The following is a 72089-nucleotide window of genomic DNA, read 5'->3' as shown; positions in this document are numbered from 1 at the left end:
TTTTGATAAAAAAAAAAATTAACTTCAAATACCAGTACTGTTTTTTCCTATGTAAAAGAATATCATGTTCATTTTATACTGGGGAAGGGGAGACATCTGTATTATTATGCAGAGATTGAGGCCTAAAATTAATAATTTGGTAGAGGTGATAACATATAACATGTAACTTGAAGTGGGGAAAACAATGGTGAATTATTTAAATTTAAATATTTAAATTTAAATAGTATTTAAATTTAAATTAGTATTTAAATAGTATTTAAATTTTTGTGTATGTACATTGACTGGTTTTAACTAATTAAATGTAAAAAATAAAAAGAACAGAAAATAACATCTTTTAATTTATTATAATAAACTATATTCATTCTCCCAAAGAACTGAAAATTTTACTTTTAACTAGTTGTTTAATAGAGACATCAGAAAAAAATATAGATGATATTTTTCATCTCATAGTGACTTGATATCCAATAGTAGGTGAGTATGTTTATCTGGGATAAAAACAAACCAGTTGCTATGTAGCCTGTGCTACAGTACAGTTTGTCTACCCATAAAACTGACCCCACTTAAGTTCTCTGCTCAGAGTTTCCCTATAATTCTCAGTATCATTTATAACACAATTTAAAGCAACACATTTGAACTATCTATTCACCTATCTGCTTCATCTTCTTGATGGCACTCCACTAGGGGAGGAACAATATCTGCTTCATTCTTGAGTCATTCATTCATTCTTCCATTGGGATAGGAGCTAGGAATATGAAATATAAAGGGAATTCCCTGGTGGTCCAGAGGTTAGGACTACACACTTCCACTGCAGGGGACACGGGTTTGATCCCTGGTCAGGGAACTAAGATCCCGCATGCTGTGCCGTGCAGCCAGAAAAAGTAAGATGTGTCTCTGCTCTCAAGATGCTTAATGAAGAAGAGTGAGATACATAAGCAGATGCTTATACAGACATGTAGTGAGTACAGGTTAAAGGTTTAGAAGGAAATTACAGGTGCTTGGAGGAAGGTCACCTAACCAGGCTAAGGGATAGGTATGTCTGGATTTCAGCATAGGCTCCCTGTATGAGTGACTGATGCTTGATACCTAAAGGCTTAACAAGAATTAGCCTGATGTAGTTCCAGGAGTTGAAATGAACAAATAGAAGAGTTACGACATTTGGTACTGCTCATGGTCATGGTTGGTAGGGATAGGGAGGGATTTCTTTAAACAGTGTGTAGCAATTAGATCTCAAAGGGAGATAGTATTGAAAGAAAGTTCTGGAGAGATTACTAGATGCCAGATCCTGAGTGGTCTTATGTATCATGTTGTCTTGTAGATGATTGCTGTCCAATAGAAATAAAATGCAAACCATGGGTGGAATTTAAAACTTTCTAGTAACTGCATTAAAAAAAAAGAACCAGATAAAATTAATTTTAGCGATCTATTAGTCTATATATATATATAGAATTTTTTAAAAACATTGAGATATAATTGGCATATTAGTTTCAAGTGTACAACATAATGATTCAATATTTGTATATATTGCAGAGTGATCACCACAGTAGGTCAAGTTAACATCCCTTACCACAGAGTTACAATTTTTTTTCTTGCAATGAAAACTTTTAAGATCTGCTCTCTAAACAACTATCAAATATACAATAGAGTATCATTAATTACAGTCACAATGGTATATGCTACATTCCCATGACTTACTTATTTTATAACTGGAAGTTTGTACTTTTTGACCACGTTTACCCATTTTGTACCCCCCTCAACTCCCACCTCTGGCAACCGCCAATCTGTTCTCTGTATCTTTTTTTATTTTTTTTTGCGGTACGCGGTCCTCTTACTGTTGTGACCTCTCCCATTGCGGAGCACAGGCTCCGGACGCACAGGCTCAGCGGCCATGGTTCACGGGCCCAGCCACTCCACGGCATGTGGAACTTCCCAGTCCGGGGCATGAACCCGTGTCCCCTTCATCGGCAGGTGGACTCTCAACCACTGTGCCACCAGGGAAGTCCTGTTCTCTGTATCTTTGAGTTTGTTTTTTTTTTGTTGTTGTTGAGTGATATATGTTATTAATGCAATATATCAGAAATATTATCATTTCAACATGTATTCAATATAAAAATTATTACTGAGGTAATTTCCATTCTTTTTTGTACTAAGTCTTTGAAATACAGTTTGTTTTATTCTTAGAACTTGTATTAATCCAGACTAGCCACATTTCAAGTGCTTGATAGCCATCCGTGGCTCATGGCTACCACATTGGGGAATGCTCTAGACCAACCTTCCTAAGAACACCAGTCCTACAAACTTTTCAGTGAAAACACTTGGGAGATCTGCCTGATATAGATCCCTCCTAGAGAGTTAAACAAGGAATTAATATATTAAAGTCCTTGAGAAGTCTTCCAGAAGTAAAGTGGCTGTACTGCATACAGTTTCTCCAACTTGTGTAACCACAGAAACCTTCACCGGCTCCAGCGTCATCAACAACATGTAGGACTTGCCCTTGGGCAGCTGTGCTCCACGTGGTGGCAGGTTGCTTTCAGTGGATGGGGTCAGGTAGCCCACTCTAACAGCAGCACATAGGACAGAGTGGGGACAGAGGTCTGTGACGAGGCTATCTTTGGGAGTGACACAAGGCACTAGGACAAATGTCAAGGAGGACCTCAGAGGTTTTCATTGTTTCAGTCAGTAATTAACTCTACTTAGTAAAGAATGTGAATTTGCAGGGATTTCATTGGACCTCTTCCCAAGTTGTAAATTCTATTAGAATAATTTTCTTGTTCATTTTCATTGTTTTGATCAATAATTAAATCCTCATTAAACAAAAAATTTGTGATGTGTTATTCAAACTTTTTATGTGGGACACACTCAATAAAAACCTGCTCACTTTTATTGTGTCCAGTTTTTAAAAATTTAAGCAGATTGCCTTTTAGAAGATTTTCTATTTCTTGTTTCCTTTTTATATCTTATCTGCATTCCACTGTTGCATTTTCTATTTCTATCATAAATCACATTTTTTGCTTATTCTAAAAAAATAAAAAAGAAAATGTAATTATAATCAAAATGTATGAACTTTTTAGAAAATGTACAAAATTTTAATGTGTTGTCAAAAATTATAAATCATAATCATGTAAAAAAAGTTACCTATAGTTTAAAATGTATTTTTATTTTGAAATATTTAATATAATTAATTAAAATGTAAAACAAAATCCTAATGATAAAGCACAGTAAGAGTTAAAATAATTTAAACAAGACAATACTTTTGTTGAATTTTTAAAAAACAATGAAATCATATCAAATGTTTATAAGAACATGAGTATTTGCAATTTTAATTTTAATATCCACCTCATTGCTAATGTTAAATGTAATATCATGTATCACACATTCTCTGTCTAGACCAATGTGCCTATATACAAATCTAAGAGTAATATGAATTATTTAATATTGCAAATTTTTCCCCAGGCTCTATGTGCAACTGTGGCAGATATTGCTCTAATTTGTGCATCCCTCCAGAGCTGCCAAGCCTAATCCTAATATTCGTGGGGTCTGAAGCAAGATATGAAGACTCATGTGTCGTATGTCTACATATATAAAGGTTATAAATCGTATTAACAAATCATAAAATAAAATATGTGCTATTCCCCGATTTTTGATGAATATACCTTCTTAAGGACCTGAAAGTTCAGATTCAAATTAAGAGCTACTGAGCTTCTCAGAGAACCATGTCAGAAGGTCACAGCACAAGCAAAGCTGGCCTGAAGCTTCAGCTCCACACTTCATCCCCTTCTCCTGCCACCTTCCTGCTCCATCACATACTGCGTGGCTCTTGCATACTTACATGTGGATATTCCAGTCTACGTGTCCATACTCCCACTGTATCACCCATAAACAGCTGCTCTGGGTGTCTCTCAGGCTTAGGTATATACACAGCAGTGGTTCGTCCATCTTCCTGGGGAAGGATTTGAGAAAGGCTGGCACAGTCCCTGGTGATGGGTTCAAGGCTACTAAGACAGGGATTTCTGGAACGGGAGGAGATGAGGCTTCACAGGCACTTCTTGGCCTCTGTACTCCTAGGCCTGTGAGGAAAGGCATAGTCAAAGGAGTTCTTTAAGGTAGAGGCACAGGGCTAAACTCTGAAGGTGCTACTCAGAACCATAAATTGGAACACAAAGAGAAGCAAAAAAAATGGCATACCGGGAACAAATATTCAGTTATGCCATCTGAGAGGAAATACTTTGGCAAGTGTATTAGCTTGCTAGAGCTACCATAACAAAGTACCATTGACTGGGTGGCTTAAACAACAGAAATTTATTTCCTTAGTTCTGGGTCCTAGAAGTCCAAGATCAAAGGGTCGGCAGGGTTGGTTCCTTCTGAGGCCTCTCTCCTTGTCTTATAGTCTGTGTGTGTCTATGTCCATATTTCCTCTTCTTATAAGGACACCAGTTGTATTGGATTAGGGCCCACCCTAATGACCTCATTTTGACTTAATTACTTCTTTAAAGACTTTATCTTCAAATACAGTCATATTCTGAGGTAGTGGGGTTAGGACTTCAACATATGAATTTTGAGAGGACACAATTCATTTCACCACATCAAGTTTATTAATTTGTCTTTCTTTTCACCTAAGCATCTGCTTACTTAACTTCCTCAGCAACGTGAAGGGAGAAGCGTTTTTTCACTTATCTAGGTAATGACACAACTCTCACCTTTAATAGCATTCGCATGGTTGGTTGCATTTTGTTTCAGGAACTTAAGGGAAGAGATGTGGAGAAGAGATTGGAGAAGGGTTTCCTTGGGGCTTGAACAGTGTTAGTTTCAAAAGTGGATGCTTGGGGTTATGGGTTGACTATTTCAGTGCTGAGCACCACGTCCTAAGTGACAGTCACTGCATGTTCGTCAACAACTCTTTGTGTTTGTGATATGCTGCTCTCTCTATAGCACAGCATCTGGAGAAGGGCCCCTCTTGTCTATGTCTCCAAGAAGAATTGCAAGGAGTGTTGAGGGCTTCCATTATAGCTGTGCAATTGGAAATAGAGGAATAGAGAGCAGTGGACAATGTGATAAATATTTACACATGGCGAAATCTGTAGGCTTTATATTAGGGAGTGAGAAAGAGGAGGGTGTCAAGAATGATTCCCTGGGGTCTTTCTTGGGTGATGAGGTGACTAGTAATATTGCTAACTAAGGGACAAAATCTAGAGAATCTACTTTAAGGGAAACAAGGAGTTGCATTTGGGGTGTGCAAATTCCACAGGTAAGTTCTAGAGATCACAAGCCCTCAAGTTCATGTTCCTGTCATCCATACAACTTGGTTAATTATGCCAGTCGGCAGAACTTGATTTAAAGGCTATGGTGGTAGTTGGTATGCTAATTAATAATCAACATACCTCAACTGAAATGTGAATTACCCGAGTTTATTGACGATAATATAGTCGTGACGAATGGGAGAAAGAAAAGGGAATAAGGCAAGAGCATAACATTTAAAAGAGTTGTGCAAAAACCAAACCAAACATAAAAGAACAGACAAGAGAAGCAAGTTGTTCTGGAAGAATGTGACCTGTTCCCCTATAACTTTGGCCTGGGGCCTCTACAGCCACCTATGAAAATGCAAGTGACACAAAATACACTGATTCATTTCTAGCATATTTACTTCTTTGGCATCAAATGAAAGGCATTGATGGTAACTACAATTAAGCCAAGTTTTGCATTCCAGGAAGGTTCAACAAATTATTTTTTTTTAAAGACTTACACTTACAAAGCCTATTGTGTAGAATAGTCAAAAGATAACAATACTACTAATATCCATCAACAGATGAATGGATAAACAAAATGTGGTATGTACCTACTATGAATACTGTTCAGCCATAAAAAGGAATGAAGATCTGACACGTTACAATGTGGACAAACCTTGAAAACGTTGTGCGAAGTGAAATAAGCTAGATATAAATGGACAGATATTGTATGGTTTCACTTATACTAAGTGTCTTGGATAGGCAAATTTATAGAGGCAGAAAGTAGATTAGAGGTTACCAGGGCTAGCAGGAGGAGGAATAGAAAGTGATGGTTTAATGTGTACAGAGTTACTGTAGTGATGAAAAAATTTTGGAAATAGATAGTGGTGGTTGTTGTATAACATTGTGAATGTAATTAATGTCACTGAATTATGCACCTAAAAGCAGTTAAAATGGAAAATTTTATGTTATACATATTTTACCACAATAAAGGAAAAAAAAAACCTATGTAGGTTTTGAGCACATAATAGGGTTGAGTAACCCACAGTTTTCACTCTCAAAAAATAGTCTAAGTGTTTCAGAGTAATAATACCAAAGAAAAATAGACATGAACTTACACTCCAATTACCAATTACAGGACCTAGATTGTATTCCAGAATATAAAATTCTTCTGTTTAATATATGCTGATTAGCATTTGAAATAAGGTTTTTGGGTCATCAGTTCATTCTCAAGGTAAGAAATCCAATCTAAATGCATCTTCAGAGATGAGTTCCTTTGGGTCATTCTTACTGACTAGATTCATAGGCAGTGCCCTACTTTTATATGTTAAAAAAAAAAAAAAAACAAGTCAAACACCCTACAAGATTTCTTAGTAGGAAAAATATATTTTATAAGTTAAATGAAGCAACATTGCCCCAACAGTCTCTTTTTCTCAAATTTACAAGTCCTTGTTTTCTTAAGGCATCAGATCTAATTTTCTTCTGCCTTATTTTCTGTTTCTTAAAATAAACTTTTAATTTTTGAATATTTTTAGATTTGTAGAAAAGTTAAGAAGATTGGTTCCATGTACCTTTTACCCATTTCCCCCATTATTAACATTATTATGGTATATTTGTCACCATTAGTAGCCAATATTAATATATTATTATTAACTAAAGTCTATACTGTATTCAGATACCCATAGCTTTTACCTGATGTCCTATGTCTATTCCAGGATCCTACACAGGATACCATGTTACATTTAGGTATCTTGTCTCCTTAAGCTACTCAAGACTGGGACTGTTTCTCAGACTTTCCTTGTTCTTCATGACTTTGACAGTTTGAAGGACAATTTGGTCAGGTATTTTGTAGCCTGTCCCTCATTTGGGGTTCCTTGGATGTTTTTCTCAGGATTGGACTGAGGTTATGGGTTTTGGGGAGGAAGATCACAGAGCTAATTGCCATTCTCATCACATCATCATATTGAGGGTACTTGTTATCAATATGACTTAAGACTGGTGATGTTAACCTTAATCACTTGGCTGAGTTGGCATTTGTCAAGTTCTCCACTGTGGAGTTACTCTCCTCCCCACCCCTTCCATGCTGCACCCTTTAGAAGGAAGTCACTGTGTACAGCTCATACTTAATGAGGTGGGAGTTACGTCAGCTCCTTGAGTGGAGAGTAGAACTTACCAGCACAAAAGGTGATCCTTAATATGTGCAAAACCCTTTTGGAGGGTAAAAGGGCAGCTTTATTGAGAATACTTAGATCAACATCCATTTATGATAAAAACTCTCCAGAAAGTGGGCATAGAGGGAACCTATCTCAACATAATGAAGTCCATATGTGACAAACACACAGCTAACATCATACTCTATGGTAAAAATTTGAAAGCATTTCCTCTAAGATCAGGAACAAGACAAGGATGCTCATTCTCACCGCTTTTGTTCAACAGCTTTGGAAGTCTTACCCACAGCAATCAGAGAAGTAAAAGAAATGAAAGGAATACAAATTGGAAAGGAAGAAGTAAAGCTGTCACTGTTTGCAGACGACATGATACTATACATAGAGAATGCTAAAGGTGCCACCAGAAAACTATTAAAGCTCATCAATGAATTCAGTAAAGTTTCAGGATAAAAAATTAATATACCGAGAATACTTAGATCAAAGAGACAGCTTCCAAACATTTCTATGCTAGTAAATGGGTTTATTTCATTTAAGCCCTATATAGAGAAGGTCAGAATAATCACAATTTTTTCTTCACTTGGTAATCAGAAAGTAAGAGAACTTAGCATGTATTAGTAATTACTTGGTAAGTATTTAATATAAGCATTATTTTAAGGGAACAAATGAAGCTCACAGTTAGTCAACCTGGTGTTAAGTAGTTTTATTATGAGATAAAATAAAAGATGAGGAAAAGTAAACGTGGTGAAGGAAGGAATGGACTGGGGACCAGGAACAAAACCCAGGCAGGTATCTAAAGAAACCTAGAGAAGGGAAATCAATTCCAGACCCATGACAGGGATGTCAACTTTACCATCACATATTTTTTATAAAGTTTTGAAAGTCATTTCACTTCTTCCTTTGTGAGACTAAGCATCTTCTTAAGGAAAATACAGCAAAAATTTCCTGGTCCCAAGTCCAAGAAGCATCATTACAGTCCCTGCTGACTTTGGGAGAGATTACGAACAAGTATGTTGGTCTGCATTGGAGTCAAGCTGGGACACTAAAAGAGACAAAAACTGCTGACATTATTTTTTAAATGTATACAAATTAAAAAAAATCATTTAGGAGATTAAGGGATCCCAGGATGGAATGCACGCTATGAAAACATAATCTAACTGTATTACAAATGTGTGAAATAATCTTACTGTAGTGGTGGGGGGTTGTTAATTTCTAAGTAACTTTGGAAATGAATGGAGACTATAAGGCTAAAGACAAAAGGAATTGTTCATAAGCACTGTATTCTAGTTGGGAAAGTTGTGTTCCACAGAAGTATGGGTTAACTGAGAAACCACTGTACACATATACTGGAATTGAACAATAAGGTCATGGACAGTGGATGTCGGGAGCCAGGTTTCTCTCTTTTGGACTGAAAGGTTATAGACAAGCAAAGGGAGAAAGTCTAGAATGATCCATGTGGTACTGGATTAGAATAATCCATGTGATATTGGATTAAAATGATCCACATGGAACTGGATTAGAATGACCCATGTGGTACTCAGTGGATTGGACATGTGTTCATGTTCAGCTTAACATAGAGACAAGTGAATACATATAGAAATATTTATAGGTATATGTACATATAATAGTTAGTACACACACATATATGTCCTTGTTTTGTCAACTGAAAGGGCCTAAAAGCAACATCACCCCAGCAGCAAGGAGATATGAGTTTCTATTACCATTCTTCAATAAAAGGGACCAAGACACTTTGGAAAAAATAGCTGACTGGGGACTGGGGTGGGAAATACTATACAAGATGAACCTGCAGCATCTTTGAGCACCAGACAGTAAGGACGTGCTCAAAAACAATAATAACAACAAGAGCAAACAACAACAACAACAAAAGCACAGTGATGGGGGTCCATCAAAGGGACACAGGAGCAAACTGAAAAAACTCCCAAGGACCAAGCCTGGCACAATCAATCAATCAGTACTGGATTATAACCCCAAGTATAAATATCCACGTGCTCATACTAATCTAAATAAATGATTAACTAAATAAATAGGAAAGAATAGATGAATCTCCAGTGCAGAAATAGCCCATGTAATTTTTGTAGATCTAATTTTTATGTGTGTAACTCTCACTTCAACATCCTATAAAACTGTATGAGTTCTTAAAAACATTATATTTGAAGAGGCAAGACTAAGGGCTGATAAGGCCATGGGGCATCTTTTACTTGAAATGAGCAAACTAAAGGTGGTACAAAGCCACAAATAGACAGTTTTTTCATCTACTTCACACTTCCTTGGTAATGAACCTTATCTGACAATTACTACTTATTCCCACTTAGACCTTAAGAGGACACCCCTCTTGAATGCCTCCATATCTATTTGAATTACCAGGTGTATGTGTCCTTGTATAAGAGTACATTTACATCCACATATACACACAAGAAATGTAAAAATTTTGTTTTCATTTGTAGCTAAAACAAAATGTTAATGTTTACTAGCCTCTAAAAACCACAGCAACGATGGGATGTTGTCATCTTCCTGGTCATTCATTACCGAGAGCTCCCAGAGTGTAAGGACGGCAGTGACTCAGTAGCAAATATTGCAGCCTCACCCCTTGTCCTCCTGAAATACACATTCAAAAGAGGGGTGAGCTGAGTGACAAAGCCTGTGGCCATTTACTGTAAGTTATGTGGCGCTCAGAAATAAGCACCAACAATGGCTAGTGTCAAAAAGCAAAACAAGCACCAGCACAACTGCTGAAAAAATATGTTGATTCTTTATGAAAGTGTTGACTGGCAGAGATACTTGAAATGGTGGCAATGCATTGTTCAGCCTTAGTGATTCTTTCCTATGTGATCTTTGTCACAGTGTATGTGGCTTGCTCCAATGTGTCCAGGTAGCTGTGAATGACAGCCCTCCCCAGAGAACCTTTTGAAAATGGGAAGGTACCTCACACCACTCTCCTATCTTCAAAGAAATGGCAAGCCACAGGGAGTATTCATATATTCTCAAGTAACAATCTTGTCTTTAAAATCCTTGTTCCTTCTATTACAGCTGTAACAGCTGTTAGGGTAGATATGAGCCTGAAGGAAAGGCAATTCTTAAAGAGATACTCTTAAAAAACCCAAATTAGGCTTAAATTATAAATAAGAGATGTGCTTCTAGAAATAACTTATCCCATCCTATAAACCAGATAGAGCAGAAATCAGTTGTCACGTAAGAGCTACAAAATTTCGGTACCTATAAGCAGGTCACAGCTGGATTGAAAGGCCCCTTTTTCAGCAAGAGTCTTCTTTTTTTTTTGGCGGTACGTGGGCCTCTCACTGTTGTGGCCTCTCCCGTTGCGGAGCACAGGCTCCGGACGCGCAGGCTCAGCGGCCATGGCTCACGGGCCCAGCTACTCCGCGGCATGTGGGATCTTCCCGGACCGGGGCACGAACCCGTGTCCCTTGCATCGGCAGGCGGACTTCTAACCACTGCACCACCAGGGAAGCCCCCAAAAGGCCCCTTTTTCATATGTTAGCCTCTCTTGGAAGTCAACTCCAAACATACATGTAATGATGATATGCCTGAAAAAGCACTAACGACATGAAGATTTCCAATGGATTTAACTAAATGAAAGATCCAAAACGTTCACATTTAAGATTTGTTAATCCTTGTCCCTGGCCAACATTTTATGCTGACTTGAAATTGTTTAACTATTACAAAAATGATGCAATATTGTAATTACTCTATGGGGTTTGGGTACATTTTTTTTTTGTAATTTCCTTTATGTAATGGAATGATTTTCCTTTCCAGGAGGATATAAATACCCAAAGAAAGGACAAGGTCAGGTTGACAGATTGTGGGATTTAGATTGGTACCTAAGCTATTTAAGGTCGACACTCACTGTAATCTTGAATGTTGGTGTTACCGACCAGGGTTCTTGGACTCTTTAATCGATAGAAATTGATAAGAGGAGATATGAGGAATCCAGGCAAGGCTTTTCTGGGACTCATGCTACAGCAGAAGGGAGTGAAAACAAGTAACAGGTGTCCTTGCTTACTCTCCAAGGTGGAGGTGAGCCATTAAAGGGGTGAAGGTAGGGGCAGATCAATGGGCTGGGACGGAGGCGTGGCTTAGGTGCTCTGCCCACCCGCTTGGTGGTGCTGTGTGCAGGGATCCTGCACAGTATGCTGCTGCTTTTGTTCCCAGCACCTCAGAAATGGCAGTTGGGTTTTGGCCTTTTTGAATCTTCTTGTTCATAATTTGCCCCATCTGCACATGCATGCAGTTATATTTTTTTAACATTTTTATTGGAGTATAATTGCTTTACAATGGTGTGTTAGTTTCTGCTGTATAACAGAGTGACTCAGCTATACATATGCATATATCCCCATATCTCTTCCCTCTTGCATCTCCCTCCCTCCCATCCTCCCTATCCCACCCCTCTAGGTGGTCACAAAGCACCGAGTTGATCTCCCTGTGCTATGCGGCTCTTTCCCACCAGCTATCTATTTTACATTTGGTAGTGTATATGTGTCCATCTATATACTACCACTCTCTCACTTTGTCCCAGCTTATCCTTCCCCCTCCCCGTGCCCTCAAGTCCATTCTCTAGTAGGTCTGTGTCTTTATTCCCGTCTCATGCAGTTATTTTTAGTCCCTTATAGTTTCTTTGTATGCTGTTGCTGGTCCAGGTGCAAGCACTGCAATAAAAGGTCCCAGGTTCCAGGTCCCAGCCTGTCTCACTTGTAACTGCTGTGGAGTAAGTCGATGTCCTTGGGCACCTTACAAAACTCAGCTTGTGCACAAGTTGGGAAGAAGAAGGAGGCCGGGAGGATTATTCCCTTACCACCCCACTCAGTCCCTTCTCTATCTCCCCAAAGGTCCACCCATGCCATTCTATTTACATCAATAGCAAAGACACAAGAGTCATCTTCCACTCTTTCACTGCAAATGAAGAAGTGATCTCTGACACCCAGAAGTGTGAATGGCACTTAAATACTGATATATTATACAATATACCAGGCTCTCAAAGTCTAGTCCACGTTCCAAATTACTGTTGATGGTTTGAATTGGGGTGGGGGGTGTCCTTCCCTGCTGGACTTTCATAGATGCTGTTCTTTGGCTTGAGTGTTCCCCCTTTTGAAATACATGCAGTGGTTGTCACCTCTATTAAGATTCCTGCCATTGTTGCAAATTCCGGAAAGCGGCAAAGCATCAAAAATAAACCTTCATTAAAATTATTCCCTTCTTATATTAGATAGCTTATAATTAGACTAACCAGATTTCCAAAACAGGGATGGAGAGGAAGAGAGGGACAGAAGGAGGAGGGAGAGAGGGTGTTAGAAGGAAAGGATACGGGTAAAAAACAATACAAACAAGGACTACACTTCCCTCCCCCAAAGGAGCTTTCTTGTCATCTTGGAAAGATTATATAAAACCTGTAAGTTAAAATCAAAATAAATAAATAACTTAATTTAGCTAATAGGAACACGTGCACCCTTCATGTGATTACTGGGTGTGATCGCCAGTCACTGCGGTAGGAACTGGAGACACAGAGAGAGAGCTGATCTTTAGTTGTAGGCTCTCGGAGCAAAATGAAAGTACTCACTGTTCCTGCCCATGTTTGCACAAAGGGAACAAGTTATGGTCCCCAGAGAAACTGAAACAATATAGAATTCTTTTTTTTTTTAAATGAGAATGATATAACTAGCTGATCATCTTACTGGTTATTTCACTTAAACATATCTACCTCCTAAGGTTACAATTCTAAACTCAAAATCAGGAGACCTGCCTACTACTGCCAACTTTGCCATTGATCTTGTAAGATCTTGCCATTTCTGTCCTTCATATTTTTGCTTTCTTATCAGGCCAAAAGTCTGTATCTACTTTCTAATCTGTAATATAAAACTTAGAAATCTCTTTCAATCCTTCCGGAGGAAGTCTGTGCTGAATCATAAAATGCTCTTTTATTTTAGAATGGATTTTGTATGTGCCAATAGAGAATTAATAAAGGGTAGTGATTAATGCTCCCAAAATATTCAGGGAGTTGGTCTTGTCTAGTTATTTCCCCATGCCTGAGCAGAATCATGATTAAGAGCTGACCAAGAGAAGAAAAAATAGAGAAGGAGCCTGGGTAGATGGGATATAGAATCAAGTTAGCAGGGTCACAGGGGACACTGACACTTCAAAAGGCTGAAAGGCTCTGAAATTTCATGAAGTATTGTCTTAGGTTTGGCAGATACGGAATTGTTAAATACTATCAGAGGAAAATGTGGAAAGGTAGACTAAGGCCTATCCAAATTACTCTGGACTTAACATGGCTCAAGATGTTTTGAAAATCACATTAAATCTGTCAGTTTAAACCTATTTCATGTAATGCTTGATACTAAACTAAGTACATGAAATTATGGGCATTCAGAAGATTTTTAAAGAATTTACTGGTTTTATTCTGGGGCAGTAATGGTTCAGTGAGGCATTGTAGGACAAAGATTGGAAGAGGAAAGAAGCTAGAGAATATAGTCTGGTATCTGGGGGCCACTTTCCTCCTTGAAATGATTGCCAATTTCAATAACAGATAAGCCCTCATAGAGACTGAACCTCATCTTTGAATCATCCTAATCCATATTGGATTTATATTATTTTCAGTTAGCAAATACCTCAAGCCTAGCTACTTGCTAGATGCAAGAGTAAATGATCCTTAGAGAAAGATAATATCATTAAGAGCTTGAAATTACTTCTAAATTTCTTCATATATAATTAGTCCAGCACCCATTCAAAAATAACCGAGCCTAAAAGGAGACCATATGACCCAAAACCAAAATAAACAACAGTTCATAGAAATAGACCTAGATTGAGCTGGAGGATGAACCTATCAGACATTTATTTTTAAATGCTATACTTTATATGTTTAATGAACTAAAAGGCAGGACTAAAAATTTTGGCAAAGGACTGTAGAAGAGAACCAAAAGGAAATTTTAGAACTGCAAACCACAATATCTGAAATTAAAACCAATAGATACATACAAAAGATCTTTCCAGGTTTAACTGGGGAAAAACTTACAGACTGGTCCCAACATTTCAACATAATTATGGTTCCAATTGTGTTGAAAGCAATTCAGGAAAAATGTACATAATGATATATTTGGCTTTGGTTTTTCTATAGCTGAGTGAATAAATGATACACGCATTTAACTATATAATTCAACAAAAAAAAGTTAGGTATTTCAAGGTAGATACAGAAGTCACCTATTGTGACATGTATCTCTCACTAATGCATCATTCCAAGTCAATGAATAATTCACATTATTTTTATCCTACTTAACTCTGGTTTAATATAACTTTCCTTTCCCTGAGCCCAAAGCTTTGGAATCCTCACAACTTGGATTTATTTCTTTCCTATTGGGCCAAATGCACCAAAGAAAATACTTGATTAGGATTTAGAAACCTGGGCTTTATGCTTATTTTTGCCACTGTCTCTGACTGACATTCCCTTTTTTGGCTCTCATCTCTTCCTTTGTAACGTGAAAGATGGCACAATCTCTTTCAGCTATAAAAGTCAAGATGATGATGGTAATAATACTACTACTAAAGGAATGGGAGGTGTATGTTTTCAAAAAAAAAAAGAAAGAAAGAAAGGGAGAGGAAGAAGGAAAGAAAAGCAAAGGGATTTCAAGAATAAAGTGTAAAATATAACCTTACCATGGAAGGAAGTTACAGTTCACTCAGATTAACTGTGGGGAAAGAAAAACCCAGAAACTGACCAATTTTTAATGTTTTCTAGAAGGAGAGAATACCATATTTTCACACTATGAGCTTCTTAAAAGTTGACCCTGGAAATTTCTGTGTGTAAAGACCTATATATAGTAATAATTGTTTCACTTTACATCTCTGTGGTGCTTTGACCTCACACATTCTCAGTACATTTCATCTTTTTTGATCTTCAAACCAAACCTATTAAGTACAAATTGAACCCTACAAATGTATGAGGCTGACAAAAACCTTCTGCTCTTTTGTTCAGGACCTCAAGATTGTGTTTCACTTTGAGGATGGATGTCTGTTGAAGTTATACTCTCTCACTTATCTCTCTAGTGATCAAAATATTTAAGAATTTGTTTTGTCAGGAATGCATAATGGGGACAATATTTACCTTATTAGAGCCAACTGGATTACATTATAAACCAGCTGGATTATTCCATCTTGGATTAAATATTAGATCATAGCTCAAAATATTTCTTAGCATAGTGCTGATGTTCAAAAAAGTAGAAGGTTATTTTATATTGCCTATCTGCAGTGCCTTGCTCAGGACCTTGCATATAGTAGGTGCTCAATAAATATTTATTGAAATAGACTCTTTTTTTAAACTTTTATTTTTATTTATTTTTTGGCTGCGTGGCATTCGGGATCTTAGTTCCCTGACCAGGGATGGAACCTACAACCCCTGCAGTGGCAGCATGGAGTCTTAACCGCTGGGCAACCAGGGTAGTCCCAAAAGACCCTTGAATTAAACTGGCATGCTGTGGACATTAAAACAAACCTCTTACTAGGTAAGTTGAAGACAAACTTTCAAAGACTCTGTAACTTAACCTCTAGATATTCCTAAATAAAGAAATTTGGACTCATTCATATTAGGTTTCGCTTAAATGTTTTTGTATAGATAAGGCCACTTCATAATGGTCCTCTGTTTCTAAACCTATTCGCTTGGTTTTGCTAAATGTAGTTGAAGCAGAATTTCTCTGAATTTTCTTTGGCTTTTGGCTTTTTGCAGTGAACTACAGGGATTGATAACAGAAGAAAAGCAATCGAACTTACAGCAGGTTTTTCTGATTCTATGCAGCACTTATCAAATACATGTAATGGGAAAGAATTCCATTTCATTTTTTTTCCCCTGAGAATGATAGCATTTAGGAGGAAGATGGGGAGAATGTTTTGTTTTTTTTTTTTACAAATTTATTTATTTATTTATTTATGGCTGCGCTGGGTCTTCATTGCTGCACGCAGGCTTTCTCTAGTTGTGGCGAGCAGGGGCTACTCTTAATATGATAAATCTCTTTTAATAGAGAGCCTTCATTAAAAAAAAAAATAGCATAAATTACCTGGTGGCCAGGGGCCAATGAGGTGCAGTCACCCTTGCACTGGTCCAGGGAACTGTCTCGCCTCTAGTGAGACTCCTAGCAGAAGTGGTTTATATTAGGAAAAAGAAAAAAACATTACAATCAGGTCATATGAAAATAAAACCTATGCTGCAAGAACCTAGCTGAATGTCTTGAACACAGGAGGCACCCAGTCAATACTGAAGCCTTGGATTAAAAATTCAAGTTTTGGGCTTCCTTGGTGGCGCAGTGGTTGAGAGTCTGCCTGCCGATGAAAGGAACACGGGTTCGTGCCCCGGTCCTGGAAGATCCCACATGCCGCGGAGCAGCTGGGCCCGTGAGCCGTGGCCGCTGAGCCTGCATGTCTGGAGCCTGTGCTCCACAACGGGAGAGGCCACAACAGTGAGAGGCCTGCGTACCACAAAAAAAAAATAAAATAAAATTCAAGTTTTGCCATTTGCAGTAACATGGATGGACCTAGAGATTATCATACTAAGTGAAGTAAGTCAGAAAGAGAAAGATAAATACCATATGACATCACTTATATGTAGAATCTAAAATATGACACAAATCAACTTACCTACAAAACAGAAGCAGACATAGAGAACAGACTTGTAGCTGCCAAGGGGGAAGAGGGTGAAGGACAGATGGATTGGGACTTTGGGATTAGCTGATGCTAACTATTATATATAGAATTTCCTGGATAAACAACAAGGTCCTACTGTATAGCACAGGGAACTATATTCAATATCCTGTGATAAACCATAATGGAAAAGCATACAAAAAAGAAAGTATATGTATGTATAACTGAATCAATTTGCTGTACAGCAGAAATTAACATAATGTTGTAAATCAACTATACTTCAAAAAATAAGTTAAAAATATTAATCCAGTTTTTGGTTCTATTTTGACTAAATGAAAGCATCCATCTATATACCTGTCCACTTTTGGGTTAATCAGTTCATTTTTGTTTGCTTGTTTGTTTTCAGTCTCTAAATGTTTTAGCTCTTTTATAAGCTGATACTTTCCCCATGATCTTCTGCTTTTCTTGGAATTAGTTTTCCTAAGGCATTTTCATTGTTAACACATAATCAATACATTTTACCAGTTACATCGGAGGTTGACTTGCCTAAAAAACAATAGAGTTATTTTGGGAGTTCCCTGGTGGCCTAGTGGTTAGGATTCTGGGCTTTCACTGCCATGGCCCGGGTTCAATCCCTGAATCCCTGGGTGGGGAACTGAGATCCCACAAGCTGCGTGGCATGGCCGAAACAAAACAGAATAAAAAAAACAATAGTGTTATTTCTTCTCCTCCGCTTAGCCGGGTACCAGCTCCTGGCAGCCTGGCAGGAACCACAGCTGCTGTCCTGGCCTGTGGCCTCAGCTCCTCCGGGTCAGAGAAGAGCTGGAGGAGGGAAAGGGTGGAGCTGGCTCCCACTAGGCCATGAGAGCTGGTTGGGTGCATCTGTATCCAACTCCATGTTCAGTAACGTCAGGTGGGCATTGTCCGTGAAAATAATCAATAAATGATCAATAATAAGAATAGAAAAGAGTTTTATCTGAGCCAAACTGAGGACTAGCCCAGAAGCCAGATCACTCTGAGAAACTGCTCCAGAGAAACAGCGTTTTCAGCACAGTTTTATATCTTGTCAGAACAAAGAACATTAAACAAGTCAGGGACACATTTCTTCAAGGTAAAACACACACACACAGATCAGCTTGTACACAGCAAGTCAGCATGGCCTTGGCACCTGGGAAGGGAGTCTTATCATCAAAAAAAAAAAGATGATTTTGAAGATCAGCCAGTGATGGGATCCATTCGTCTTTATGGTCCCTTCCAGTTTTTATAGTCCGTGGAAAGTTGATGTTTTCAAGACAACGCTATCCTTTATCCCTGCCCGATCACTGCTGACAGTTACTAAAATTGGTGAAAAAGTAACTCTTGAAGGGTTTAGAGACTATGCATTCTTTTTTTTTTTTTTTTTTTTTTTTTTTTGCTGTACGCGGGCCTCTCACTGTTGTGGCCTCTCCTGTTGCGGAGCACAGGCTCCGGACGCGCCGGCTCAGCAGCCATGGCTCACGGGCCCAGCCGCTCCGCGGCATGTGGGATCTTCCCGGACCGGGGCACGAACCCGTGTCCCCTGAGTCAGCAGGCGGACTGTCAACCACTGCGCCACCAGGGAAGCCCGAGACTATGCATTCTTAAGCCTCTTTTATTTCATGAAATATGAGAAGGCCCTGTGAAAAGATTAGATTTTGGAGTGGATACAACAATCTTCTAAATATGAAAAAAAAAAATGCCAGCATACATATGACTTTGTGGACTTGGAAGAGAAACTAAAGGAAAATAAATGACACTTTAAAAGGATCTGTCCCTTGAAATCCCAGCTGACGTTAAATTCATGGCCACACAGAGGGGTTTAGATGTGCTCATCTGAGTTAGTGAGGCTTAATGGATTAAAAGTGGCTAAAAGCTCAGGAAATCTGCTTTTAGCTACAATTATGAAATTGTTATATATAGAGAGAATTATTTAAGTGTTATTCTTCAAGTGAATAAACTTGCAAGCTCTAAAACCATCACCTTCTCATGAAACAAACCTATGATCATATGCATTTTTATTTTAAAATTAGTTTTACCCAATACAACTAAAATCTGAGCAATGTCTTCCTGACCAAAAAACCACCTAAGAATATCTATTAGGAATATGCTAGGCTACAAATAATAGAAAATGTGACTTATATCCAAGAGGGGTTATTTTTTCCACGATATAGAGTAGCCAGCAGTGTGGAGTCCAGCCTCTCGTGATTCTCCGACCTTTCCTTCACGTTGGAGGAGAAGGACTGCGGCGTCACACGTCACACCTATTGTATCTTTCCAGGTAGGAACGAGAGGGGAGAAGGCTGGAGCTGTCTGTGTCTGCCTCTTTGCATTGGGATAAGCAAGTGCTTCTCACTCAGGTACCTAGCAGATTTCGGTTAACTTTCTGGCCAGAACTAGGTCACATGGCCACCTTTAACTAGAAGGGACTTGTGGAATAGATGAGGTTTAAATTTCAAGCTACATTGCTAGGACTTTTGGCTTTCTATTCTTTTACAATCACTCTTCCTCCACAGCTCAGAAGGCGTTCTCTCTCTACTTTGCCAAACTCAAAATCTTATCATTCCTACAATGGTCGGCTGAATAATTAACTCTGTAATGAAGTCTGCTCAGATTATTTCCACCGAATGAATTCCTTGTGTTCTAAGCATTTGTATACACATTTTATACCACCACAGCACATACTTGTGATTCTATTGTTCTATCACAGGCTTATTTTTTTCTTAGTTGCTTTCCTGTGCTTTTCGAGAGCAAGCGATTCTTGCAAGCCGCTCTGTGCGTAGGGCGGGGCTGTACCTAGTAATGTTTTCTAAGCTGAACCGAGGGAAATACAGGCTGTGCAACTATTTTTCTCCGCTACACAGGGTAACACGCACAGTGCTCTTCAGGCAGCAAAAATCCTCAATGTTTTTGGTGCTTTGTGTATGCAGTGAACTCTTTCTGACACTCTGGAAGCTTACTGTTAATACAAATCACAAGGACCACAAATACAAATCGTAATGGTAGACCTGTAAATTTCAGTTATCCCCAGTGAAAGATTAGATTTGAGTGGTTTGTACAGCATCCAGGAGATTTTCCCAAGGAACCTTATGATTAGAATGAGGCTACAACATTCCATCTCTTAGAAGAGTTGCCAGGAAAGGAACAGGCTGGATGCATGAATTACCACTGACAAGTATGAACCCGAGAGTCAGGGGCCTGGAACTTCACTGGTGGATGCTAAAAATGCAGGCACTAGACAAACCCACAGCAGGCAGTGACATGTGGGTTAGTTTATGAGGGAAAAAAATCAACAAACTACTTATTATGTACATTTCCTCTCCTTCCCGCTCCTCAGCCTTCTGCTTCAAGTTATTTTTGTACTCATCTCACACTTTCTGTATTTTTTCAGACGTGCATTAACAAATTAGAGAGACAATTTTTACTAGCACTTGCAATTTTCTCCTGATGGATATATCCCTGGAATGTATGAGTGAAACACATTAGTTTGAAAACAATTGCAAGTGGCAGAATGATGATTCAGGAATTATGGGGTCAGAAATGAAGAAAACAAGAAAGGAACAGGGAGAGAGCATTGAAAAACCTATAGGGAAAAAGCCATGATGACACACATGGAAAGTAAGAAATGCAAATTGTAACTGTCTACTTGAAAAGTCAAAAATACAGCCTGCCTCTTTTGTCATGGCATAATTCATCAGTGTAGCACATTTCTGAGCACACATTCTGTGCTTCAAATTGTGGCTATGTCTACAAACAAAATAAATTTGAGGGGGGAAAACTACCAAAAATAACACTGGGTTATCATTTTTAAATGACCTGATGTTAAATAGCCCACGTGACTAAATTTTTCATTTTCAACTAGTTGGGGTATAGTCAAGTCAGCTGTCTACAAGGATAAAAAAATATGATGCATATCTTATTAATCAATATTATGATTTGTATATTTCCCCATTCTTTTTTTTTTTTTTTTTTTAGCGGTACGTGGGTCTCTCACTGTTGCAGGCTCTCCCGTTGTGGAGCACAGGCTCCGGACGCACAGTCCCAGCGGCCATGGCTCACGGGCCTAGCCACTCCGCAGCATGTGGGATCTTCCCGGACCGGGTCACGAACCCGTGTCCCCTGCATCGGCAGGCGGACTCTCAACCACTGCGCCACCAGGGAAGCCCTATTTCCCCATTCTTGATCCTTATTCAGAAGGGGTGAAGGATCCTTTTGGGAAAAAAGCGTTCACCCACACTTGCTACCTTGCTATGCTCATCTTCCAAGATTGTGGTCTTCATGGCCCCATGGTTCCAAGAGGAGAGTCATAAAGAGCCAGAGCAGAGCACATCACCGTGTTTCTGCTTTGAAGCTTTTAGATGTTACTAGGTTTTGGTACATTTTAGAAGGAAGGATTCTTAAGTACACATTTTGTTTTAGAGAAGTCCTTCATAGTCCTTCAAGCTGGGAGAAGCACCACAGTTAATTTGATCTGCTGGTTATATGACTTTGTGCGTGTACTAAAAACTACTGAATTTTACACTTTAAAATGGTGAATGTTATGGCATGTGAATTATATCTCCATAAAAAATAATAAAAGATATACTTTTGGCATCAAATGTCTTTTAACCTGCAAGTCACATTACCGCATAGATGACTGCACAAGAAGAATAGGCCCACGCAGTTTCTAGAAGCAGGCTGGGACATTTAGAAAGAAAGTTTCGGGTTCAAGGTATCCAAAGCATGGACTAGAAAAAGTATATTGGCTCCAGGTGGGCATGTCCCCTTGGCTTCACGGCCTGCTTTCCTCTTAAACGAAAGCATGGGCCTTGTCTGCCTGGGTCTAAGGGTGGAAGTGCTTGGAGATCCCATCCCTCCCAATCTTCTGGACTTACCCAGCCACATAGATACATGCATCTTACCTCTGTTAGGAAGCTGAGCTTAGTCGTCAACCACTTCTTACCTACACCCTTTTCTCCATAACACAGGACACACAAACATGCAAATAAGTAAGAAGATCCTGGCTCATTCTTTTGTTAGAGTAAGCGAAGAAGTCCATGTGACTTGAAGTAAACTAGGCCAAGGTCTAGGTCTTAAAAAGACCTCCTTAAACAAGCACACTCCTTCTTCTGCATGTAATGACTAAGTTCTTGTTCTCTTTCATCGGGACACTCAACAGGACTTAGGAGTTTAATGGAGTTCTCTCACTTTATTGAGCAGCTAAAGTGGTTTTGAACTCTATGGGGTAACTTAGAAATTGTTGTGAAATGTAATTGATTTTTATAAACATGAACATATTTTGCACTAATAAGCATTTGCATTGCAATTTTTTTGTGCAGGTGTGACCTTAACTTTCCAGAATGCTAGCAAAAAAACTGATCGCATGCTTTCAAAAAAGCACAATTTTTACTTTTTAAAAATGAACTTCTGGAAAGGAGGACAATAGAAAGTGCTGGAAAGATCATTTCTAGGAAGAATGAACTCAATTCATTTTTATGATTGTGTTTTTCTCCTCCTGACCTTGTTTAGCAAAAGCCTAAGAACTTGTCTGTTAGACTCCCAATACTTTCTCTAATTAGTCCTGGATATATGTTTTTAGAGAGACAGAGAGAGGTTGAGAGAGAGAAAGAGTATTTAGAATGATTGTTTGTACGGCATGTAATTAAGCAAGGCTGATTCTAGCCTATAATCACTAGAGACTCCCTTCAGAGAAAATACTCTTCTTATTTAACCGTGATTTGCTCTACAGTGTGATGCTTACAAGGGAAACACCCTTCCTGGATAGATTAGCTTTCTCAGACAGGCGAGAAATACTCATCAAGGGAGGATCCTCTTCCAGTGAGTCCTCCCCTTTTATTTATTACTTTGTGTCCCTTGGTTCCTCCCACCCCTATAAGTTCTCATCAGGACAAACTCCCTAATTTCCAAGGTCCAGGACAAAAACCCCACAGGGTTTCTTGTTCAAAAAGCCTGAAAAAAAGCTTTCCTTCCTTTTCCTGTCTCTTTCTTGACGTGTCATAGTGTTTTCTCTTTGCTGTGTAACATTGTGCCCCCTGGAGCATGGGGATACTTACAAGGTGAGTGCAGACCCTCCCAGGTGTCCTGAGCCCTGCCCTGTAGCATGGGGCATGGGGCATGCACAGCCGACTTCGGACCTCCCTGCACCTTCATCCAGGCACCTGTCTGCCTCATTGGCTGTGGTCCCTGAATGGGGTTGGAGGAGGAGGAGGCCGATAACCTGTGAGGGTGAGCAGGCAATAGGGGGAGATGAACAAGTTCGTCCCCACCCCCTATGCTCCATTGTCCCTCTGGACTTCACTTTGGAAAACATTAATTCAAAGATCAAATTTTTAAGAATTTCAAGAGGTGGTTTTCCCTGTTGGCACAGTGGTTGGGGGTCCGCCTGCCAATGCAGGGGACGTGAGTTCGAGCCCTGGTTGGGGAAGATCCCACATGCCACGGAGCAACTAAGCCCGTGCGCCACAACTACTGAGTCTGTGCTCTAGGGCCCGCGAGCCACAACTCCTGAGACCACGTGCCACAACTACTGAAGCCCACGTGCCTAGAGCCTGTGCTTTGCAACAAGAGAAGCCACCCAATGAGAAGCCTGCGCACCGCAACAGAGAGTAGCCCCCGCTTGCCGCAACTAGAGAAAAGCCCGTGCGTAGCAACAAAGACCCAAGGCAGCCAATACAATAAATTAATTAATTTATTAAAAGAAAAAAAAGACTTTCAAGAGGTGACCACAGAGCATTCAGTTCCAAGCGTGTGGCCCCTTCTGAGCCTGGGGCTGCACTGGTAGTCCTCACTCTTTACCTCCTTGATATTTTCTCTGGTGCCCAGCTTGGTGGTGGGCCTGGGATAGACAGTTAATACACACTTGCTGAAAGCAGTTCTTTAACTGTCAGTGGCTCTGATCAGTTGTGGGTAGAGCAGCATTTTCCATGAGACTGTCTTCTGCAGGCACTCCTATCACTTATCTGCCAGTGCCCACCATAGGGGACATCAGGGGTCTGGCAAAGACATTCAGCTGTAATTTACGCCATTGCTCTGACTTCAGAAAGTATATCACCTACATCACCCCTGAAAGATGGGCTACCCTCCTATTATAAAAAAAATTCCATGAAGGCTCTGCAACTTCTGTGCCAGGTTAGCATCCTTTGGGTTCCTTTCTTTCTGTCCTTAGTCATCATCAAGGCCACACAGAGTCAGCAGTATTCCCAGCCACCTGCATTGCCTAGTGGATGGCAGACTGCAGCTTACCCGCTGGGCACAGCCGGGGGACGGGAGAAGGGCAGAGGATGGTTTCCAACCTAATTTTGAATTTATCTTTGCTCGCACTCCTCAATCAGACTTAAATGCCTTCCCTTTTGAGACACAAGTGTATTCGCTTTGTTCCTCCGTGTCTTGATTTTATTACTTTTTTCTCTATTTCTTGTTCATGTGTATCTACATCAGAGTTTTCAATCCTCAGGTATAAATATGAAGTCCTCACTACATAGATCAATCACGCACACTAATATGTGTTTTTTGAAATAACATCCTTTTTCTCATTGAAATTACACACATTACCGAAAATGTAGAAAATTTAAAACAAGAAGAAAATAACCAGCACCAGAATTGCCATCTTACCATCCCGAGATAATTACTTAGCATTTTAGCACTTGTATTTTTGGTCATCTTTATACATACATGGTGCCTATGTTATTGAGTTACTGTAAATATTTGCTTCGTGATATGTTTTTATCCACATAATAATATACCACGAATACTTGCCATGTTATTAATTATTAATCTGAAACAAGATGTTCAAATTTCTGTGTGCACGTGGAAAGGAAAGATTATAAGGTCCCTCGCTCACAGATTCTAACTCATAAATCTGAGATAAAGACTAGAGATCTGCATTTTGAAAAGCCTCCCAGGTGATTCTGGTGTAGATGATTCTCAACGCTTGCTCTGACAAATACAACATATGACACGATTTTTAATTGCTACACTGTGTTCCATCACACAGACGTGCCATAATTTATTAAACCCATATCATATTGTTTACTTAAGTCTAGTTTCCAAATTTTTACTTACATGATCAGTTCCTCGGTGAATAACCTACTACATAAAATCTTTTTGAACATCTCAGATTATTTCCTGAGGAAATTCTGCAAAGTGGAATTATGGGATCAAAAGAAATGCAAACCTGAGCAAAGTAGATGGTATTTCGGGCAGAAAAGCAACTCTGTAAGCTGTAAAGTACTTGACTAATATGAAGTATATAACAGTTGCCATTTTTGGAGAGACTTTCATATGCCAGGATAATGGTTCTCAAAATTTATTGTGCTAATCAGGACTACCTGGAGGGCTTGTTAAAAACTTGTTGCTGCTCTCTCCTTTCTGTTTCTTTCTGATTCATTAGGTCTAGGGTGGGGCTTGGAATCTGCATTTCTAACAAGTTCCCAGGTGATACTGATGTTGGTCTGGGGACCACACTTTGAGAATCACTGCACCAAACACAATCCTGGGTGTTTTACATAAGTCATATAAATTTCACAGCATTTCTTTACAGTTGAAGACTGAGACTCAGAGAGAATCTGAGGTCATGAGGCTAATGATGGCAGAACTGCAGTTTGATTTCAAGTTTGATTATTCAAGGGCTGATGCTTTTCCCACAGGCAGCCTGTTTTTTGTTTTGTTTTGTTTTGTTTTTGCGGTACGCGGGCCTCTCAGTGTCGTGGCCTCTCCCGTTGCGGAGCACAGGCTCCGGACACGCAGGCTCAGCAGCCATGGCTCACGGGCCCAGTCGCTCCGCGGCATGTGGGATCTTCCCGGACCGGGACACGAAGCCGTGTCCCCTGCATCGGCAGGCGGACTCTCAACCACTGCGCCACCAGGGAAGCCCAGGGCAGCCTGTTTTCTCACTTCATTTAATTGCCCACAAATAAAATATTTAGAATGTCTACATAACAAGCCCCAAATTCTCCATGTAAACTACTCTGCTTCCAGTCTGTTAGGGGTACCCTAAGGAAGAGAGAGGTTAGGAAGTGTTTGGCTGAGAATTTTTTCAGGGGAAACTAGTTCAATGAGTTATGTTCCACCATTCACGTTAATGTGCAGGGTTGCTTCCCCACCCTCCAGTGGCTTCACTGACATGTGGACATCAAGAGAATCGTTTCTCATCAGTTACTGTAACTGTGGAATAGTCCTTCCTTGGAAGAGAGCTCTATCCTCTCTAAAACCCACTTTCAGGCTTCTCCATTACAATAGCCTAAATTACAACCCATTTGTTCAGGAAACTCGGTAAATAAATCGTGTCAGTGCAAAAAACAAAGAACTCTTGTCAAACTGGTTGGCTAATGATACCCAGTAGAGCAAACACCCAGTAGATTGGCAAAACATGAAGTCAGGTTGGCTTCTAGCAGATAGTTTAAGAGAGGTGAACATTTCCTAACCCACACCCAGAATCACAAGGTGAATCATCCACATTTCACAACTAAAGACATTCTTAAGACCTAATTATGCAATTTTTTACCTGTTTGTTATCTTGGGCTCTTGTTACCCTGCTGCCTTGTAGTGTGTTAATGACTGTGTGTGTAGCTCATTGCTATTATTTTTGCTTGTTGTTCCGTCATCATTTATTCATCCTGGGAGCTGAGGACTTTGCTAGACAGTCTGCAAGGAGGAATGGAATATTGGTTGTTTAAAACACACTTTGTGTGGCTTCTAGCATAGCTTCATTGAATGTCGGTACCTGAGAACAATTAGATATAAATACCTGTACTGTTCAAATACGTAATGCAAATGAATTACTTCCATCCATGTTAAAAATAAATTCAGTCCGGGATGCTTTATCATGAAAGACAAGTCAATACATTCCAAAAAACATTTTGTCCAGAGGTTAAAAGGAGCCTGTACAGACTCTGGCTTTATCATTTTCAATAAATCCCTAACTGGATAAGGAAAGGTCTCGGGCAAAGAACACTTGGGAAGTCTGTTTGTGGAAGAGTATGTTCATAATCTGAGTTTCTCTAGGTGTCAGAACTAGTATCGATAGTTGACTGTTTCGGTGGCAGCAGGATTATAGCAATTAGAATTGTCTGACAAAGGAAGGAATGTCCAATGATGCAGAGGCCTCAACAACTAAAAGAATTAACATTCACACTGGATTGTAGTCTGTCAGGAATGCTGCTGAAGGCATGTCTATGCTAGGTTAGAAATGTGATTAGCTGACTCTTGTGACGGGGCTTCCCTGGTGGCGCAGTGGTTGAGAGTCCACCTGCCGATGTAGGGGACACGGGTTCGTGCCCCGGTCCACAAATATCCCACATGCCGTGGAGCGGCTGGGCCCGTGAGCCATGGCCGGTGGGCCTGCGCGCCCGGAGCCTGTGCTCCGCAACGGGAGAGGCCACAACAGTGAGAGGCCCGCGTACCGCAAAAAAAAAAAAAAAAAAAAAAGATCTTGTGACACACACACACGCACACACACTCTAGAGAGTGTACTTAAAAAACGTAAGGGGCTGCATGAGGGGGAAGAGAGACCAGAATCACACCCACCTGTCTTTTCCAAAGGAGTATCGGGGTGAGAGATGAGAGAGGGGATTAGGGTGTGGCAGGAATGTGTATTTGGTAAAAGCACAGCGTCCTCTTTTTTTTTTTTAAACAAACAATACATTCAGTATTTGTCCTGCATTTAGTGTCTTTCGCTGTAGAGCATTCTCCAAATCCAGTAATTCAAGAATTATGTGTTTGTGGAACTATCTGAAACATTAGTGTGTAGCCAAACCTTATTAAATGAAATCCACTTAGCCAGAATCACTTTGAAAATTCTATTTTTAGAAAACATGAGGCAATGACCTAAAACAAACCCTTATTGATGATTCAGTATAAAAAAAGGATATTTTCAGGATGGAGCACAGTCTCAACATAAATTCAGCTGAACATATTTTTAGACAATGATCACTGATATGTGTAATAACTGCACAAGAAATTCTTCCATGAAATGAAGATTCCATTATGAGTCTACTAAGAAGAGAAAGTATACTAACATATTTCAGAAATATTTTCAGTAATAAAGATGAAAACAAAAGACATTTTCTGTTCCTCACTGCTGTAGCCAGAAAGTTTAACTAGCCAGTGTATTCCAGTTACTTATTGTATATGGAAAACATCACCTATAAATTAATAACTAGGCCATGAATACCAAGTACTGATGTCAAAATTCATTTTATATAAATCAGAAAATATAGCCCTAAAATTTCCAGATACTAGTGTTAAATAATTTTTTTCTTTATGTTTTTAAGCTTCACATTGCACTATATATGTACAAGAAGTGAGTCACATTTCTTTGGGAATGTCACAGTTATATTTCCAAGAGTCAAACTCATTTGAATTAGGGAGGCTGTGAAGAGTAATGTAACAACAGAGGGCTTCCTGTGTCTGGAATTAGAATTTCTGGGCTCCCTCTACAATCATCGCTTGCCAGCTGCAGGCCCTGGGGCAAATCATTTCGTTCAGTGTTCTCTGTAAAATGGGCCGGAAAAGCAGCAAGGTTGTAGAAGTCTGAAGATGCAGGGAGATAAACGTGCAGCGTGCTTTTCACAGAGCCTGGCACCGGGCAGGCACCAAAGAAATGTTAGCCAAGATGATTACATTTCCATTCAATACTCGATATTATGAAGTTCTGGGTCTTTTTTTTTAAATTGTGGTGAAATATATGTAACATAAAAGTTACCATTTTAACCATCTCTAGGTGTTCAATTCTGCGTTCTTTTTATTTAGAGGGAAACTATGATCATTTATAGCAAATGTCTGCATATTAACACTGTGCAATTTGCTTTAGCCATAAATATTGAAAAAGGAATCAAGACAAATAAAAGCATTTGGTATGAAGAGCAAAACAATACAAAGTTCTCTACAGCTTTATAATTTAAAAATGAAGTGTAGGAAGACATAAAATACCTTCTTCAAAAGGCTCAACAATATTTCAGATACAGAATTTATTGAAGACGCTCATTTTCAGTAACTGTAAAAGTAGAAAATTGAAACGATAAACATATAAAATGAATGGCAAAAGTCTCCCTCGCCCGTTACAGTTTCCCTTCCCCTCCTCCCAGGTTTGGACATCCTCCTAGAAGTGTTTTATGTATCTACAAGCATATAAATCTGTGTATATATTTTTTCAAATAGAATCATACTATAGCCACTATTTTCCATCTAGATATTTTAAACTTTAAAGTGTATCTTAAAGATCTTTTAAGTAATTTACTTACAAATTCTATTATGTAGATATGACGAAACTTACTGATAAGGTTTCTAACTGACAACATTAGATTTCTAGTTTTTTTCCCTCTTATGGAAAAAAAAACTGGAATAAGTGCCTTTGCACATAGATACATATTTTTGTAAACAAAGAAGGCTAAATTCCTAGCAATGAAGAACTAGCAGATCATTTTAAAGACACTTGAAAAACAAAGTTAAGATAAACATTTAATGAGATTATTTGGGGCAGATTGTTATACTGTGGATCTCCAGGGTCCTTACTTGACATCTTGTCTTCTTAGAGATTAAATGGCAGCATACAGTTCGATAGCAATGAGTTTAAGGCATTGGAATTCCATCACTTACCAGTTAGACAAGGTACTTAAGTTCTCTGCACCTAGTCTTGCCTAAATGGGGCTATCATGAAAGTCAAATGAGATGTTGTAAGTAAGCATTTTGCACAGTAGTATTTAGCATTAGTAACCTCTCAATAAATAAAATGAATAGTTAATAATTATCTGGTGATAATGACTACTCTTTTTTTTTTTTTTTTTCGGTACGCGGGCCTCTCACTGTTGTGGCCTCTCCCGTTGCGGAGCACAGGCTCCGGACGCGCAGGCTCAGCGGCCATGGCTCACGGGCCCAGCCGCTCCGCGGCATGTGGGACCTTCCCGGACCGGGGCATGAACCCGTGTCCCCTGCATCAGCAGGCGGACTCTCAACCACTGCGCCACCAGGGAAGCCCGATAATGACTACTCTTAAGGAGCGCCAGACCAGGGTCTCCCAAATTTCCAATTTTTAAACATTGATGTAAGCAATTTTAATTATCCATTTATCATTTACATGGTGTATATTCCCTCCTATGCCTGAAGACTATTATTAATTCTTCTCTGGAAATGTTTTATTCCCAAGTGTCAAACATCTTGTGTGTTTTTTTTTTTTTTTTTTCTCTCATGGAACTATTTCTCAAACAGTGATGTAGTTTTCACCACCCTGCTTCAGGCCTTTATCCGGTCTGGGACAAGGCTGGCCGCACATTCCACAAGAAACCTGGTCTGGAACTGGAAGTCGAGAAAAAAAAAAATCATGTCCCTTTTAAGAATATGTTCACGGAGCATTTAGTAATGAGCAAAGAAATGATGGCAAGAATATCTTGGGGTTTGCTGGTGGTCAAGCCCTGGTGACTCGCTTTTCAGGGGCGGGGGTAGAGCTGATGCCCGCAGATTCTCCAGCTAGAACCAGCGCCTGCAGCCAGGTTCCTCGGCGGTCTGGGACCCGGCTCTGCCCATCAGGTGGTCCTTATCTGCAGAGGGAAGTGAGAAGCAGAAGCGTATGGAATAGCGTATTTATTTATAGTTTTTTCTGGTGAGTGACAGCTGGGGCTTCTGGCTGCAGAGGCGGAGCTTCCGGTACCCCGTGTCAATGTGGACTTTGGTCTTCTGGGACACGGAACTTGTCTGGAGCAGCGTGTGGCACGGCCAGGCCTGGCACTCGGGCTCTGCTGCAGCCGCTCTGAATGCTGCTCAATCCCTTTGCTGCTTAAACAGGCCGCATGAGTTTTGTTATTTATAACTGGGTGCCTAAAATCCCCCTGTCCCCAAGCCCCACATCCCTCCCATTTCCTCACCTCACTGTGTGGCAACTCGGTCTTGCCAGTCACTCAGGCCCCAAATCTTGGCATCCACCTTGACTTCGCTCTTTCTCATCGTTTCTCTCAGCAGCCATATAATTGGTCTTTCTACATATGCTCTGTGCCCCTGTGGCTTACTAGTAACACAGCTACTAGAAAGATCTTTAAAAAAGTAAGTCAAATTATGCCACTCTCCTTAGAATCTTTTCACGGTCCTCACTTCACTGAGTAAAGTCAATTCTGTGGTGGCCTAGGAGGGATGGTCCAGCTCCCTTGGTATCCTTCCGACCTTATCAAGTAGACCTTCCATTCTTCACTCTTTGCTCTCCGCACACACTGACCCCAGGACTACACTGTCCCAAATGACCCAACGCCTGCTAAGCGGATGCCACCACACTGCCCCCTTGCTGGTCTCAGAACACACCTGCACAGGTCTAACTCAGGGCTTTCTCATTGGTTCTTCTTCAGCCTGGAGCCTCTCCTCCTGCCAAGATACAACCCTGAAACTACCCCCGCCCCCCACCATTTCCACATTGCATAACCTCTTATTTCTTCACATTCTCTTCCCTTCTTCCCTAATCTCCCTTGGCGTAACTGTCTCCTCCATCCCTTTTTACTCAGCTCCTGATCTCTCTTACTCTCTATTTTTTTCTACAGCATTTCTTACCCTCCCAAATATACTTGCTGATTTCTCTATCACCCATCTCTCTTCCCATTAGAAAATAAACTCCATGAAGGCAGGAACTTTGGCTCCTGCTATATCCTCAGGGATATTGCTCATAGTAAGTACTCCAAAAATATTTGTTGCATAATTGAATGAATGAATGAATCAATGAATGTGGATGTGCTTGGCATTCTCTACTCTGAGAGTTTATAAGAAGGTTATTACCAGCCACTTAAGGAACTATTGTAAGGGCAGCAACCTTAATGGGAATAAGTCAGAAGCCTTGAAAGAAATGACTGATTTTATCTACATTTTTCATTTTAATGAGAGTGAAAAGTGTCCTATAAGATGTACTAAGGTCTCTCTGAAGGCTTTTGTAAGCTTAGTCAGAGACACCTATGGCATGATTTAAGGGACATATCATGGGATCACCTGCCCAAATCAATTATTTTCTCTTCTCTACCAGAGTGCCTAAAATTCTCAATATTTCATTATTTTATTTATTCTGTAAATATGGCAGAAGTTAGGATATAGCAGCCCACAAGTCAAAGTCCCACACTTGTGGAGATCACAGTTTATTTGGGGACAGACTATAAAGACAGAAGTACAGACACGGCCAGTGTCAGGCGCTAATAAGTGCCAAGAGGAAAATTAGAACAGGTGAGGGAGAGCGAGTGGGGTGAAGGAGTGTATGGGGCTTTTTAGATAAGGTCGTTGGGGAAGTCAGTGTTGGGAGGGGACACTTAAGTAGAGGCCTGAATGAGGTATGGGAGGAAGCATGCAGTGTGCAGATCCCTCTTAGAGACATCTCAGTGAGAGGAGAGTGACAGTGACTCCTGGCTATCTGGGAGAGGTAGCCTAGGCATCTGCCGTAGTCTAGTGTTTTAGCCTAAATTCCATGCACAATGTTTTATTCTACAACACAATGTATGTACTTTATGTTTAAAAATAATTTGTGTAGCCTTGAATAAGTGGTGCTAGCCCGAAGTTCTTTCTACACATATCTCAACGTTGTGAGGATGCATTCTTTGGTGCTAGTCATTAGTCAACACGACAGTCGTCTATGGGAAGAAGCAGGAGCTTGTACCAGAGTCAATAATTAGAGGCTCCATATATTTAAAATTGTCACTGTTAGACAGAAAAAAATGAAATGTGGAAGTGAGGGAGTATGTAGCTAGAATTTTTTATTTCTGCTTGCCTCCCAATTTTTCAAGTACTAGAATTTTGGTTATAGCATTCTAGTTTGATGGAAAGAACCCTGGTTTTAGTTATGTTTCCTCAGAGTTACATTTGAGTCATTCTTCAGGATGTTTGCATTGTTCTCCTGCCAACATTTGGCTGAATTTTATACTTTCTCTCCAGCTGCTTTGTTCAAAAAATTGTGTAGAAGGTACAACTGTCAAATACCTTGTCAGGATTTTTTTTTATCCATTAACCATGTGACTTTTAACAAGCCCTGTAGTCGCTCTGTATTTCGCATATGCCACCTGGAAATAAGGATAATATCTGATGTGTATCTTCTCCTAGAAATAATCTGAAAGCATCGTTTATGCTCTCAGAGGGAAAATGACTCATTGCATCTAGAACCTTATTAATAAATCCTGTCATCTGAACATAATTTGTATGTCTCTATATGCTTTAGTGGATAACATAAGATTATGGGGAAATGGGGAATGTGTTCAACTTCTGGGAAAGGATTCTTGTGAGAAGAAGTGCACCCTTCATTTGGTCTTCTTCTTATCTGCTGAATGTAGTCAGTGTGGGTGGGGCCATATGGTACCATGGGGTGATGTACTAAAGAAGAGATCAGCATGACTGAAGGACCCTGGGTGCCAGACGTTGGGCATCTTGCCATGCCTTCCCTGGACCGCCTCCCTCAGGTCATCTTTCACATAAGAGAGAAATCGATTGTCTTCTCATGTAAGCCACAACTGGGACTTCCCTGTCGGTCCAGTAGTTAAGACCCCATGCTCCCAATGCAGGGGGCACGGGTTCGATCCCTGGTTGGGGAGCTAAGATCCCGCATGCCATACAGCTCAACCTAAAAAGCCACAATGACTTTTCTGCTGTATAGTCAGACCTAACCCTGAGTACTGCACATCTGTGATTTGAAAACTTTTTTAGTGCTTACCAAGATACTGTATATGTGTTATTTCATTTCACTTCAACAATCCTATGAAGTACAAGGAACAAAAATTGTCATTTCTGTTTTGTCAGAAACCTACCTTTTTGGAAGTTAAGTGACCTGCACAGAGTCATATGACTAGTAAACAGAGAATCTGGATAAAGGAAGTTCGATATCTCTGTACAACAAATCACATACGTGCAGATGTGCAGACAGAAATAGAGCACACAGTCTTGCAGGAAGACAGACCTGGCTTCAGATTTTCTATCTCTTATCACCTTAGGCAAAGTATCTACATTTTTCTGACCCTCTTTTCATTACCTGCAAGGTGTGCAAACAATACCTCCAGGGATTGAAAATTCCACATGCGATGAGGTTTGTGAAGCTCCTGGTCCAGGGTGTGATATACAGTAGATGCTTAGTAAATAGAGCTCTTATTATAGGCAGATGCTTATCAGCCTGAAGATATTCAGATATGGGAACAAAGGAATGGAATGGAGAGGCCAGAGAGTCTGCTTCATCTTGAAAGCCCAGGATTCTGTAAAGAATTTGAAATATTTTGATTTCTTTCTGGTTCAAAAGACCAGATTAGTTAGTGGCGCTGGGGATGATTACATTCTTGTGTTCTCTGAATATCTTAAAGATGTTTCCCCATCTCTCTATTTGGAAGGAAATGTCACAGGAAAAGTGTCTTTTGCTTTCAAGCTCCCTACAAGGCTCAAGAAGAGGAAAAGTACCTTCTCAGCGATTAAAAAATTTCCCTTAAAGAAGTAGGAGTGGGAATTCCTAGAGTAGCATGTTGAATTTCGTTTCTCAAATACTATTTGAATGCACCCTTTAAGTATTTGGTGTTGGGTGGGTGTTGTGTTGTGTAATGGGATTCAAAGGAGATTTATGAGCTCCTAGAGGGGACTAAGACTTACGAATTTCTTAAGTGAGCATTTTAGTCGGGATCGATGAAGCAGTGGCCGCTGATGCCCCAGTAAGTTAAGTGAGCATGCCAGGTATTATCTGATCCAGATTCTGGTTTAAGTTAGGTTCAATCCAGACTACAATCAGTGGTACGTCAGTGTAATGATGTGAACCGGAATTTGTTGTGAGATGCATGACATTTGTGAATCTGTCAGCTATGATAAGCTTTCTTTTGTTTTCTCTTTTTCAGATTCAACTAGATGAGAAAAACCTTTCAAGCCCCTCAGACCTTTATGCAAAGTTATTCTGATGTACACAGAGACAGGTACTTGTAGTACGTTGATGTTTACTCCATTCCTATTCTGAACAGTTGGCTCGGGTCATCACGCCAGTTATTTACGCCAGACTTAGGCAGTGTTTGTCTGACGGAAAGGATTCTGGTAATTCAACTTCACGTCTAAGCGCTCCCCGCACTATGACACAGCAAAAGAGCCCACAGCAGCAGCTGTTGGAACAACTGCTCTCTTTTCCTCCCAAGTCTGACATTTCCAAGGTAGGATTTGATTACAACTGCCAATACAGAATTATGGGCAAAGAAATGAGGTGCAGAGACCAGAAAATATTGAGAGTGAAAATAACAAGGCAGTGAGGCAGTCTGTGTTACATTCCCTTATCAGGCTGTGAGAACTAGGCAAAGCATCCTGCTGAGAAATGCCTCCTTGCTTCCAGGATAGAAAAGAGCCTCTCAGACCCGGTCCAGTCAGGATACCTCACAGCACAGGTGCCAACCTCTGTGGTTCCTCTGAAGCGGCCAACATCTCTGGCAGATTCGAATTCAACTACAAGAACTTTCCCGAGAAAATAAAGGAGAAATTCTAAGCTTATGTATACTTATTTATTTATGTACCATTTGGAGACGTTTTGGAGAGAAGTCATATACCTCCTCCCACAATTCAATTTCAGTTACATTTGAGCACTTCCTCAAAGTTCAGCATACTCTAATTTGTTTCTTACTGCAAAAAAGTATTATTTCTTTTTGCATGTATTCCTTCCTCCATTTTTTTCCTTTTATGATTTATCACCAAATTTGCTGTTGGTGGCTCTGTTTTCCTTAGATGCACTGAGTAAGCTTCACGAGTTTCCCTTTTGAAGGCTTAAAGCCTAGGAAAAGACAAGCAATAGTAGTAGTATTAATAATAATACTAGTAATACTAATACATGCATATATGCATATAGTCATATATGCATATAATAATATATGCATGGGTATGTATACTATTGCGTAACTTACAAAAAGCACTTTTCACACACGTTATCTCATTTAATCTTAAGTACAACAATAACATCCAACCCTCCTCTTCCTCCTGGAGGAAGGAACTAAGAACTCTCCATGCAACATCTCTAGAGAAAGAAGAGTCGGGGAAGAAAAGCAATGAGAAAGTATATTTTGATATATTTAAGGGACCATGAAGAGTAATTAAACAATAAACTAGGCACAAGCGGTCCCAAGAGGGATGACTTCTCTGTTGTTAATTCTACTTAGCATTGGGCAAGTGAGAACCTCCTTGGTCCTGGGTTTGCTCATATGCAAAATTAGATTAACACATACCTGCCCTGACTCCCTCACAGAGTTACTCTGAGAAGCAAATTAGGTAATATGGGAGAAAATATTTTGTGGTTTGCCAACTGAAGATGGAATATTTCTATTGATTTATTTTTTCCTGCACTTGACTTCTGCCAACATTTGTAGCATCAACCTAAACAAAAGCCTCAGTCTATTGAAGAATAGAGACGATAAGCATTTTTGAACTGGATAAGATGTTCTAATAGGATCTCAGCCATTTTACTTGTCTTATAATCAAAATTTATAGGTATTTGTCTGGCAGCCAAATGCCTAAATTACAATCTAATGAGAGTTGAGCTCAAAGGGAACCAAAATTTTGTAGAATCTTCTACCAATCAGGGCATTTTTTGTTTTTTATTTTTCTCAAAGTAATGTCTGCAGACAACTTTCATATAAATCACCTGTTGTGATTATAAACCTTTCTGATTTCTGCACCCTACTTTTACCTACTGAATCAGAAGTTTCAGGATGGGGCCTAGAAATCTGCCTTTATTAGAAAGCACACCAGTTGAGACAGGCCCATTGGTCCAAGAGCATATTGGCTAAAGTTTGCAAGTTGTAAGAGGACAATTGTTCCTCATTTCTTTCCAGAAGTAACAAGATTTCTCTCAACATTTTATTAAACACAGATACGTGTGCTTATGTGAAATAAAAGCAGCACTGCATCGGTGTGCAAACTTTGACATCACTTTCTTGAAAGCACTTTGAAGTAATGTTTTCTCAGCTTTCTTTAGTTGGATGGTACATTCATGAGAGAACTTTGGAAAGAGTTTTCTCTTCCAGTGTTATTTCTGGCCTCCACTCAAGAAATAAACAATTTCATAAGCGATTAAATTGATAACCAATCAGTAACTCTCCACGTGATGAGGAGGCCTCAACTCATTTGAAGCAAGAATATTAAAAGTCTCAAGATGTTAGCAGTTTGTACTGTATGTTGAAATAAGAAAGTGGGGTTTTGCCTTTGGTGTTCAGTGAGTATGAAATAATGTAATGTTATTTCAGAAGCTATAGGCATATCATCAGTCAGCTTCATGGAACATAAAGTTGATAGAGATTAATCAGTATTTGGTCCACATACATTTATTGAGCAAGAATTATGTGCCTGGCACTAGTTCAGATCTAAGGCTAGAGGAATAAAAAAAGTGATCAGGTTCCTTAGCATTTACCTTCTAGCAGGGGAGGCAGAAAAATAAAGAAAAAGCTAATATTTAACAGTTCTAACATCACAGGGCACATTCGAAGTTGATAAGAGCAGTGGAAAATGGTTTATTCTCAGTCTACTATGCTGAATTTTAAAATTCTGAAAACTAGAAAACTAGAAAATGATCCACTTCATCACACACACTGATGGTCCCTTTACAGTACAGTCGATACCTATAGTTCTGATTGATCTTTTTTTTCCCTGAGGCATAACCTGTCTGCTTGTCATTCCCGACCTTCTTGCACAACTGTGCCCTGTGTAAGGATGCTCAGAAAAGCAGCCAGTAAGGAGACTTGTTTTCTGTTCCCTTTTAGCACTTCCAACTCAGGCAACCAAACCAGTTTGAACCAGTTAGAGCATCAGAGCCATTCCCTGGACTCAACCCAGAGTCTATGGATATTCAGTTAGCTTCAAGACTGCAAACTAATACCCACATGTACCAGCCAAAACATCCTTTTTTTTCTCTTTGCTGTGTTATCCATACTTAACGTTGTAACATGACCACATTTGAAAACCTTCCTGCAGAAATTTCTTGGAAAAGAACATGCAGTTGATCTGTGTCTATGAAGTCTCTGTTATTTTAGGGGAGAAAACCGCACCAAACCAAAAAACCCACCAACGGCTCCTTTTCTTTTTTTTTTTTGTACAACCTGACATTTCAGACCAAAGTGGGGAGCCACGTCTTTCAGAGATACATGAGCACAGAGAGGATAATGCTATTCTGATCAGAAGAGTTTGATAGGTGTGTTTTGGTTTGCTTTAATTTTTCATTTTTGTCTTTCTGCTTATAGAAAAGTGTTCTCTGGGGAAAATACATATTAAGGTTAAATCTCACATGGATTAATTAATTACCTACAAATTACAGCCTTCAGCAATTTTTAATAAAAGAGCACCATCCGCCGCATGCTAAACTGTAAAAACGGATCCCATTTTCATAATCTTACTGTTATTCTACAGAACAGTGCTGTTAGAAGAAATCCCAGAAGCAAACACAGTACAAACCACAGAGCAGCTATGTAGAGGTGGCTTCTAATCATAATTGAACATAAACAAGCACAAATAAATCAAGGAAGAAACTCCTTCACTTCTGCTGACCTAGAGATGTCTTTTTTTTTTTTGCGGTACGCGGGCCTCTCACTGTTGTGGCCCCTCCCGCTGCGGAGCACAGGCTCCGGACGCGCAGGCTCAGCGGCCATGGCTCACGGGCCCAGCCGCTCCGCGGACCGGGGCACGAACCCGTGTCCCCTGCATCGGCAGGCGGACTCTCAACCACTGCGCCACCAGGGAAGCCCGAGAGGTCAATTTTAAAGCCAATAAACATCAAGCGACCTGCAAGAGAAGTTACACAGCAGCCAAGAGAGTGACAGTCAAGCCCGTCGTGGCTGGGGATACTCGGATGTAGCAGAAACACAGGAACTTGATTTTGAAATCAGGTTACATATTTGGAACTGCCGGTGTTCCCGACTTTTAAACTCCTTGGTGGAGATGCTAGCTAAGTGTGCCCATCACCTAGACTGACGGCGGCAAATAGCCTCTGTGCAAGCCACTCACCTCCCAGCTGCAGTCACAGAGCTGTGCTGAGGGCATTTCACAGGGCCGGGGCCAGGGCAGTCAGGCATGACTCTGGGAGAGAGTAAGCGCTGGAGTTTGGGAGGTTTGTCATCTCGTGTGTATTTTTAAATATAAAAGTGAATTTTGAAAAGCTGATGGGAGTTGGATTTTCAGCTGAGACCTTGTTATGAGGAAATGCCGCGCTGGCAATGTCATCTTTAGCTAGTGACCCTCAAAATGCCGAACTGGCGTCAAAATCATAATTTGGCAAAGGTCACCTGTGCTGCTCTTCTCTTGTGCCCATCCTTTGTCTGAGGCTGTGTTGCCAAACATTTCACCTTCCAGCACTTCTTTTAGGGAGAAAAGGGCCTTCACCTTGAAGAGGGAATAGCTAGCTGATGGAAAGGGCCAGCTCGGAAGGCAGCTGGGGTCCTTCAAGCTGCTTTGGAGCTGTGCCCAGGGCCTAAATGTGCCCCCCGGCATCATTTAGGTGTAGAGCAGAGGAGACAGCTTTAAACATAAACACTGTTTTCTTGTGGCAACATTACCTGAGTCCCCAAAAAGGTCACCGTTTTCATCAGCACTGAGTTCCAAGGAGTCACTTGAGTGATAAGACAGTGCCCCTGTGGCAATTTCAAGTATGTGATTTGGTTTAACTCACACGCAGAAGGCCCAAGAATTGCGGAATCAGAACAGTTGGCCTGTTTCTCCACAATATATCTTCTGGACGTGAGTATACCAGTCTTAAACAAGGAGTCTTACCCCGTGTGAAATGCTAAGCCTGTGTCACCCTGAAAGAAACCGTTTACAGTCATATTTTCCTGAGTCTAATTTCCAAGAAAATCTCTTCCATTGTCTTAAGAGAGAAACTAGGAAGTAGAAAATTATTTCTCACATGGCTTTTCTTTTTCTAATGTACCTTTGCATCTCAGTGTGGGGAGGGATGCAAGTGTCTTTGCTTCACTGCTCATCGCCCTGGGCTCGTGCCTTGGATGTTTTTATCCCATCATCCAGATAGTTCAAATCAGGAGTGAGGTGCATTCGAGCTGGGCTTCTACTCTGAAAAGAAGATAATCCCTTAATGACTGGTCAGCATTCTCATCCCAGCGAGTGTGGCCTTTTAGAAGCAGAGGTTGCTCTGAATTTGCACAAAATAACTTTGGGGACAAATAAAAGCCGAGTTCGGGGTGTCCTAATGGAACCCCCTCCTTGCCTGCTGTTCCTAGCTTTTGTTTCCTCATGTGGACATTGCAAAACAGTGACTCTTCAAAGAGGTATTTAGTTCCGAAAACACTTGGAGTTAGGGCAAAATTTGCATAATTCTATTAAAAGGCTTATATCTCAGCTTTGAAAATATTTGAGAAAATGTGATTTGGGGGAGAGAAAGTCTTATCTTTTGGCCCAGAAGGTGCTTTGTGGAACTAAGCTCGTTAATGTTAGGAGTGCATGTTAAGCTCCAAAAACTAAAAAATAGAGAGCCTGGAAGGGTTTCTTTGGTCCGTTCAAGTCCCCAGGGGTCTGAAGCTTAAGAGAGAGATGGATTTTCTGTTTCTTTCATAGAATTGCGAACTTAGAAGCCCGAGTCATAGTACAGTGATGGGGAACACAGGTGTGTTTCTATAGATTTTAAAGTAAAATTTATTGGCTCCTTTCAACTGAGGACAATTCATTTTGGTGTCATTACAGACTTGAGAAGATCTTCCATAGATCAAATATGCCATCATGCCTATTTTGATCATATGATGCTGCCCATCCTTCACAGGTTGACAGCCAGTTGGCAGACAGTTTTCATATTCAGCTTCTAAGAAAGGAACCAAACACTTTCAACAGTGTAAATATTACAACACCAATTGCAATTAGAACCCTTCCTAATGTAGCATAGGTCTCCATTAAACCCGTTGCTGCTCCAGGAGCTGTAGGCTGCATGTCCAGATGGTGGCATGCTCTCGGGAAAGGTGCCTGAAGACTAAACCAGAGAGTGCACACACCCTCAGAAGCCACCATTCTAGAACTTTCTAGAGCCTTACGCCTACCTTCCTCTGTCAGGACTCATGTCTCATGCAGAATATACTAAAGTCGGAGGACCTGCCCTGATATATGTCTTCATTTTTTTTCCATATTCACTTGAATTGTTGCCAGAACCAGAATAAGACTTTTAGACCTCCTAAGCTATTAAGCACATAAACAAAAATACAACTTTATTTTTTGAAATAACATAAAATGTATAATTCTAGCAGAACAACTTGTCTTTTCTAGGTGATTTCTTGATTATAAAATTCTGAGTGCATTCATTAAAGTGGAAAATTTCTGATGTTTGTTTACTTATGACTATAGGGTCATCCAGCAGTGACTGTTGGGATAGAATGTACTTGTTGGCCATGGTCCCCCATGATCTTTTCTGCCCATCAGCATAGCACAATGACTCATACTTGCTTTTCGGTATTGAAGATTTTGCTGGGTCCTAATTATATTTCATATCTAACATAAAGCCTTTTCTAGATGGTTTTGTGATTCTCCTTCTCTAACCGACCCTAGGTTTCACTCCCCTTTCCTGACAAATGACCTCCCTTACCATGTTTTCCACCAATCTTGCTATCTGACTCCAAATTACATTAGATCAATGTTTAATTTCTTGAGATAAAAAACATTTAGGAATGTTTTAAAATAATTTTTAAAAAGCAACTTATATGTAACTGGTAATGGCTCTGGGAAATTATACACATTTGGCTATCCATACATAAAGGCATGTGTAGTGCTTTGTTACATATGTAACAAAATTCACATGTTGAAGACTGTTTGGACAGAAGTGGAGCTCTGTTAACAAGAGTTGCGTTTTTAGGATTGAGGCCTGAGAATTGTGTTCTTATTATGTAATACACAGGAAAAGTTATGTTTCTGTACCTGACATGGGGCAAAAATTTGCAATGTTCAGCCAAAATTGCCACCTGGGGACACAGAGAACAAAGAAACAAAAAGTCCTAATCAGATTAGAGTTTAATGAACCAGTCTCAGGCTGGTTGTGAACTCACGATTGCCAAGCCATTCCAATGAATAAACAGTGGAACAAAACTTGGAGAACAAAAATTCTTCTCAATTATTTGCATTCTTTTGGTAGCTGTAATTATAATTACAGGCAATTTTTCATTGCCTGTTACAACTTGTGCCCATGATAGTATATTTTTAAGTTGTTGTTGCAAGATAGTTATGATAATCATTAAGATGGGCGTAATTTCTTTCTGAAATGTGTAAAGGATAATAGAGATGTATGTTTCAACTTAACTAGAATTTGTAAATGAATGGCAGTTCCAGGTTAGTTTTTATATAACTTAGTAAACTATTGCTAGACTTACAATACACCACACACACTATATTGTATTATCAAGTACATAGAATTAAAATACTAGAAATTCTCATAGCTAATATACATATATATTTACCCTTTATTACTAAATATCGATTTTTAAGATAACATTTTTTTCCTGATGATTAAAATGTTTATTTTAGAAGAGACGGAAAATACACACAAAAAAAAGGAAGTCAGTAAGAATTACCCATAATCCTACAACCCAGAGATATCCATTCTGTTGGGTTGGAGTGAATATTAACTCTGCTAACTAGGTACAGGTACCCTTTAGTCTTTTTTTCCTACACATTTTATTCCACAAAATTGGTATCATACTATAACTGTTTTGTAGTTTTATTTTTTTATTGAAGTATAGTTGATGTATAATATTATATAAGTTATGGGTGTACAATATAGTGATTCACAGTTTTTAAATGTTATGCTCCATTTATAGTTACTAGAAAATATTGGCTACATTCCCCCTTGTTGTACAATGTACCCTTGTAGCTTATTTTCTACCTAGATTTTGTACCTCTTAATCCCCTACCCCTATATTGCCCCTCTTCTCCTCCCTCTCCCCACTGGTAACCACTAGTTTGTTCTCTACATCTGTGAGTCTGCTTCTTCTTTGTTATATTCATTAGTTTGTTATATTTTTAAGATTCCACATACAAGTGATATCATACAGTATTTGTCTTTCTCTGTCTAACTTATTTCACTTAGCATAATGCCCTCCAGGTCCATCCATGTTGCTGCAAATGGCAAAATTTTATTCTTTTTAAATTTTAAATATATATATGTATATACATATATATTATTTTTTCTGCCAGCTACTGTTCTTTCACATCACATTTTTAATAGCTGCATAGTGTTTTTTCACGTGTATAGTAAAATTTCAAAAATGACTCTTAGACTTGACAAGAGTTACAAGGGGGAATGTAGAGCTTCAGACCATAGCTGCCATGGCAGGCTGATGATTGGGTTGCAGCTTCTTATTTAAGTTGGAGCTATTATTTTCTTCGATTTCCTTTGAATATCTTTATTATTTTTTAAAAATTTTTATTGGGATAAAATTGGTTTACAATGTTATGTTAGTTTCAGGTGTACAGCAAAAGTTATATGAATACATACATCCAGTCTTTTTTAGATTCTTTTCCCATATAGGCCATTACAGAGTACCTTTGAATACCTTGAGGTGGTCAAACCTTCTTCTGTTTGTTCTGTTCCAAGTGCAAGGCCCTACCATTGCTTATTATTTTATATCTGCCTACTGCATGCATTTTAGTTTCCCACCTGAGTTTGCCACCTTTGATATAGAATGTACAGAGTTAAGGGAAACATTAAAGGAATTAAAAGTGATTGAAAATGACTTTTCTGAAATGTCAATCCCAGTTTAAGTTGTAGTTTTATTTTTTTATTGAAGTATAGTTGATGTATAATATTATATAAGTTATAGGTGTACAATATAGTGATTCATTTTTTTCACTGTTAGGCACAGCTGTTTCATCCCATGTAACTAGCATGACTTGTCCTCTGTGGTTTCCAGTGGGTGCTTCCAATGAGCTATTAGGAAGGGAAAGAGGACAAGAAATTAAGAAGATGGGTTATGCCGGCTTGGGCTTAGTTCTTTTGGGAGCACCTTACCCAGAAGTCGTTGTTTCTCTTTAGTCCTGGACAGGGTCAACTATGCTGTGGTAACAAATTAACCCTGAAATCTCTGTGGCTCAGCAAAAAAAAAAGTTTATTTGCTGCTCCCATAGAGACTGATGGAGACTGGCAGGGAATCCCCCTCATCCATGACTGAGCCGTGCAGGAGGCCTCCATCCTGTGAGGATGCCATCTCAGTATGTGACTTTCAAGGTTGCTGCAATGGAGGAGGAGAAGGATATAAACTCACACCAGCCTTTAATGGTCTCATCCCAGAAATTGTGTCTCTACTGCTCCCAGTCCCTTGGAGAGAACTAGTAACATGATGGGGGCAGGGAGTGGGGAGCTGGGAAATGTCTGGAGTGCGTGGATATTTGATGAGTGTAGTCTGTGCCACCTTATCTTGTATCAAACCACAGAAACTAAATTAAGATCTTCTCAGTGAATGAGAACAGGAAATCAAAAGGGTTATTGGGATCAGAGAATCTGGAGTAACCAGTAAGACCATTAAGACCTGAGAATCAGAACCTGAGAATGAAGAACTGTTCAGAGTGGGAACAAACTGGCCAACACAGCTACCGGATGTTGGTAACCAGATACAGTGAGACCAGAGAGAAGATATGGCCCACGAAGCCATGACCTTACTGCCTCTGACTTGGATTCTTTGGAAGTGTGGTTTCCAAACCTGGCCACTCAGGTTTAGAAAGCTTTAGAAGGGACTTTAGAAAATGTGGAATTCTGGCTCCACCTGAGTCTACCGAAAGAGAATCTCCTAAAGAATATCTTACATATATTATATTTTTAAAGCTCTTTCTGATTATTCGGATGTGGCCAAGCTTTGAAAAATCATTGCTTGGAAAAGAAGGAGGTAGAAGACGTCCTTAGGAGGAGGCTCCCAATGAGCGAGTGAGCCTTAGAAAGGCAGTGGCAAGAGCCACACCAGAAGGAAGCCCAGATTATGGTCCTGTTGTTGGGTGATGGCTAGCATCACAAAGGGAAGTAAATTCAGCTCTGAGTCATGGTACCTTGAGTAGAACCCCCTCAACCAACTACCTGGTCAGATACTTAGTACCTAGATGGAGATCACACTTCACAGACCCACCAGGCTGGAATGGTCTGACTTGGCTAGCCACTGCTTCTTGGTCAAGAAATTACTAGGTAGCACAGCACGTGCTAGATATGCAGAGGTGTCTGAAAAATCCAGTGCAGATAAATCTCCAGTTCTACACAGAGCACAAGAAGAAACTCTGACTTTTGCCTAATGGCTGGAGTTTTAACATATAGTGCCTGGTTTTACATATGGCTTTCTCTAGATATATCAGGATACAGCAAGACCAAAACCTGAGGTAAGTATCGAAGAAGTAGTAGGTAAATATTGTTTCCAAAATGAAACGTGGAGGGCAGAGCTTGGGGTGATGTCAAAGTCAGTTCATGGATATCCTAATATAAGATCACACAGCCGAGTAACAAATGCACTAAATCAGAGTTATGAAATGGAAATCAAAACCAGGACCAGGCAGAGACATATGAATTAGCCGGTGTCATGGACTCAAGGAAGAAATGTGAACAGTCCATCTTAGTTTCAGCAGAAGTCCAGCTGGTTTGTAGTTGTTTTTATATCACCAGAACATGCCTTCTCACTCCATATTTTTTAAGCTGCTGGAAGCACAACTGACTTTAGAATCTGCCCTCTTAGCCTTATGGTTATTTCTAAAAGATTATCTCCATGCTTTATACAACTACTCTGTTAGTTAGAGCCACTGTCACGATCCATTAAGACCACGGCAGTGGATTTTGAAAGTGATTCCTCTGTTTTCCTTTTACTCCCTCTCACTCTGTATTTGCTTAGAAGTCCTGCAGGTGGCTGGCTCGTCAAGCTGGGAGGGTAGGGTCTGGGTGATGTCTGCTTCTGAGTCATGTTCCGGGACATGTGGGTATTTTGAGGCTAAAGGAGAAAAATCCAGTAGACATTCAGGGTGCCTTCCTCATCTACCTGAAGGAACAGACTTGCTCTATGTTGTTTTAAAAAGGCCAGTATTTTGAAATTCCAAAGAGACAGTTTCAAAATGAAACATCTTAAACATTTAAGCCATCCATCAATGATATCAGCTTCCTGGGGTATTCCTGAGCTCCTTGTCCTCCACCAAATTCTAAATGTTGGAGCTCCTCAGATTTCAGTTTGGGGCTCCCTTTTCCTTCTACACAACTTTTTTTTTTTTTTTTTTCCTGGTACGTGGGCCTCTCACTGCTGTGGCCTCTCCCGTTGCGGAGCACAGGCTCCGGACGCGCAGGCTCAGCGGCCATGGCTCACGGGCCCAGCCGCTCCGCGGCATGTGGGATCTTCCCGGACCGGGGCACGAACCCGTGTCCCCCGCATCGGCAGGCGGACTCTCAACCACTGCGCCACCAGGGAAGACCCTCTACACAACTCTTTAAAGCACCTCATCCAGTTCCATTGTATTGAATGCCATATATGTGTGATAATGAACCCATGATTTTCTCCAGCTAAATATCATCTCCAGCCTCATATATTTAACCACCTCTATGACCTTTCACTTGAATGTTTCATGTGCATCTCAAACTTAATATGTGAAAAGTAGAATTCTTAACTCCTCCTCCTTATCCCCTTATCCCGAAGTCTTCTTGTCCTCCGTCTGCCCTAGCTCAATCTATGGTACCATCACCTACCTGTTACTTAGCCCCAAATTCCTGGCCTCTCTCTGCCTGTCACACTCATAGCCCTTCAAACCAATCGCCTGCACACTTGGACAGGAAACACAAGTGTATTATTCATTGGGTTTCCTTAAACCACTGGCACACAGTAATAATATTTGATGAATAAATAAAAGATGTAGAATATTCATCTGGAAGCAATACTAATAACCCCTGTAATTTATGGAGCATCCATCTACTATGTGCTAGGTGCTTTAAATATTATAAATCTATTCCTAATAACGACTCTTCAAAGAAGGTAGACAAGGAAAAAGGCTCACAGAGCTATAAGTTTTGAATGCTTTTGCTTTTATGAAATTTCACTGGACACTCATGACAGAATGCTTTATATGGCATTATGGCACACATAAGCATAGTTCTGAGTGTTTTCTATACATATATTATCTCACTTAAATCTTACTAATAACTCTAGGGTAGGTTTTATGTACCATTTTGTAGATGAGGAGACTGAGGCTAATAGAAATTAATCAACTTGACCTAGGTCAAATATTAGCCAGGAAATGGTATGACTGGTACTTAAGCCCCAGTTCATTTGGCTCCTGAGACTACATATTTCTCTGCTTTATCATAGAATAATCTCCATCAAGGGTACCACTAAAGCAATGTCAACATTTTATGAAATGTTGCAGTAGATGACCTTTTGAGTTTCTTCTGATTAGAATTTTCATAATTATATTGTGTAAAAAATCTTTTTATTTCTTTAAATAGCACTTCATTACCACTTAAAAAAATAAAAGTAACTTTGTAAATTTCATAGAACATGTAGAAATGTTCTAAACGCACACAAAAATTCCACCTGCTATGACGGTAAAGATCTCCCTCTTTTTTTGTAAGTCTTGGCATATTTCAAAATAGGATTCCCATCTTGTTAATATCTGGACCAAATTAACCAGCCTGGCAATGACTCCTAGAGCCACGCTAGCAGATACACAGTGCAGGACGTCACCCCAGGGCTGACTCACCACACAGAACGTCTAGTCACTCAAGGAGTATTGTTCTTAATGACCCAAATTTACTGAGAACTATTCTGAATACCTCTGGACAAAAAAGACCTTATTACAATCAGCGTATTGTTAAAAAGAGAAATGTCGATGCTAAAATTCTCTATCTGTATTTAGCTCATTTGAGTACTTAATTCTATTCATTATAATTATACAGTTATATGGAAATCATTCTATTCCAGCTCCCCCATTCCACCATCATGTTCAAGAAGGAAATGAACAGCGATGCCCCACGTGACAAATATTTGCAATAAGAAAAGAATACTATGAGCATCAAGTGAAATAACAGGGAAACTTGAAACACTGGGAAAGCGGTGTCGATTTTCTGAGCGACTCAAGGTGCTCAGATGCAATTAGCCTATGTGTGAAGTCAGGAGACTGAGGCTGAGGAAGAGGCACTAAGAAATCTTGACTTCTTTTCTTGCCCTGCACAAAAGGTCTTAGAGCTCTTCAGCATAGATGTTACTTTTCCTTCCTGTAAATCTGTATCCGGCTCTAAGCTAATCAGGACAAATTGCTCTTTACACTCACAGGGCCACAGCATTCTGAATAATTTTAGAAATTATTTGCCGCCACGTAATGATAGCAGGTACTTATCCAATGCTTACCAGTTGCTGTTCTAACTAGAGCCGGGGTTGGAATGCAGGGAGTCTAGCTGCACGCTGTGCTCTTATTCGTCACACTGAACTGCCTCCTCCGTGACAGACTATCTCAGTAAGTCCCCTAGTTAGAGGACCCATCTGTTTGCAGCTCACTCTGGTGTGGAAGTGGAGCCACATATCGGATCAGGAAGTTTCATCTCTACCACCGACAAAGGGTCTTTGAGTCACCCACATCACTCACAGGTCAGATGAAATCCACAACTTTAGAAAGAATGTCACAGACCTGGCTCGTTGCAAGGGTGTAGGGAGGATGGTGTGAAGCGTAAGTGAGGGGAACCCCCCACTACGATGTCCCAGGAGGTGGATGGAATTATAGAGGAGGGAGCTTGAGAGGGGTGTGGTTCAAGAAGGTGAGAGTTTGAACTTTCCTTCTCCTATTTTAGGAATGCTTCTAAAACTGTCTTTGATTTTTAAAATACAGATGTTTGCTTTATTTAAACATCTGATGTTTCTGCTTTGGGTCAAGTGAGTGGACAGGATGGCAACGGAAGGGAGGTATATCACATCCCATCACTTCAGTGGGTCCCATGCAAGAACACGCATCTGTTGGGTTCATTCAGACTCCAAGCCTGGGAGGTGTCTAAGTACAGGAGAAGAGTGGCTAAAAGGGAGAGCTCGGGTGAGAGGGAGGTACCATTCTAATTATGTCTGCTGGTTAGAGGAGCACTTTTGAAGCTTTAATGTGCATTTGAATCACCTGGAGATCTTGTTAAAAATGCAAATTCCCATTCAGCGGATCTGCAGTAGGGCCCGGGACTCTGCATTTCTAACAAGCTCCCTAGTGATGCTGATGCTTCTGGCCTGTAAACCACATGTTCAGTAGCAAGGAGCTAAAGGACGTGTTAACTGTGTGGCAGAGGGACCTTATATGCCTGAGTTACACATATATTTTTCATTGCCCTGCCCTCTTTATTCTCTTGGTCTCATATCCAGTTGCTTAGAGAAGAATTTCCATTCCTCTCGTCATATGTCCTGAGGGAACATCCATAAAAATAATACCCGTGGCTTCTCTGTTGGTCACGCTCAAATCACCTAAACCAATTACCTTCAGATTTGCACAGGAAACATAAGCATATTATTCATGGTTCCCCTCAAACCCCTGGCACATAGAGAGAAGGGGATCGGGGATGGTTGTCCTTTCTCTCTCTGCTGTACAGTATAAGACCAGGTAGACAGCACTTTTATCTGGCCCTAGGTGCATCTGCTTCCTCATCCTGGGACAGCTGTACATTTTGTCAACTCCAATGATGTCCTCCCCTGCTGTGAATAATAGAAGATATGGTCTATTAAAAGGCGGTGCCGGGGCCAAAGCTGAAGGAAGACTCCAGAAGTAGTGATTGTTTAGTCCAAATGCCCAGAAAGATTAGCCTGCTTGAGCCAGCAGCATGGGCAATCCTCTGCTCTGCGTCTCTGAGTTTACCAAGGGAAAACCTTGAGAGCATTCAACTTAAGCCCTGGTTGGAGGGATCATTTAAGGATCTTTTCCTCCTTGAAACATCAGCAAAGAGGATGATTATTTGCATTGTCCAAACTATTTTCATAAGATATGCAATGGAATTAGGAAACCCAAATTTAGATTAGGTGCAATGAAACTGTCTTCCTGAGAGAGAAAAGGTAATTATAGAAAGGCCTTTCAAAGAAAAGTGATGGAAACACTTACTAATGTTTCCCCGAGACCTTCACAGAGCCGGGTGACAGGGAGAGGAAGCTGGTCTGGATAACCTATTACTTCTTTCCCCAGGGCAGTTTCATGACCGGAGTTACCAGTGTAGAGAGCCAAGACAATGAGTGGAATCAGGCCATGCGTGGGACCAAAATAAACTGGGCTAATGCTCTGACTGTAAGGAATGGCTTGGTGCCCGGACACCACCTGTGAACACCGAGCCCCCTAGACCCTGCCCCGCCTTCCCGGAAGGCAAGATTCCCTCACATGCTACCACCCCACCAAACCAAATCTAGTAGGACAGAAGCCCGAGTATGTTATTACAACATTCTTATAAGATTTCCCTGGATCTCCTTGAGTTTATTTTCTCTTAAAAAAAATTTTTTTTAAACATGGCTCAAAAATTAAAACTATACAAGAATGTACACTGAGAAGTGTCACTTTCCTCTGTCCCCACCCACCACCTTCTCCCCATGCCCACTCTAAGTTATTACCAAATTTCTGTTTATCTTTATATTATTTTTTATGCATATCCAAGTAAATTTTCTTATACCTCTGTTTCTTGTACAAAAGATTGAGTTCACTCTTCTACGTTTTGCTTTTTTTTCATTTAAAAATATAGAGATTTCCCCATAGCAGTATGTAGAAATCCTCCTCTTTCTTTTTGACAGTCACATAGTATTCCAATATATAAATGTTTTAGTTTTCATTCAACCAGTCTCCTAGCTGCTGTACTCTTGCATAGTTTCCAGTCTCCTTTATTACAAACAATGCTGCAAGACGCAAACTTTTGCATATGCTATTTTGTTTGGGTACAGATGTAACTAAAAGCTAGATTCTGGGATCCAGTTTCCCTGACTTAAAGGGTAAATGCATTTGTAATGTTGATATTTCCAGTCTCCCTTCCTTAAGAATTGCAATTTTCTTTTCTCCCTCCAAATGTGTAAGAATGTCTGTTTCTCTACATCCTTACCGAGAGAATGTGTGTCAAACTTCTGGATTTGGCTAATCTAATAGAGGACAAATGTTGTCTTAGAGTAGTTCTAACATTTGATCTCTTATCATGAGTGTGACAACATATTGTCATAACTTTCAGAGACATTTTAACTTATTTTTCTGTGAACTTTTTGTTCATGTCCTTTGCCCATTTCTATTTTTGGTGGGTGGTTTTTTAATCTTGATTTCTAGGAGCTGTTATATATTAAGGAGATTAACCTTTATTTATGGAGAACAAATTTGGAGGACTTACATTACCCAATTTCATAATTTATTATAAAGCTACAGTGTTCAAGACAGTATGGCAATGGTATAAAGATAGACAATTAGATCAATGGAATAGAATCCAGAAATAGAACCACACTTACATGATCAATGGATTTTCAACAAAGGTGCCAAGGGAATTTAATATGGGAAGTACAGTCTTTTAAACAAATGTGCTGAAATAATTGTATATCTCTATGAATTAAAAAAATTAACCTTGACTCTTATGACATTTTATAAGTAAAAATGAACTAAAATGGATCATAGACCCCAATACAAGAACAATAAAACTCATAGATAAATGCATAGGAGAAAATCTTTGTGATATTGTGTTAATCAAAGATTTATTGAACAGGGGACAGAAAACACTGATTATAAAAAACAACCTTGCTAAAATGGACATTAGCAAAATTAAAAACTTATGCTCTAGAAAGACACACTGACTGAAGGAAATAAAAGGCAAGCTGTAGATTGAGAGTAAATACTTGCAAAGCATATGTCTGTCAAAGGGCTTGTTCCAGAATCTATAAAGAATTCTTACAATCTCATAGTAAGCAGACAAACACAATGAAAAATTTGGCAAAAGATTTGAACAAATTGTTCACAAAGGGAGATATACAGATGGCAAATAAGCATATGAAAGTATACTCAACATCTCTAGTCATCAGGGGAATGCAAATTAAAACCACAATGAGATCCCACTACATGCTCACTAAAATGGCTAAAATTAAAAGGACTGGCAATACCAAGTGCCAGTGAGAAATGTGGAGCCACTCTAGCTCCCACACAGTGGACATGCAAAATGTTCCAGTAATGTTGGAGAACAGTATGGCAGTGTCAAGTTTTTTTAAACATGCATTTATCATCAAACTCAGCAATCCCACTCCTATGTATTGAAGTAAGAAATTAAATATATGTTCACCTAGAGACTTTTATATGAATGTTATAGCAACATTATTCATGAATGATAAAAGTAGAAACAACTGAATGTCCATCAATTGATGAATGTATACCGTGAAATACTACTAGAACTACCATGGAACACAATATTAATATATTGATACATAACATAAATGAACCTAAAAACATTATTCTCAATGAAATAAGTCAAATCAAAAGACTATTATAAACTGATTCACTTTGTTGTAAAGCAGAAACTAACACACCATTGTAAAGCAATTATACTCCAATAAAGATGTTAAAAAATAAAAAAGACTATTATAGTATTTCTCTTCTTATGTTAAATTCTAAAAATGGCAAAACCCTAGTGTCAGAAAGAACAGTGATTTGTAGGATCAGAGGAAACATTAACATTAAGGAAACATTAAAGAAACATTAACATTAAGGAAATATTAAGGATGTAAAGAAACAAGCATTAATATTTCTAGGATCAGAGGAAAACATTAACTACAAAGAGGCATGAGGGATTTTGCAGGGAGGTAATGGAAATAGTATATATTTTGATTCTGAAATGGTGATTATGTGATTATATGGAATTGCCAAAACTGATCAAACTGTACAATTAAAATGAGTGAATTTTATTTTATGTAAATTGTATCTCAATAAAGCTGATCATATAGTTCAAGTGGAATGATAATAAAAATATAACCTATCAAAATTTGTTGATTGAAATTAAAGGAGTACTTTGAGAAGAATTTAAAGCTTTGAAGGCTGATAATAAAAAAAGGAATCTTTTAAATCAATAATCCAAATTTTTGATTTAAAGTACTAGAAAAAGAGAAAATAAAACCTAAAGTAAGTAGAAGAAAGGAAATATTAAAGAAAAGGGAATAAATAAATAAAGAAGAAAACAATACAGAACATTTTAAAAGCCAAAAGTTGGTTTTTGAAAAGTTATTTAAACATTTATAATGCCCTAGCAATCTGATAAAGATAAATACAACTAACCAACACTGTGAATGAAAAAGGGAGATCCAATAGTTTTTAAAAGTATCATAAGAGAATATTGTAAAAAACTTTATGTCAATATATTTAACATCTTAGGTAAAATGGATGAATTTCTTGAAAAGTATTTTTACCAAAACGGACCCAAGAAGAAATAGAAAATTTGAAGTGTCCAAAATTGGTTTGAAAATTGAATTTGTAGTAGAAACCTGAACAGAACGAAAATGCCAGACTAGATGACTGCACTGGTTTAGAGAACATTTTTTAGAAAACAGAAAATAAAGGAATAATTTTCAACTTATTTTATGATGGTATAATCTTGATACCAAAATCTTTCAAGGACATTACAAGAAAAGAAAATAATAAACCAGTATTCCTCATGACCATAAGTGCAAAAATTTTTACTAAAAGATTACCAAATCGAATTCAACAATATGTAAAAAGGATAATACTTTATGACCAAGTAGTGTTTATCTCAGGAATGCAGGGTTAGTTCAATATTCAAAAGTCTAATATAATTTAGCACACTAAGAGAATAATTCTCTCAGTTAATACAGAAAAAGTTTGAAAAAATACAAACCCTTTCATGGTAAAATTTCACAGCAAATTAGAAAGAAAAATCTCCTTAGTCTAATAATGGGGTCAATGAGAAACTTATGGTTAATAACACACTCACTGGTAAAATAATCCTATTCATATAGAAATTGAATTCATAATTTTAAAATTCTTCATGATGACATCCCTAGACTCAAATGACTTTCCTAGTAACTCAATTAAACATTTAAGGAAGAAATTACAGTCATAAGGATTAGAAAGAAGGAAGTAAATCTATCTTTATTTACAGATAACATGTAGAAAATACTAAGGAATTCCACAAAAAAAGACTGCTAGAACTAAAGTAAACTTAGTAAGTTCACTTAGTAAGAATACAAGTTCAATATTCAAAAATCAATGCTATCTACTAATAAAAAAATTTAAAGTAAAATTTAAAAAAGCAATTCCATTTATAATAATATCAAAGAACATAAAATACCAAGAACTGAATTTTCCAAAGTAAAGTACAAGACCTTTGTACTAAAAGTTATGAAACATTACTGAGAGAAATAAAAGCAGACTGAAATGAATAGAGAGATGGAAAGATACACCATATTTATGAGCTGGAATAATGGATATCATTAAGATTTCAGTTCTCCTCAAATTGATCTAGAGAATCAATATAATGCCAGTCAAAGTCCCAGCAGGCTTTTCTCCCCCCAGAAACTGACAAACTGATTCCAACATTTATATGCAAATGCAAAGTACCTAGACTAGCCAAAACTAATTTGAAAAGAAGCAAAGTTGGTGGATATACATCATATTTCATGCCTTGCTATAAAACTATAGAAATCAGAACTGTGAGGTACTTGTAAGACTAGACAAGTAGAATAGAGTCGATAATAATCCCACACATAATGTAGGGTTAATGGATTTTCAACAAAAATACCAATGTAATTCATGGAGATGAATCTTCCTTTTAACAAATGATGCTGGATCAACCGGATAAAAATACAGGAAAAAGAAATGAACCTCAACCTTTACCTCACACCATTACATAAAGCTAAGATTGATCATAGATCTTACTGTCAAGACTAAAACTATAAAATCTCTAGTACAATTCATAGGAGACTACCTTTGTAACCTTGAGGAAGGCAAAGTTTATCAAAATTTAAAGCTTTTGCTCATCAAAAAATTCTAAAAAATATGGAAAGAAATGTCACTAACTCTACTTAATATATATGTCAAAGGACTTGTATCCATGGTATATAAACATCTCCTACAAGAAACTTCTTTTTCTTTTCCTTTTTTAAAAGGAGCAGGTGACAATAGCTTTGAACACTTTAAAAAAGAAAATATACAACTGTTTAATGAGAACATGAAAATTTGCTCAACATCCTTAGTCAACAAGAAATACAAACTAAAACCATACTGTGACATCACTTCACTCCTACAAGAAGAGCAAAACTTTAAAAGTTGACAAACCCAAATATTCGTGAGGATTTACGGGGCAACTGCATTTCTCATCATTGCTGATGGGACTATGTAATGATACAACAACTTTGGAAAACTGTTTTTTGTTTTCTTATCAGATTAAACATGCAGCTACACCATGACCTAGTAATCCTACTTCCATATATTTAAGAGAAATAAACATATATGTATATAAAAAGATTGATCTGAGAGTATTTATAGCACCTGTATTTGTAATAATCCCAAACTGAAAAAAAAAAAATTCAAATGTCCAGCAACAGGAGAAGGGATAAACAAATTGTGACATATTCATATAAATTGAAGAACTGTTCATATACACAGTAATATGAATGAACCTCACAGACTAATACTATGTGAAGAGGAAATATTATCTCCTAATATAAAGTTCAGCAGCAGATAAAATTAATTTATATGTTTTCTCTGGAGGGATTGTGTGGAAGAGAGGACAAGAAAAATGTTGAAGCTTTTGAAATATTCTCTGTCATGATTGTGCTGTTGGTTATATAAGCATATAAATTTGTCAAAATTAATCAAATTGTACATATAAGATTTGTATGTAAACTTTATCTCTATAAAATATAATAAACCAAGGTATTGCAGGAAGAAAAGGAGAGGGAAGATTTAAAGAATAGAGAAAACTAATGTGAATTAGATTTTTCCATTCATTTTTTAACTTAATCCTTCAGCAATTTCCTTCTTTCTTGCACCTCTCGTGTACAACAAGTTTTTTTTTCTTTTTTCCTTTTTTTTTTAATACAGCAGGTTCTTATTAGTCATCGACTTTATACACATCAGTATATACATGTCAATCCCAATCTCCCAATTCATCACACCCCCCCCCCACCACTTTCCCCCCTTGGTGTTCATACGTTTGTTCTGCATCTGTGTCTCAATTTCTTCCTTGCAAACTGGTTCATCTGTACCATTTTTCTAGGTTCCACATATATGCGTTAATATACAATATTTGTTTTTCTCTTTCTGACTTACTTCACTCTCTACGACAGTTTCTAGATCCATCCACGTCTCAACAAATGACCCAATTTCGTTCCTTTTTATGGCTGAGTAATATTCCATTGTATATAGGTACCACATCTTCTTTATCCATTCGTCTGTCGATAGGCATTTAGGTTGCTTCCATGACCTGGCTGTTGTAAATAGTGCTGCAATGAACATTGGGGTGCATGTGTCTTTCTGAATTATGGTTTTCTCTGGGTATATGCCCAGTAGTGGGATTGCAGGATCATATGGTAATTCTATGTTTAGTTTTTTAAGGAACCTCCATACTGTTCTCCATAGTGGCTGTATTAATTTATATTCCCACCAACAGTGCAAGAGTGTTCCCTTTTCTCCACACTCTCTCCAGCATTTGTTGTTTGTAGATTTTCTGATAATGCCCATTCTAGCTGGTGTGAGGTGATACCTCATTGTAGTTTTGATTTGCATTTCTCTAATAATTAGTGATGTTGAGCAGCTTTTCATGTGCTTCTTGGCCATCTGTATGTCTTCTTTGGAGAAATGTCTATTTAGGTCTTCTGCCCATTTTTTGATTGGGTTGTTTGTTTTTTAATATTGAGCTGCATGATCTGTTTATATATTTTGGAGATTAATCCTTTGTCCGTTAATTCATTTGAAAATATTTTCTCCCATTCTGAGGGCTGTCTTTTCATCTTGTTTATGGTTTCCTTTGCTGTGCAAAAGATTTTAAGTTGCATTAGGTCCCATTTATTTATTTTTGTTTTCATTTCCATTACTCTAGGAGGTAGATAAAAAAAGATCTTGCTGTGATTTATGTCAAAGAGTGTTCTTCCTATGTTTTCCTCTAAGAGTTTTATAGTGTCCGGTCTTATATTTAGGTCTCTAATCCATTTTGAGTTTATTTTTCTGTATGGTGTTAGGGAGTGTTCTAATTTCACTCTTTTACATGTAACTGTCCAGTTTTCCCAGCACCACTTATTGAAGAGACAGTCTTTTCTCCATTGTATATCCTTGCATCCTTTGTCATAGATTAGTTGACCATAGGTGCGTGGGTTTATCTCTGGATTTCTATCTTGTTCCATTGATCTGTTTCTGTTTTTGTGTCAGTACCATATTGTCTTGATTACTGTAGCTTTGTAGTATAGTCTGAAGTCAGGGAGTCTGATTCTTCCAGATCCTTTATTTTCCCTCAAGACCACTTTGGCTATTCGGGGTCTTTTGTGTCTCCATACAAATTTTAAGATTTTTTGTTCTAGTTCCATAAAAAATGCCATTGGTGATTTGATAGGGATTGCATTGAATCTGTACATTGCTTTGGGCAGTATAGTCATTTTCATAACATTGATTCTTCCAATCAAAGAACATGGTATATCTCTCCATCTGTTTGTATCATCTTTAATTTCTTTCATCAATGTCTTATAGTTTTCTGCATACAGGTCTTTTGTCTCCCTAGGTAGGTTTATCCCTAAGTATTTTATTCTTTTTGTTGCATTGGTAAATGGGAGTGTTTCCTTAATTTCTCTTTCAGATTTTTCATCATTAGTGTAAAGGAATGCAAGACATTTCTATGCATTAATTTTGTATCCTGCAACTTTACCAAATTCATTGATTAGCTCTAGTAGTTTTCTGGTGGCATCTTTAGGATTCTCTATGTATAGTATCATGTCATCTGTAAACAGTGACTGTTCTACTTCTTCTTTTCCAATTTGTATTTCTTTTATTTCTTTTTTTTCTCTGATTGCACGGCTAGGACTTCCAAAACTATGTTGAATAATAGTGGTGAGAGTGGACATCCTTGTCTCCTACCTGATCTTAGAGGAAATGTTTTCAGTTTTTCACCATTGAGAATGATGTTTGCTGTGGGTTTGTCATATATGGCCTTTATTATGTTGAGGTAGGTTCCCTTTATGCCCACTTTCTGGAGAGTTTTTGTAAGAAACAGGTGTTGAATTTTGTCAAAAGCTTTTTCTGCATCTATTGAGATATGGTTTTTATTCTTCAATTTGTTAATATGGTGCATCACATTGATTGCTTTGTGTATAGTGAAGAATCCTTGCATCCCTGGGATAAATCCCACTTGATCATGGTGTATGATCCTTTTAATGTGTTGTTGGATTCTATTTGCTAGTATTTTGTTGAGGATTTGTTCATCTACAGTCCTCAGTGATATTGGTCTGTAATTTTCTTTTTTTGTATTATCTTTGTCGGGTTTTGGTAGCAGGGTGATGGTGGCCTCATAGAATGAGTTTGGGAGTGTTCCTTTCTCTGCAATTTTTGGGAAGAGTTTGAGAAGGATGGGTGTTAGCTCTTCTCTAAATGTTTGATAGAACTCACCTGTGAATCCATCTGGTCCTTGACTTTTGTTTGTTGGAATATTTTTAGTCATAGTTTCAATTTCATTACTTGTGATTGGTCTGTTCATATTTTCTATTTCTTCCTGGTTCAGTCTTGGCAGATTGTGCATTTCTAAGAATTTGTCCATTTCTCCCAGGTTGTCCATTTTATTGGCACAGAGTTGCTTGTAGTAGTCTCTTAGGATGCTTTGTATTTCTGCAGTGTCTGTTGTAACTTCTCCTTTTTCATTTCTAATTTTATTGATTTGAGTTCTCTCCCTCTTTTTCTTGATGAGTCTCTCTAATGGTTTATCAATTTTGTTTATCTTCTCAAAGAACCAGCTTTTAGTTTTATTGATCTTTGCTACTGTTTTCTTTGTTTCTATTTCATTTATTTCTGCTCTGATCTTTATGGTTTCTTTCCTTCTGCTAACTTTGGGTTTTGTTTGTTCTTCTTTCTCTAGTTCCTTTAGGTATAAGGTTAGATTGTTTATTTGAGATTTTTCTTGTTTCTTAGGTAAGCTTGTATCGCTATAAACTTTCCTCTTAGAACTGCTTTTGCTGAATCCCATAGGTTTTGGATCATTGTGTTTTCACTCTCATTTGTCTCTAGGTATTTTCTGATTTCCCCTTTGATTTCTTCAGTGATCTCTTGGTTATTTAGTAACTTTTTTTTAACCTCCATGTGTTTGTGTTTTTTACGTTTTTTTCCCTGTAATTCATTTCTAATCTCATAGCATTGTGGTCAGAAAAGATGCTTGATGTGATTTCAATTTTCTTAAATTTACTGATGCTCGATTTGTGACCCAAGATGTGATCTATCCTGGAGAATGTTCCGTGCACACTTGAGAAGAAAGTGTAATCTGCTGGTTTTGGATGGAATGTCCTATAAATATCAATTAAATCTATCTGGTCTATTGTGTCATTTTAAGCTTCTGTTTCTTTATTTATTTTCATTTTGGATGATCTGTCCATTGGTGTAAGTGAGGTGTTAAAATCTCCCACTATTATTGTGTTACTGTCGATTTCCTCTTTTTTTTTTGTCAATAGTTTCTTTATTTTTAAATTTTTTTCTATTGAAGTATAGTTGATGTACAATATTATATAAGTTACAAGTGTACAGTATAGTGATTCACAGTTTTTAAAGGTTATACCCTATTTATAGTTACTATAAAACATTGGCTATATTCCCCATGTTGTACAATATATCCTTGTAGCTTATTTTATACATAGTAGTTTGTACCTCTTAATCCCCTTCCCTACTTTCCTCTTTTATAGCTGTTAGCAGTTGTCTTATGTATTGAGGTGCTCCTATGTCTGATGCATATATATTTATAATTGTTATATCTTCTTCTTGAATTGATCCCTTGATCATTATGTAGTGTCCTTCCTTGTCTCTTGTAGAATTCTTTATTTTGAAGTCTATTTTATCTGATATTAGTATTGCTACTCCAGCTTTCTTTTGATTTCCATTTGCATGGAATATCTTTTTCCATCCCCTCACTTTCAGTCTGTATGTGTCCCTAGGTCTGAAGTGGGTCTCTTGTAGACAGCATATATATGGGTCTTGTTTTTGTATCCATTCAGCAAGCCTGTGTCTTCTGGTTGGAACATTTAATCCATTCCCGTTTAAGGTAATTATGGATATGTATGTTCCTATTACCATTTTCTTAATTGTTTTGGGTTTGTTTTTGTAGGCCCTTTTCTTCTCTTGCATTTGTTGTAGAGCTGGTTTAGTGGTGCTGAATTCTCTTGGCTTTTGCTTGTCTGTAAAGCTTTTGATTTCTCCATTGAATCTGAATGAGATCCTTGCTGGGTAGAGTAATCTTGGTTGTAGGTTCTTCCCTTTCATCACCTTAGATATATTGTGCCACTCCCTTCTGGCTTGTAGAGTTTCTGCTAAGAAATCAGCTGTTAACCCTATGGGAGTTCCCTGTATGTTATTTGTCATTTGTCCCTTGTTGCTTTTAATACTTTTTCTTTGTCTTTAATTTTTGTCAATTTGATTACTATGTGTCTTGACGTGTTTCTCCTTGGGTTTATCCTGCCTGGGACTCACTGCACTTCCTGGACTTGGGTGGTTATTTCCTTTCCCATGTTAGGGAAGTTTTTGACTATAATCTCTTCAAATATTTTCTCGGGTCCTTTCTCTCTCTTCTCCTTCTCGGACCCATATAATGCAAATGTTGTTGCGTTTAATGTTGTCCCAGAGGTCTCTTAGGCTGTCTTCATTTCTTTTCATTCTTTTTTCTTTATTCTGTTCTGAAGCAGTGAATTCCACCATTCTGTCTTCCAGCTCACTTATCTGTTCTTCTGCCTCAGTTATTCTGCTATTGATTCCTTCTAGTGTAGTTTTCATTTCAGTTATTGTATTGTTCACCTCTGTTTGTCTGTTCTTTAATTCTTCTAGGTCTTTCTTAAACATTTCTTGTGTCTTTTCGATCTTTGCCTCCATTCTTTTTCTGAGGTTCTGATCATCTTCATTATCATTATTCTGAATTCTTTTTCTGGAAGGTTGCCTATCTCCACTTCATTTATTTGTTTTTCTGGGGTTTTATCTTGTTCCTTCATCTGGTACATAGCCCTCTGCCTTTTCATCTTGTCTATCTTTCTGCAAATGTGGTTTTTGCTTCACAGGCTGCAAGATTGTAGTTCTTCTTGCTTCTGCTGTCTGCCCTCTCCTGTACAAGAAGTTTTTGTTTGCTTAATTGATAATTTGTTATCTTAAATCGCTAGTCTAAAGCTCTTTCATTGTTGATTTGAATGCGTTGACTTCAGTAGGATCAGAGAAAAACTTCAAGGGACTGTAGTTATTATTTATTATATTCTCAATTATTAGATTTTAAATTATTAGATTGTTAGTATGTTCTAGCAAATGTTGTAAATATGGTATTGTGATATTTTATTTATCCTCACACACACATACCAAAAAACATATGAGGTTCATATTATACATAGAAAAGTTAGCTGAGGTTTAGAGACCCGCCCAAAGGTGCACTGTTAGTGTCAAAGTTAGACTAGAACCAGGTTCAGTTCTGGACTCTTGCCATTTTATCCAGTTTAGGTAACACTGCAGAGAAACAACTCTACCACCACTACCGCCCATCCCAAACTTCATATCCTTGTCTCCTCTTCATTTCTTTTGGTTACCAGGTGGTTTGTTAATTCATTAATTCTTTAAGTCATTAAACAAGGATTTACTGAACTGAGCATCTATCTGTGCCAGGAATGTGTTAGGTGCCTGCTAGGAAGGAATTAAATATCTAGTGTGGACACAGAAAAGCGAACAAATTCTGATAGCTGCCATGATAAGAGAAAGTAGATCGTGAGATGGGAGTGAGCCTCCGGAGGGATACCTAAAACAGATTCTGACACCAGGAGGCGGGCTGGGGCAGGGAGACTTGTCGAAAGAGATGAGGTAAGCAGCAAGCCAGCCAGGTGAAATAGCAGGGGAGAGGACCCTTCCAAAGGAGAGCTAGTGCACAGACAGGGCGTCATGACACAGTGTGGCCTTTTCTAGAACCACATGGAAGTTTGTTCAACGGGCAGTTTGAGGGATGAAAGAATGTGAAGTGGATACTTGACAATTAAGTAAGGGTTGACTCATAAAAGGCCCTGCATTCTTGGTGAAGGCCTTTTAATTTTATCCTGAGGCAAGGGCAGGGCATTCAAAGATTTTAAGTTCTTTTAGCGAAAGGATTTTATTTGGGCTTTGGAAAGAGCATGGTAGCTGGATTAGGGAGAAAGGAAGAGTCAAGCTACTGTTGGAATTATACTGGCACAACAAAATGGGTGCTTAAAGTAAGACAGCTGCAGCAAAGAAAGATGAGAGAGATGAAGAGGACTGGTTAGCATACCCGCCCACCTTCCAATTAGTCAGGAGATTTCTTTCTCTTAGATCCCTTTCCTGGTGTTTTTCTTTTGAGAGGAAAGTATAAAGCATTGATGGGTCCCAGGCTTGGACTGAAGTAGCTGGTGGTGATGCTTACTGAGATGAGAACGCCATGGCCATGGCAGGGCCATGTAATGTTCCTTCCTTACCTCAAGTGGAAACCTCAGGCAATAGCTCCTAACAACTACATGGTACTGGACCATTATCCAAATTGTTCTTTCACATGTGATTTTGTTGTTCTTCAACAGGACTATGTATATACCCTTGTCTAGTTCTTTGGTCATAGCATTGTTTATCCATTAATAACCTCTGATAGGAATTTGCAAATTAAGGCCACTGGCCAGATGAAATTTATTGTTCTCTAACCAAAACCATCTTCACTGGTCAAATGAATCAAATTAGCTAAGCCATTATTATTTTTTTTTTTTTGAGTAGGAAAACATGCATGCACAAAAAGCCCTGCCCCCCCTTTTTCTTTCTTCATCTTTTTCTTTGCTTCTCTTTCCTTCCTCCATCCCTCTGTTTTTTCTCTCTCCCTCCATTTCTCTCTCTCTTGCTCTCACTCTCGCTCTATCTTTCTTTGTTAATCTGGGAGAAATATTTCTCCGAACTTGAAATGATTCCACTGATTGGTTCTAGCACAAACATTTTGAACTCTGAAATCTGGAGTCAGATAGAAATGTGACATGGAGTTTGACATTTCTATGGAGAGTTTCATCAAATATCCCCTTCTTACCACCTCCTGCTCTTCACATAACCCATGGTTTAACTTCTGCAAGATGGATTACATTGTCTCCCCCCAGCTGGTATGCAGATACCACCTCATGGAAAGAAGTTTAAAAATAATTGTAAGCTCATTAGATGTGGCAGCATCCGGGTGAGAGGGAGGATACTGGATGAAGGGAGAGAGGACACAGGAGATGAGGGAGGGCATATGTTTCCACTTATAAGTGAGAGCTTTAAAACTGTGCCAAGCAAAGCGCTGGTGGACCAGTGTAGAGTAAGCACAAGAGTACAGATCACCACATTTGACTATGACAAAATACTTTGGCTGAAACAATAAAACAATTTTAAGGTAACCTTTGTGGGGACTTTCAATCATTGCTCCATTGCAATCAACACATGATATATAAGGCTGATGAAAAGAACAATGTACTGGGAAGCCAGCCATGAACACAAAATATGGGTTTTCCATTGACTTGTTATAGGAATTAAAAAGAATTTTAATTCATTTGGATTTCAATATCCTGACCCATCAAAAAATAAAACAGTAATTGCTACCTCACAAGACTTTATGAGAATATACTGAGACAACCTTTGTGGAAAATCTTCCAATATGCATTTATTTTATTATTACCAATTATTATGGAGAAACAATTTTCAGTCAGAAGGTATTTAGTTTAAAAAAAGCAAGGCACAAGAAAAATTAATTTGTGGCCAAAACTGTTTTTGTATAAAATACTGATCTCTCCCCAAAACTATAGGTAAAATAGTGAGCATTTTAATCCTTAGTGGAGACAATTACACAATAACAACAATGTCTTCTGCACAGATCATTTTTGCTTTGGCTCTTGTGGAATAAGCATCACATGGAATATCAGTTAATGGAATAAAAGCTGGAACTAATGAAAATAGATTTTAGTTTCTTATAAATATCACAAAAAATCATTTTCGCAGTACAATGATCTTCATGGCAGATATAATGGTATTGGACATTTGCTCTGATGAAATTATAACAACCATTTTAATTATTTTTTGCTTTTTTTGGAATTTTATTTTATTTTTGATTTTTTTTTTTTTTTTTTTTTTTTTTTGTGGTGCGTGGGCCTCTCACTGTTGTGGCCTCTCCCGTTGCAGAGCACAGGCTCCGGACGTGCAGGCTCAGCAGCCATGGCTCACGGGCCCAGCCGCTCCACGGCATGTGGGATCTTCCCGGACCGGGGCACGAGCCCGTGTCCCCTGCATCGGCAGGTGAACTCTCAACCACTGCGCCACCAGGGAAGCCCCTGAACACTTTTGATGGGTTTTTCCCAAGGTTTTCTATAACCTGTCCCCACACAAACAATACAACCTTTTCTTCTAAATCCCAACAAAAATCTTCAGTTTCTCCTACTTAAAAATCCTTCTCACTCCTTTCAAAGGTTCTAAATCCTAACTTTTGTCTCCCAGTTTAATTTCTGTAGCATCCAACATGTCTTCCTTGAGACTCACAGCCCAATTTGATGGTTCTTCTTTCTGAATTCCCATGAAAACTTCTATTTATTTATTATGTATACTTCTATTAACCACACAAGCATAAATAACCTTGGATTACTTTAAAATCCTTAATATATATTTACTTTTTTTTTTCACCAGATGAATGTCCCTTAAAATGGCTCTTTTTGTTATATTTATTTTGAATCTTTCTAACACCTATTATATACCCAAGAATTGGTAAATTCTAATAACATGGCCTTGAGTAGATACTCAATGGATGCTTGTTGAAAGAACGAAGGTGGAGAATACCGTACCCAACCAAGAAGCAAGACTCTAGTTCCAACTTTGCTCTATTTTAACTAGAGTGATATTGGTCAAGTCAATTTATAATTTTGGTCCTCCATTTTCTTATCTATGAAAGGAGCCAAGTAAAAGAGATGAGCTTTCGATTCAGGCTTGTTCTACTTCCAGTGAATATCTATCTCATTCTATCACCCAAGCCTCACCTTCCCTTAAGAATACTTGTCAATGGTGGTGTAAAAACTGCCTTTCTGTAATTCCTCATCCAGCATTCACAGCGGAAATTTACTGGGACAATGTGTTCCCTATTAACTCTTTTTCCCTTAGTTTCCACTTTTGTCCTATATTTGGAGATTCCTTGGAATCTGGAAGCACAGAAATAGCTTCAGCAAACCTGGGGAATAGGCATGAAGAGACTTTAGGGACTCTGCCAGTCTGGCTCTGTGGCTCAGGTAACAGGCCAGCCAAGGCAGAGCTAGAGCTCAGAGCTGGAGGGTAAGTTCATAAAACAAGTGTAGGAACATTAAGTCTGAGGAGTAGACAAGGTTGAATTACAGGGCGCAGGCCAAAGCTCAGACTTCAAGCTGGCTGGCTGCTCTGAGAGCGCCAGAGGTCAAGATCCAGCAGGGGCAAAGGTGGAGGTGTGGTCAGGCGGTAGGGGTGGGAGTGGTGCAGGAGGAGGTGTTTTAAGATCCAGAGATCCCAGCTGCCCTGACTCATGCATACTTGGAGGGATAAAGTCTGAGAACGTGGACATGTCAGGACTTGGGTCCAAGCTGGCCTGAGGGATCAGGGAAAGAGTGGAGCTTCGAGTGGAAGTGCAGGAGCAGCAGTGAGACACCCAGGAGAGCAGCTGCAGCAGACTGTAGTCCCGACTCTGGGAAGGCTGCTGCCCACAACCACAGGGGTCTGAACACCACGCTTTGAGTTTGCAGATAAGGACTGTAGGGTGTAGGGCAGGATTCTCCTGGTGCTGGGAAGGCAGTGCCCTCTGTGTCCTCAGAGACCTTTACCAGTTTTTCCAGAGACCTGGAGGGCACGATCTCCTCCGAAGTCCTTACAGAGCTGTTTGCCGGCAACAGTTAGTGTCCAAAGAGGTGTGTGCGTGATGTGCCAGGGGCGTGCTGGGTGCAGCCCTAGTGACCCCAAGGCTGCCTGAGTTAAGCTCTGGATCAGCATTTCTTAACAGGTGAGATGTCTCCGGTTATGGTGGGCTCACCATCTAGACCCACGGGCAGCACACAGATTAATGTAGATCAAGTCCTCAGACAACCAAGGGGGTGCCACAGTCTCTCTCTTTCTCGCTTCCTGTGGATAACTCCTGAAATGAAGGAAACCGAGACTGAGGGGCTGGAGAATGCGGCAGGAATCCTAACTTTCTTGCTTAAGGAAGCTCTTAGCAAGTACCCATCTATCTGCCTTCAGGGAAGAAAACATTATTCTCTTTAGTCTTTCGAGTTCGGAATTGAGGACCAAATGCTCTCATCAGCAGTCTCTGTCCCAGTGCATATTCTTGTGGACTTAGTTTCAAATGTTCTTTCCTAAATAATCCACTGAAGATGACATAGAACCCAGACACTTACCCACCACATTTTATTTCCTTAGTGAGTAATTATGACATTTGTTCAGCTATTTAAATGTGTTCTCTGAGTTAGGTAAAGGAGAACATAATAGTTAATCAAACAACTAATTCTTGGGAATTTAAACATATTCTAAGCACTTAATCATACTTAAAATGGATTATTAATGAAGCTTATAAACCTTTTTGCAGCTCTGAAAGTGAATTTCTCTGCAGGCTTAGAGAGTATTAATCCACTTAGATTTTTACTAAACAAATATTATTCATGCTTTAATTCCTGGGAAAAGAGCTTTAGAAAGCGAAGTTCATGTTCTGTTGTCCTTTACCGGGTCTAGTAATTACTTATTCCGCGTGGGAAGCCCTGAGCTCGGGTTAAACATTTTTCAAGTTACTCCCAAACTTAGGGAACGTTAGTGACCTACTTTTTTATTACTAAAAAAAAGAATGAGAGGACAAATTGAAGACTATAAGGAATAGTTTTGTTTTAATACTGCATTTAAGGTAAATAGGTCACATTTTCTTTTTTTTTAATTTTTTTGCGGTACGCGGGCAGAGGCGTACTCTCCCGCTGCGGAGCACAAGCTCCGGACGCACAGGCCCAGCGGCCATGGCTCATGGGCCCAGCCGCTCTGCGGCATGTGGGATCTTCCTGGACCGGGGCAGGAACCCGTGTCCCCTGCATCAGCAGGCGGACTCTCAACCACTGCGCCACCAGGGAAGCCCCACATTTTCTTTCTCTCAAGATTACTGTCCCACAGGAAAAAAAAAATTTAAGCAGACTATTTCATTTTAGTGTTTTTTTTTTAAATAGTAGGATTAATATAAATTGCCTTCTCACCCGTTTTTAAAATAAAGGACTGAATGATAGTATTTATTTAACAAATATATATAGCAATATATTAAAAGCCTTTCATTTAATAACAGGAGAGGCAAAGATAAAGGATGAAAGAGGATCAAGAAGAAACAGGACAGAATATGAATACTATCAACCCCTCCCCCAAGACAAGACTGATACTACTTTAAAAAAAATAGGCAGTTCTTTAGAGTAGGGGTTTACAGAAAACTTTTTCTGTAAAGGGTCAGAGAGTAACTCTTTTGTATTTTGCAGACCACATACCTTCTCTGTTTATTATTTGGCTTATTTTTTCCTTTTTATTTTATGTTTTTTAAGACAATACTCTTAAAATGTTTAAAACATTCTTAGCTCACACTTGTACAAAAACAGACAGTGAGCTTAATTACACTCGCAGTTGGTACAGTTTGCTGACTTCTGCTTTAGATTTTAGAATGGGGCAAATGTTGCCCAAAAATGCTCACTAGTAATTTTATATAAAATTTGCAAGTAAAAGTGTTCTTGACATGGAAACTTCCTATTTTTAATGGTAAGTGGAAATCAATGTGGAAATTTTAGCTTTCCCGAGAAAAAGAAAGGCTCTTCTCTTGAGGAGTAGCTTCTCTACCTTGCAGCCCTTCAATTAGGATAGCTCTGAAAGTTTTGACAAGCTTGTATATTTCCAATTTCAGGAATAAAATCATCCTTGACTATCTCCTCTGCAGGCAGACTATTTCCTGCAGCTCCAGCCAAGGCTTTCTACTCTGAAGCATGGTTTCTTCAACTGGACTCTGAGGTCACACAGTTGAGGTCACTCAAGTTCTCTGCAGAATTTTTAAGGTTTGCATTTTCATTTCTAAAGGTAATAAAATAATTGATGTGATCAAATGCGGGATCATCTGGGTGATCACTGTCAAAATTGGTACCATTAGGGGAATTCAGTGCCCGATGAATTCAAGAGCTCTGGCTAATAGGAATACGAGTGAAGAACAATGAAATCATAGCATCCTGTACCTAGGAAGGTTTTGCTGCAGTTTGTTTAAAACAAAGAGCTGTGAGTGAATACAGCCATCTTGCCATTTAATAACACTGTAGTATCTTCATGTCAAACCAAAATAATTCTGCTAGAGTAGTGCCAAGGGCTTGCTGCCAGCAGTGGTTTAACTTCTGGAAAGCCACATCATTGATTCAACTATCATAGTTAACTTAGATTTTATTGAATTTGGTTAATGTAGCTACTTTGTAAATTTTTTTCAGTTTTTCACTTGTATAAGAAGTATAACTACAATAATAAAAACAGCAAGACAGCACCTCAGCTCTGTATCTGTATTCTTTAAAATACACCTATTTCTTACTTAGTGAAAAACATTAATCAATATTGCACCAAAACTCAAAAAAGCTACAGATCAGATACTTATTATAATGAGTATGTATATAAAAATCTTAATAACGAAGGTATTTTAAGTCAGAGGTAATAACCTATTTAAGCTAATATTTGACAAAACACATTCTGGAAGCTCAACATTGAGACTGTCATTGTTGAAATCTGTTGTAATTGACAGAATTTGACTGAAACTTAAACTACCACCGTCACCAAAATATAGTCTTTCTTGTACTATCAAAGCCTCTGAAGAAATGGTGAGCAGTTGCTTGTGCATGACTTTAAAAGTTTTAGCTTTGTTTTTGTTATCTGAATATTGTATATGAATAAGGCAATGCAAATAAGATCTTTGTTTAATACCCAGTTTTTAATGACTAAATCTGGTGGCATTAAAGAATCCATATATTTTCAAAATATGAAAGTCTCTCACTTGATTCAAAATAGATGACTTTTTTTGCACTGTCAGTGATTAAACCTGTTTGTGCAATTATTGTCTTAGTTTAAATGTAACCTAGTAGCTGACTTTGCGTTCATACGCTATGCTGGATTCCTAGCTAACGAGCTATCAGTATGCCAAGAATGTATTTTGGTTGTGTGGGTCTTTGTCTATGTTACTTTTCATATATTTAACTTGGGACTTTGGTCTCAAAAACAGAAATTCCCTTTGGACATTTCTGAATTTTTTGTATCTGATTTTTTTTCTTTTGCGATGAAACCGTAAATATAGTTCCTCTTTAGAGTTACCTACTTTCTTCAAGAAGGAATGGGAATAAAAGCAGTAGCTTCCACTTTTTGGTCTTAAGCTTCCTTCTAAAAACTGGTGAGGAACCCGAAGAGGTTTTGTTTACGTGGATTATATCAATCGTTATTTACCATATCAGAAATTAAAATTGAGAAGTTTTAAAAATATTTTAATGCATTTAAAATCATAATAATCAACTCATTACCTGTTAACATAAATAACATTTTCTGAAAAATAATTGTATATTCAGAAATGGAAATAATTAGGGAGAAGCATACATTTATTGTACATCTTTGTAGATCTCTTTAGCGTCTGGCTTAAAAGAAAATGCTGGATTTTCATATCTGCTTCTGCATTCAATATGTTGCATTATGCCGTTTTGGTTAAAGTATGTGAAGAATATCTGGCCTCACACAGATGGGTATTTGGAAGAAGGAGGAGTATTTTAATAGCCTTTCCAGATGATTATGGATATTCTTCTTTGATAGAATACCAAAACTCAGCAAGTGGTGGTTTCTTAAAGATTAGGCGCAACATGAAGTTTGAAATCATATCAATGAAATTTGCTTACTCGGTTACATTAAAATTCACTATTCTAAAAAAAAAATTCATGTATCTACCTTGCACTTTAAATGAATATTTCACTTGTGGCTTTTGTAATATTAAGTATTGGTCATCTGGAAAATTTAGTTCAATGAGATATGCAGATCTTGTTAATGTTGACGCATCATTACATGGTATCCAAGAAATCACATTTGTTAATATCACCTATCTCACCAGCATTTAAAAAACAGTGTTTAAGTTTTGGAAAGCTGTCAAGCTCCACATGGCAGCTACACGTTTCCCAAAACTTTATTTTTCATTTCAAATTTTAAATTTTATCATTCGCAACACATACTGCCAGGTCCTTTTTTGAAATGACAGACACACTTTGTTCATTTTCAAGAAAATGTCTGCCAGATACCGAAGTCTGAAGAACCACAGTTGGTCTGTCAATTGCTCTTTCAAGTAAAAATAAGTAGGTTGTGCAAGCAATCACCATTATTCATAGAGGTCAGACCACCTTGGAGGCTGTTGGTCTGACTAGATTACTGCCTTTGGGTTAGGCGTGCGCGCTGCTCCAACTGTCTGCGGGAAGCGGGCTGATGTGGAGCAAATGTGGACACTTATGCCTGAGGAACTTCCTAGAGTAACTTCCTCAGCAGGTGCTGTGGTTACAGCAGTTTCCCTCTGAGGAGGACTGTAGGAATGGCAGCCATGCTAAGATCTGTTGTGTCCTATAGATTGATCATTTTAACAAACATAGACTTCAGGGAACCTTAGGCAAAAGGATGAGGAAGTCTTCTACCTCTTTGGGGGAATTATTTTTCTTTTAATGCTTTCTTTCTTATCATTCTTTATCCATTCCACCCCATCCTCCTCTTAGTGTCCAGTGTCCTCGACAGAGTTCCAGATGCCAGTCATCTTATTCTCGCCATCCTAACTTCTCATACCTGTCTTGTGCACTGCTGCTTTGTCTGATTTATTTGCCCAGAATCCTGCTTTCTGTGATGGTAACTAATGTATGACTAACCTATCCGTGAAAATGTTATCAACAAGAGCTAATGGGAGCATGAAGTTCCCTTCCCCTCTACATAGTGGATATTTCTAAAAATGGTGGCAGGCCATTGCAGGAGCTGAGGACAAGGAAATCTTGAATGAAAGCATGGTACTAGTCAGTGAGAAGGGGAGCTTTAAATAATACCACACAAACATCCCCTTTGTCCACCTAAATGTAGAGTAGGCCCAGATTGGGCCCAGTGGAACAAAAGAAAAAGTTAGCAAAAAACTATAAAATTATTTGTGTCATTATATCTGAAGCAACTAGAAAACTAGCAACTTTTCATGGTCCATTATAGCTCTTAGATCAATTATTTATTTTTTCTCATATATTACTACATATGCAAAACAACCCAGTCAGCATCTCACTTTTAGATCCATTATTTTCTCCTCTCACCTATTGTAAATTATCTACAAATAAGGTAAGATTTGCTTCCTTGATCTAGCATTTAATAGAAATTTTCAGGGAAATGTTAAAACTCTAATGGAAAGAAGGCCAACTCTTTTAAAACAGATGATTATTTTTCAGATGCATATATCATACTTGTGCCATAGATAACCCAATTGGTCTGTTAAAAATTAGTGTGATGGTTATTGTGAATATAGATACCTAATCTACACACTTGTCTTCAAGGTTTGAAGTTACTGTAAGCAGAATAAGAGTTCATCCCACGGGTCGTTTGCAGAGTTTGAGAGTGATAGAGAGGGAATAATTATGTATGTGACAAAGGGGGCTGTCATATCACACAGCATTTAGCAAGTTTTCTTCTGATTCCCATTGCCTCTGCAGTATTCAGAGAAACTCAGAAAGAACATATTTCAGAGTATCAATGGAGCCCTCAGTGCTACCTGGTGCTTTTTGTAAGAAGATTATAGATTCACCCATTAAGAACTGTAAATCTCCATGCATTTTTTAATTAAAAAAAAAAGGTAGGTAAGAGTATGGGGATATCTTAACTGTATTATACAAATTTGGGTTTGAATTCCACATTTACCAGCCATGGAGTGGTTATTACAAGCTCTTTGGCC

This window comes from Lagenorhynchus albirostris, chromosome 12 (genome assembly GCF_949774975.1).
Source record: "Lagenorhynchus albirostris chromosome 12, mLagAlb1.1, whole genome shotgun sequence".
NCBI classification, from domain to species: Eukaryota; Metazoa; Chordata; class Mammalia; order Artiodactyla; family Delphinidae; genus Lagenorhynchus; species Lagenorhynchus albirostris.
Note: the sequence above shows the minus strand (reverse complement) of the source record.